This window comes from Anopheles coustani, chromosome 2 (genome assembly GCF_943734705.1).
Source record: "Anopheles coustani chromosome 2, idAnoCousDA_361_x.2, whole genome shotgun sequence".
NCBI lineage: Eukaryota > Metazoa > Arthropoda > Insecta > Diptera > Culicidae > Anopheles > Anopheles coustani.
In genome coordinates, this window is record NC_071289.1 from 81,946,707 (window position 1) to 82,014,714 (window position 68,008).

General features: G+C 42.7%; 1 protein-coding gene across 1 annotated transcript; it reads left to right on the top strand.

Moving 5' to 3' along the window:
• Nucleotides 1–27,274: 27,274 nt before the first annotated feature.
• On the top strand, nucleotides 27,275–49,644 carry LOC131262756 (lachesin). Its single transcript, XM_058264825.1, has 11 exons — nucleotides 27,275–27,389; nucleotides 41,598–41,704; nucleotides 42,748–42,955; nucleotides 43,799–43,960; nucleotides 44,670–44,798; nucleotides 45,192–45,282; nucleotides 46,475–46,558; nucleotides 46,649–46,758; nucleotides 47,040–47,099; nucleotides 47,525–47,722; nucleotides 48,313–49,644. Exons 1-11 carry the CDS (start codon nucleotides 27,275–27,277, stop codon nucleotides 48,423–48,425), a joined length of 1,377 nt encoding a protein of 458 aa, XP_058120808.1. The 3' UTR covers nucleotides 48,426–49,644.
• The last annotated feature ends 18,364 nt before the right edge of the window (nucleotides 49,645–68,008 follow it).

The following is a 68,008-nucleotide window of genomic DNA, read 5'->3' on the forward strand; positions in this document are numbered from 1 at the left end:
GCTCTCATCAGATGCAATTCTCAAAATCAGATGCAGCCGGCTCAAGCCGGTTACAGCACACATGCACATACGAGAAGATGTTTCAATTTTCATCCAACGTGCATCTCGCTTCCATTCAAAGTGCAATCTTATTCGGATCGCACTCGAGCTGATACCGTTCGCCATCTCTTGGATGCGGGGAACACTGCGGCCATCTGCGACCACGCGATTCTTTCGTCGGGAAATGATGGCATCCGTATGCACGGGATGCAAATACAAAGCAAATCCGCTTGGTTCATGGTGGGCGCGGGTGGGCATTTTCCACGAGTGGCGCTCGAAACTCGGTGTGAAAATTGTGCATGAATTTTGCACACGAGCACGCTGTTGTTCCGTCGGAATGTTCCACATGTGCGACGTGGAGCGATTATTTTCGCCACTGGAACGGTGAAGGTTTTGTGCGAGAGCTTTCCGGGAGGAAAATTTCCGTAAATATGAAATTGATTTTTGCTGCTCCCTCTTTTGCTGCCCTGCTGTTGATCATTTGGATTATGCTTCCATTCGTCTTTAAAGCTGAAGCTTAGAAACTGTCCACCAACTTTCGCTTACCGAACTTACCGACTTTCATTGCACCGTGCCATAGTTACACGCAGCGAGCCGATCCCTTTTCGTTCAACACTTGACTGAGCGGCGGGCGGGTGGAAGACATGTGGTAATAAATTGTGATAAATGATGTCTACTCAGAAACCCTCTGTGCCGCTAACGTTCTGCAACTTCTGCCAGCGGCATTAGCAGTGCAGTTTTTTCCCCCTGCCACCCATATTTTGCAATGAAGGGACAGACGACGCAGAGGGGGGCAGAACTCTCACTCGTTCGGGATGAGTGAGTGAAACAGTGCCCTGACGGGTTTTAGGGCACGGTTGACCTTTTCCTTCGTCCTGCAGACACTCGCTGACATTTCTCCCCTGACATGGAAAAGTTGATAACGTCAAGGTTCTTTGCGTGGAAGGGCTGGGCGCTCCGTAACGACGAGTGTGATCTCGATTCAATGATTTACGACAATACTATCTGCATTTCAGTAGCTAGCTCGGAGGGAGTGTGTTCCTGGTAAGGGAATATTTCAACAAAAAGCTTTCGAGTTAGACTCGAAGGAATGCATCGGTCTTCCGAACGGTCTCGTTTTTTTTTTAAATAAATTATTAACTTTAGATTGCATACGGTCATTCCATAGCATCGCCTCAAGTGCATATTAAATTCCATCTCTAGGTCTGAAGTTTATTTATTAGAACAGATTTCTCGAATTCTCGTGCTTTGATGATAAACCACTGCTATTGCGTTTAAGTTGTAATATCAATAGCAGCAAACATTCAACAAATCCTAAACGGAGAAATCTTTTGTAGAGACTTGCGTTTAACAGTGAAACAAAAGACAGTTCCAAGCACCCATTCAAATTACCCGGGTTTGGGCAAAGTGTAAACCAAACCAAGCAAACAAAGCCACCCTACCGACGTTCACCCTTCCACTACCGGTTCGGTGGGGTCCGGAAAATTCACGCCTGGTCCGCCCGGTGGTAAAAGTCGCTTGTAACGCGTTTGCCAACCAGAAACAGTAATTTCATTATGATTTCATTAAAACCAGTGCTAATCCGTCAGCCGATACGGCAAATGCTGCGCCGCGGTGAAAACGTTAACGCGTCACTTTTCACAAAGAGAATACCGAAAACTGAATCCTTTCCGGTTGTGTGGGACGAGAAGCAACGGCCCGGAGCTTCGGAGCGAAAAAGGGGTTTTGGTAAAAAGGATCGTGGAAGAAAAATGCGCTCGCGCGCCCAGAGCGTTCCGGTTCGCGAGATTTTGACCTGCAACGTCGGAATGCCGGAAATTGCCTCGAACCCAGCGGTGTGTGGGGGCGAAGAGGAGGGGAGTTTCCAAGCGTTTCATGCACCCCGACGTCCGGCCGGGTGGTTTTTCGTCGTTTTTACCACACTTTGGGTGTAGCTTTTAAAGTTCCATTAAAAAGTTACGACGGGTAAATATCATTAGCCGGCGTTGATGACCGACCGGTGGTGGCACAGGTCGATGTCGATGTTTCCAAAATGCTGGAAAAAAAAACACACCAGGCCTTTCCCGCCGAACAGCCGCGAGGATTTCGGAACGCGTTTTCCCGATTGCAGCCCACGAGCCGGTGCCCGGTGGCGTTGGATTTAATTTGCTTAACCGGTTCACAAGCCGGATGCTAGGGGCCATTCTCATGTCGGAGACGAACGGACGGGGTCTAACCCCGGGATCGCTAAATCCTTCCATCATGATCCGAGTGTTCGCGATTTCCACCGGCCAGCAAACCAGGTGAACGCCGTAGGAGAAACTTTTCCAGTCGTGATGAATGCAATCGAATAGTTTTAACGGGGATTCAAAATGGAAAAGCTACCGTAAGCCGTTTAAAACGGGTAAATAGCTTGGGAAAATTGGCTAAAAATAGCGCGATGGCAATTGGTTCAGGCGTTCGGTCTGCACGATCCTTTCAAGGATATGCCACTGTTGGAACTGTTTCATTCAGCGGGCAGGTGGAGAGCGTATTTTCAATTACCATCGTGGCCATTATTCATTTCTTTGCGCGATGAAATGTTGCGCGTGTCGATTGAGAGAAGTTTCCATTGAATCTTTCTATTCTTTGTTTCTGGCGTTTCAGCGAATTTCTTTTGATTTGAGCTGATTTTGAAATGTATACTTTTCATGTAACAAACAATGTGAAAAATAAACGTGTAAAATTATAATTTAACTGTTAACAGTTTTACATTGAGTGAATAAACGTTGAAGGCAAGAAAAGCAGCTAACCTTAATATTTTCCGCAAAGAGCAAAGTTAAGTCTTTGACATTAACATTTCATGCCACATAATAACGTAAACGGCCAAATTTAAACACAATTTAGGCTTTAAGTGTATTTTTTTAATAGGATGGAGTTTAAAAAACAGCATGCAATCAACATTTACCGAACGGTTTGGATAAAAAACGAACCGTATTTCAGATTGATGTAAAAGATTTTAAACCCCATTTCAGCTACCTCCACAACTAGGAAAATGCTATCAGAAAATTTTAAAGCTGCGTGGAAAAATACATATCACTTCGGGCTTTGTGTGACGATTCAGCTAGATCAATGTTAGCAATAACCTTAGAGGAAGCGTTTATATAAAAAATGTAATGATATTTTTATTTTTAATGTTAGTAAAATATGTAATTTTGTCTCTGTAATTTATTACTTACCCGTTCACAAACTAACTCTGCTTTTTTACTCTAAGCACTTCTCTTTGCTACCTATTTTTTACATAATTATTTTAATGATTATTATTTGTTTTATTTATCTACAACTGAGTTCATTACAAAATACACTTTAGTTTCGTTTTAGAGGGTTCACTGATTGTTTTCCTTTGCGATTGTGCTGGTTTTGTTAACCGTTACGGCATTACTTGTTGTTAGTTTTTTATTTTGCTTTTTGATTTTTTTCCTTTTTTGATTTTACTAAAATTAATTTGTTTCTAAAGAAAGCTTTTCAAAAAAATCGGAATAAATTTCTTTTATACCTCGTCGCTATCTTCTTGATGTACCATGTTGTTAGTATACCGTAAATTACTGAGTTAAAACTGCAAGAGATACTCAACAACTGGTTCATCAAAAGTATTTACATACCAGAAACGCTGCATTGGATTGAAGTTCAAACATTTTTGATTTCATGAAACATTTTACCCGAAAAATGAACCTGATGTTAGTTATTACATCTAAAACTGCTGCGTTTGTGTGAAAAGAGTTAGGTATTGAAAACAAGTTATCTGTGTCCAGTTTAAGAAATAATTACAATATATGATGGTTAAATTTCACCACAGTCTCAGATAACATCATTCGAACGTCGGATAGGTCAGTTCCGAGCAGGGGCGTTCGATTATCGCCCTATTGTGCGCTGTCGTTACAGCACATTTGCACCGACGGCAATAAACGAGCCGCACGGAGTTTCCAATCTGTGCTTTGTAGTCACTGGCATGGATTTGAAAGGCGGGAGCCGGGATTATGGTAAAACCATTAACCCACCGTACTACGCCCGTACTCGGCCCACTACCGAGGGAAGGTTCTAAACGCTTTAAGTTAACTCGTAGATGGTTGTTTTATCGCTCCGCACCTCCGGGTCCCGGACCGGGTCCAAGGTGTCCGAGTAACGAATCCCAAAAGCGGACCGGGACTCGGCCGAACGATCAACATTTACTGCTTTCTGATGCATTATCCGATTAAGGCACTTTGGTCTGTCGGCCGTATGTGACGTGCGATTGTGTGTGTGGGTGTGTGTGAACGTGGGACTGGCCAAAGCTGGCAGGACGGTGTGACAGTGTTTCAGTTTTAATTATCACTCTAAAACTAGAAGATGGTCTCGCACCGGGCGGCGGCTTCCAGTGGAAGCTTAGCAGCAGATTCGAACCCGAGTCCGTATGCCATCCCAGCGTTGACCTCATGTTTGCGGTCAAGACAAGGGGAAGTCGACTCCACGGCGCTGGGCATAGCGACGGTACTTACAGGTCGTCGGGCAGAAGGAAAGGGGATCGGAGAGGGTTGCCGGTTTGTTTGACAGTGCGAAAGGGCTTCCGAAAGCCAACACTGACGTAAGTTATTAATTTATGTGTGCAAGTTGTATCGTTTAATGCGACACCGGAGCTTCCCCGGGACACACTGCAACAACGGCTTGAGCTGCAGTAGTGACCACTTTCCGAACTTTCCAAGCTAGAGTGTGTATGTGTGTGCTTTTGTCCTTCCACTTTCGCACGCACCGCACGGTAAAGTGCTGCCTCCCCGGCCGGGATGTAAATGGTGTGGCCAGAAAAGTTTGTCATCTGCTGGATGAGTAAGCTGCCGGCGCGGGTAACACTGTGTCACCGTGTGGCGTAAAGCCAGCCTCGGAGCCTGAGCCTCGGAGCGTCGGCCCGTGTCGGTGCTGTGTGCGCCCGGGGCGATAAGATTAAAATATCACTTTTCATGACAAATTGATGGCCCAAGTTTAGGCCTGCAGACCGGCGCGGGGTGCCCGGTGTGCTGGCGTCGGAATTATGTTTACTCCGGCGCGGGGAGGTGTAATGTGATTTGCAACGATATTTATGGCCGACGGCCGGGCCAGGGCTTTGTTTGGCGTAAATCTAACGAAATTCGATTAACCGATTTGATGGCTGGATTAGCCGCATCGATGTGGTGCAGCGTAAGTTGTGAATAATGTCCACCTAGTCTGCCCGGGCAGATATCTTGGGAAAAATGTGCCCAGAAGGAACCGGTATGGAATTTGGTGAAGCAAAAAATCGACGCTCTATACATTTAATTCGATATTTCATTGACAATGTCATCTATAAAGAATGTTTTTTTATACGTACCAAAAATATTTTTAATTGCTTCACTTTCCCGATTTCAAGTAAAAATTCGCCCGAGTGAAAATGATTTATAACTTTACGAAAAGCTTTGAATTTACTAGTCTCTGTTCAACTTTTAAACAAAACTTTAGAGTTTTTGTTATAAAAACGTGGTTAGTCAGTAACTTATTCCATAGATCAACAAAACAGTACTAACCATCATCTGGCAAAGCGATCTAAATGAATGCGTAGTTGTGATGTTCATGGAAAAATAGCTAGTTTTGGTTTGAAAATGTCTTCTAGGAGATACTAGTACTTTAACAGTTTATATAACTTCTTTCTGGAAACTAAGAGCAACGCCAGTAATGTTTTTTCTAACATACCTAAAATTTAGTCATTGTACGATAATACCATTGTTGAAAAAGCATAAAACATTAAGTTGTCTACATAACTGGTAATAAATGTCTGTTGTTTATAGTAAAGTGTTATCATTTACATGTTTAAACGATCACTTCTCGTTTATAAAAATATATTACAAACATCATTAAGAAAAATATTGAAAAGTACAAAATGAGCCGTTTCATTCATTTTATTTGTGAATATTTTGTTAAACTTATCACAGTAGTGTTATTTGCTATCCTTTTTCAGCTTTCCTGCTGATTCATTCATTTATAGCTTATAGTTTTTATTTACCTCCATTTATTTCTGTACCAATTGTTTTATCCTGTTATAATTTCAACCATGAGCATACGTACTAAAATTCCAATCGATCTTTAATTACATGTGGTTGAGGCTTGTAACGGAACACAAACACGCCTGCTATTTGTTGTGCAACAGGTAAAACACAAGTTTTGACGTTAAAAATATCATTTAATCCCTTAAAAAAATAACGTGAGCGAGTGATTTTTTACCAACTCTCCACCCACGATTGACTTATTCACGTGCACAAGCGACCATTACAGCATGTTCGATAACTGTTATTTTAATTATTCAAACACTCATAATAACCCGCACGGTCCGTTTGTTCCGTTGCCGGTCGGTTACCGTTCCGCACTGGTTTCAGTGGTTTGTCAAGTGGCCGTCTCGAACTGGGGCACGGTCACGGGTTCTGAAATCAATACACCTGCGACCTCAACATATGCCACACTGATCGCGCGCAGTTTACAGCGCACATGGCGGGGGTCGGGGGTGGGACGGTTCGGATTCGGCACGGGGCACGGTATGTGAATTGATTGAAATTTATTGTGGTTTCGGACAAAAGGAATGTGTGAAGTATTTATTATTGATGGCCCCACGCGAGTCCCACGGCTGCATCTGGGTGGGTGCTTGGGGAGCTGGTGCGGAAAAGCGCAACTTAAACAAAGAAAAAACCGGATGACGGTGAAATGAAGGGAAAACCCGCAACACCGATCGATAGTTTCAACAACAATGAAACACTGCATTAACACTGCATCGGTCGGAACTGGCGCGGCCCGAATGTGAAAGTCACGTCTTTGCGAAAACAATGGAGCGCTCACGGGCGATATCAATATTTATGTGCTCGAGCGTTTCGATTTCGTTTGAGAAATGCCTGCCAAATAATTGTTGGAATATTTAAAATTACAAACCCAATTCGGAATTTTCAACTACGCAATTTACGGTCCATTTGTTTATAGCTGCAAAAAAAAGAGAGATTTTATCGAAATGTAAAACTCGTTGCAACACGGTGAAACACTTACAATTCTCATGAGGTTTCTTTCAAACACATCTTTAATGCATTTTTCATGGATTTTGTTTCAAATTTGCCATGTTTTCGGTCTTTCCCCGCATTCGATTATCATCCATCGACGCCACATTTCAGCATCGCGGGAGACGCGTTGAAACTCGCGAGACAAATATCAGAAGACACGAAAACTTCTTAATTCGAGGAAAATGCCGGGAAAAAGATCCACCCAACAGACACGACACACCCCGGTGACAAAGTGCTTCCAAATCTGGCGCCATGAATCAGGAAAAGTATTTTGGCCCTCCACCACGCCCTCACCCTCGCTAGCCGCAGGGTTATGTTACGCCGCTGGCTGACGCTGGTTATGTGGTTGCGTACCGTGAGGTTAAGCCCTGCCACACTGGAAACCCCTGGAGCCCATACACCGTTCGGTTGGGGCTGGGTACGGCCCAGCATCCGTGAGAGGCGGGCATCGATCTGGCGGAAAATGGCAGAAGCCCAAACTTTTCCATTTCGTCACCCATTTGCGTTGGGGAGTTTTATCGATAAAAGATAAAATCATCATCACCACCGGGTGCCGTGCGCTCTTTAACGTTCGAATCGAATCAGTGAACTCATCCCGATTTAAAGTTTGTCTTTCGAGATCAACAATGTCAGCGTTGGGGGAGGAGGAAATCTTTCCACCACGTTCGATGCGTTGCTGGCGAAACGGTCGTACGGTCGTACACAGCTCGGGAGCACAAAAGGTCGCCAAGGGGCTGGAAAATTTGTCGTTGAGAAAATATTTACTTTCCATTCGCGGTGTCCCACGCCGGGACGGGCGACGGTCTTTTGCGGTGCGTGGAAATCAATTTGCAGGTAGTCAAAGCAGTCCTTGAGCTACCGGCAAAGTGCGCGAACAGGGTAAAAGAATGTTGATGCTTTTCGGTGGACTTTGAGTGGTAGTGATTTATAAGTTTAGATTAGTTCGTTAAGGGTCCCGTGCAACAGGACGGAAGCTGTACGTGCACGAAATTTGCTGCTTCTATAATGAATAAACTTTTATTTTTGGTATTTTCCCGGAGGATGCTACCGCTACGAGGCGTGTTTCCAATGAAATTAGTGTCAAATTGAAAAACTACAATTCGTTGCACTTATTGCATAACTGTATAGTCTTGACTTAACTTTTTTGTGGTTTTTAATTTTCGAATGAGGTTTTCAATGCACGAAGCTTTTGAGGATAATCATGAAACCAATTTCAAATAAGATGAAATTTGCCTGGTTAACAAATAAGATGAAAAGAAGTGCCTTCCTTATTTATGACCAATTTTATTTGTGACCAATAGAAGTATAGTTATATATTGATTAGGTTGACTTTTTGATTTCTTTTCACATGCATTTATCATTGTTGAACAGAATCGCGAGCTTTCCCTATTTATTCAAAAGAAAAAAATATCAAGCTGGTTATCGAAGTTACGCGATTTTGATAAGTATAAATATCGAAGTTACATGATTTTGATAAGATAAATTATCTTGTTATTTTTCTTTATAATTTTGATTCATTTGCCATACAAAAGATTTGCTAAATAATGCTTGTGATAAGAATATCTAAAGTGAGAATTGTTGCTCGCACTTTAAGTCTCAAAATAAGAGTGTTTAAGTGAAACACGATCGGCAATGGTTCTATTTCAAATTTAACAAACTTCTGATAAATGGAAAAGATTGGAGCACACTTGTGTAAAAGCGAACTTGAATGCAAATATTCGTTTGATTAAAAATAGGTCAGATTTAAATTATTCACATTTAAATTTAAAATCATTCGTCATTTTGCAACTTATTGTGACGTTGTTGTTGAGGTAAATGAATGAGGATACAAGGAGACAAGGATGACCTATAAATAATGCCACACTTTAAATAGTTTGCCGTACACTTACGTAACAAATGTCGCATTCGATGATTCGATGCATCTTTACTATGGTATGAACAAATACGAGGCACCACATCGGATGCAAAACACGACAGCCAAACAGCCAGTACAAGCGAAACATAGAAGAAACGAAATCGTATCAATTTGTCCACCAGGTCCAATGGTTCCTTCGCGGGCCACTTCACCCTGTGGCTGGACGATCGGGGACATGTCCTCTTGTCCTCGAGTCGTCCTTTGTTCCGTCTGGCTTTCGGGCTCGAATGAAACGGCAAGGCGAATCTGAACAGGAAAAGTTGAAATCCTTCCATTTTCATTCGTCCCATCTCGACGGTTTACCGTGTGATTGTTATTCTGGTTCAGGTGAGCGAAGCGGTAAGGCATCATTATTTATACATTGGCCCCGGAGAGTATTGATTTCGCGCGGCGTCTTCACGCCGCAGAAACTCGAACCATCTGCCGACCGAAGCGGGTCAAAAGGGTTGGCCCGGCAAAAGGGCGGCCGGGCTGGCAGGAACTCAGTGCTCAATGGATATTAAAGCGTTTTATTGGAACGGAGCGGAGTGTCTCGTTTGACCCGGGACGGACCGGTTCGGTGGATCGATTTTGTGTGATTGAATTTTGATAGGGGTCAGAAGATCGAAAGCGTATCGAAAGTTTGATCTTGGGATTAGTAAAGTGTCCAGCCGGATGATACAAATCTGCGCCGGGGAACCGCTGTTAGGAGATTGAAAAACTTTGAGGTCTATGAGGGATCGAACCACGAGCGGGACACGGTGGGTTTTCCTCATTTTTCAACATTCTTTTTCCTCGATTGCTCGCACACCTTGTTCATCTTTTTTATTTTTGCTGTTCATCTCAATTCCTCTTCATCTTATCAGCAGTGACATCCCGATGGAGGCGAAAACCTGTTCGCTCTGATTGTGCTCTACATCTGCACAATCATCTACCCTGTCCGAAGTTGTTGTCACGAAAGACAGGCGAAGAACAACGGGACATATAAAAAAAAGGAAACATACACAAGCCAACTTGCGATTTAATTTTATCCCTTATCATGCAGTGCAGTTTTTGAAACATGGTACCATGCTTTCCTGTCCATCCTTCCACCTAGCATCTTGCAAAGCTGCCCTCCTCCCTCCTCCAGCTTCCGGGGTTATGCGAGGGCCTCGAACATGCATAAATAATGTTGCCGTCGTGCAGCTTCAACGGCACACAAATAACATTACATGCTTGCCCGATAAGAGCCGGGAAAGTGTTTCGAGATGATCCAAGTTTTATCGGCCCCCCTCCCCCTCCCCCCCCCTTCCTTCGTCCAGGTTTGCAATGGCTTTCTACTTCCGCCACTGCCATCGCACGGGATGTGCATACTTTAACGTTTTTAAGAGCCCTGACAGGAGTAAACTATCGGGACACGTAGTCCCATACCATCGATACATAAACCTTAATGTTGTTGCCAGAACTTTTCCCCCTCTCCTTTGCCCCGTTGTCCCCGTTTTTGCGGGTCCGAGGACTCGACTCTGTTTCGTCGCGTTATATTGCCGCGACACGGGCTGGCGTTCGGAGGAATGCTGGCGTGTTTTGCAACCGGGGACGGCCGGGATGTTCATCCTGTCGTAAGTGCATCGATGCAATAAAGAAGAGATAACACGTGGAGTGCATCATGCTGCCATCGTCGGGGAACCCGGATAGCGCAGCGCCATCGTTTCGTTTTCGAGCGGGTCGCTTTCCTGGGACAGCTTTTCCAACGGCACACACACACACTCTCCGACCCACCGCATTCGGCACAACCTGGAAGGATTGAGGAACCGCAGTCATCGATGGGTCAGTGCAGTGAGCAAATGAAGAGAGCTAAAATGGTCGCGTGTGTGAGTGTTTGGATGCAATGTGCGACCAAAGTGCAATTATTTGCGACATGAAGTGAGTCGGTGGTCTGTCCGCGTGACGTTTGGCCACGTCAGCTCCGGTGGCCACGGTTGTGTGTGTGTGTGTGTATGTGTCGGCTAACGTGTTGGAATTACGGAAAATGTTTAAACCCGACACCAGATCGTTTGTGGCACGAACAACTTCCCAGCATCAAAAACGGCGTGGACCGAAAACGTCGGGGGAGTCCGTTCCGAAAGGCAACCTAAAGACCGGAAGAGGCGAGTATAAAACACACCCACACACATTTTCTTTTATTCGTGTCAAAGAGAAAGCTGCTTTCAGACGCTTGTTCGCGATAAGTATCGGACTTTCCTTCGCTTTTCTCATCGCACCGAGAAGAACAGAATCTTCCGAATGAGGCTCATCATCATCATAAAGATAGACGTCACAATATTTTGTGTAAAATTATGTGATAAATTCATCACCTTTTTTCCCCAGCGTCAGCGAAGAAGAGAGAAAGAGAGAGGGGTAGGGGAGAGGTAAGCGACGAAAAGAGTGAGAGTATGCCGAGATTAATCGCAAACGGTTACCGGCTTGATGCCAACGAGGCGGACCGGGGTTGATCCGTATCGCATCGGGTGAGATAAATTTTAGCAATGCGTTGCACGTCCCTACTACTACGGTGGCTCGGGCATCGGCTGCAGGGCTGCTGGCAGCATAATGTTGCGTCGTTCTCCCGGCACCGGCGTAGACACCTAGCGGTATCATAAATTAGGCTTAGCAGTGTTCGCTCGTCAGCAGGACCACTTGCCTTGGATTATCACTCACAATGACAAATATTGCTCCAGTGTAGCACATTGTGCAGGGAATGGCGAATTAATGCTGGCGCAATTTGTATGTGTGTGTGTGTGTGTGTGTGAGAGTGTATTTTAAGGAGTTCATTTGGGCCCGAACTCGAATCACCTTGTTTGTTCTAGAGGGCTGATAAATTGTGACCTAATAAATAGTATGCTGAACTCCGGCTCATAAATGCGTACTTTCCTTATCGTTGTAGTGCAGAGAGTCCGATCTTTAGAATGGCTTCATGGATGAACTTTACTTTGCTCAACGTATCAGACTGAAGACATGGAGAACATCACATTCTAAATAATGGTCTACATTCATTGCTTACACTTCGATCATGTCTGGTGGTAACGGTTTGTTTGAGGCGAATGAATAATTATCATGAAACGATTATCTTTCTTCAAGCATGGCTTGTTTCAATTTTCACAGCGTTATTAGTAATATTTCCAGAAAATACCATCCGATTAGCGTAACTGAGAGATAACAGGAAAATTTAAATCAAACAAGAGAAAATATACTCCCGAAAAATAATTTGTTTGTTGTTTAGGTGTGTACATATTTTTCACAGGCCAGTTGCAATATGTTTGAACATGATGAAATAGTAGTAAATTGTTCTTGTAATTCAGATATATTGTTTTAGAGCTTTGTCGGACAATAGTATCGTTCAAAATCATATTTACTTTGTTTATTTAGTTTAAATTCATGAATAGTAGAACCTTGCCCAGGAGATTAGATATGTTTTTACATACTTTACCTCTATTTATATGACCTGGTTTATCAGAATGTCTTTGTTGCATCTTTTTATTTCGCTGATGCCTAAATGATTAGATTTATTGAGTTTCCTTATCTTCTTATAATTAATTTTTATTTTTAATATGATTTATTTTATCTTTAAACTTTTTTCAATTAATTCTTCTTTCATTAGTCTTTTTGAGTTTTTCTATTTGTATATTTTGTATCCTGTCTGGTAGTGACAACCACGCCGGAACGACACACCGGAGGCTGCTAATTAGGCTAACCCGTTACCAGTTTCAGCCAAATGTGTGTTACGTTATCTGCCAACGCGGGCATAAACATGTGTCAGAAATGATTAAACACGTATTTAATCTATACATTTACATCATCAACACTTTCGCGGACATTCCCTGGTAGGCTAAACCTGGTGGGGGGGGTAAACACGATAATCCGATAATGGTAGCAAAACATTATTATGTTATCACTTTCCTCTTTGCTCTTTGGTGTTTGTTTCCTTTTTACTAGTTGACTTGGTGCGTCAGATTGAATGCGGGATGAATGAATTTAAAAACGGTTAAAGTCCATCTCTATTTTTTATGTAATATTATTTTCAACTTTGATAAGAACATTTATATGACAATTGTAGTATGAGTTCGGTTAATGCGCTTTAAATAGAGTATTAATTCAATCATTCCTCATAAGTGTGTTTTGATAATAAACATTCATCCAGTAAACAAATTCTACCTCAAACCACAGCTCTTTTTGCCAATCTTCTTCACAGATTACCCTGTATACCAGGTAGCACTGTTTGTTTTTCATAAACTCGAGTGTTTTCGAAACTTTTCTTTCAAATTTACCACTCAATTTCGGAGCAAAACGAAACTTTGATAGAGCGTGACGTGAAAAGTGTATTTCATGCAGTCTATTGGATTCCTCTTACAATTCTACCTGTCAAACGGGAGAGGGTGCCATTTTACACAAACCCACCCTTAAGAAACCGGCTTGTTATGGTTACAAGGACGTGAGAAAGAGTGGTCGAGTTTTCGTTTTTCCCGTTTTTTGTAAGTGCAGCGTAATGCCGCATAATCCAAAACGCTGGAGCTAGCCGGCGCGATCATACGCAAGGTGACGTATCGTGACATTCAAACTGACACACACCATCAATCATTGGGCCCACGTAAACATATGCTCCCATTCCCTCGTGCCGTATGGAGAAGGTAGCAGAACTCGCCTTTTTCGCCCACGTTCTATTTGATGCTGTAGCTTTTCCTGTAGCTATCAGGAGAGAGAGAGAGAGAGGGAGGGCAGAAGTGGGTGGAATTTTCTCCTCGCACGAGGGGAGATGATTATTTTTTTCCCCTTCTGTTCCGGACGAGTAAAAAAGAAGTGTGTCTTCCGTTTTATAGCCCCGTGTCGAGGTTCCGTTCCGTTACATGGTTACCTCAAGGTGGAGGCTGGCCCTTACTGATGCTGCATGCGACTTCCCACCGAAACACGGCCATACACACATGGATGGGGGCGTAAATGTGCTCTAGATGACAAAGCATAAATCATAAAATGATGTACGCCCGTGACATCAACGGCGACAAAATAATCATGATCACGAAGTTTATCACCGGTGTAGTAGCAATAACGTCAATGACACCATCAGCGCTGCTGGGGAGGCGGGGTCGGAGATCACGTAGGCGGGGACCCTGTGTATAGCAGGAGCCCGGTAAACCTTTGATGGTGAAAAGAAACCGTTCCGAACGAACCAATCCCGTGGAAATGGCTTTGACGTTCATTTGAACGATTCGGCGAATTTTTGCTTACGTTCTGAGTCACGCATAGTCACGCACAAATGTTTGTATGTTTGTATGTGTGGATAGGAGTGTGATAACATTATAGCCTCTTGTGACGTGGTTTCTAATACACCTCCCCTTTGCCAGGGGTTTGGTTTGCATTTACCCGCCATAATACTCGCCGTTTGATGCCGGAGGAAACCCATTCCTCGGAGTTATTATGTTGAAAATGGAGGAATATGCTGCTTATGAATTGCCACCACGGGCTACGGAGATGCTCGAGGGAATGAGCTGAATGGTCGGAGTAGCAAAGCGGATTAGCGATGTGAAACTATGTTAAATAGGATAACAGTAGGCGATAAGTGAATCGAGAACCTGTGAATACGGTTTAAATGTTGTACATCAATAAATAAGAATGGGGAATAGGGAACGATCGTATGGAAACATGCTTATATGTAAAATGGAAATTGAGTATAGAATGTCCAGAGTAGAATATAGATTCCAAATAGTAGAAATGATGAAGTGTAGATGAGATAAAAATTATAATTCAAAATTGAAAAACTAATAATTTTACATTGAACATAAGGATCAAAATAGAAAAATTTGAAAATATTCATGTTCTCAAAGTCCTTTTAAGACAATCATTAATATCAGGATTCGTAGATGTAATAATTAAACGAAATCATCCAAAGAATAATATGTGTTACAAGTAGTTTGAGGATAAATAAAACCTATTAGATAAATTTTGGTTCGGCATTTCACGCAACTAATTGAGTATAAAAAATGTAGTCTAAGCTTAAGGTGTTTTGTTTTTTTAGTTATTTTTATGAAGATCAAAATTCAAACGATTTCAAAGAAGTTCCAGCTGTAAAGAATCAAACAAACTAAAGACCAGGAAAAATAGAGCAAATAATATGTTTAAAAAGGTAAAAAGATACTTCCAAAAGTATTCCGTTTGAGAGTGAACTAAGAATATTGCTATTTAAAACATACGATAAACCTGTTCCTCGAAACTAGAGCAGTCATTAGCATGCCTGCGGGAGTATTATTACTGCATAATCGTTGCTAGTAATCGCACTTCCGGCTCGATACGACGGTGCGCCACTTACAACATAGCATGGCGCACATTTGAAATGACATCTCATTAGCTATAGTCAAGCTTTCACCGTATCACGTCCATATCCGTCGATAGACCCATCAGGCCTTCAGTTCTTGTTCTGATCCACCCGCTGTCGCGGGGCTAAGACGCTGTAATACGTTCTTTGACTCGAGCGAGGCGTTCACACAGCATAGCCGATATCGTATGCTGAGGCCCCGCGGGTTTCCCCAGCAGCAGGGTGTGAACGATGAAGGCGACAACGATGACGACGGCGACGGCATCGCGTTCGCTTCTTGACAGTCTGTCAACTCAACCCTTAAGATGACTTGACTCAATTTCCCGCGAACGTAAGCGGGGTAAGCGAAATCCTATCACCGTTTCGCGAGAATCGCTTCCTGCGAGAGTCAGATTTGGCGTTCATGTTTCAGCCGAAGCCGGCTCATTGTATCGCGTTTCCGCGTGCGTGGAAAATGGCGAAGAAATGCGATGGGCGGAGGCTTAGCGGCGCTTAGAAGATTGGGTTTGTAATTGAATCACTTGGCGTAATAAAAATGAGCTGATGAGGGAAGAAATGAATACCCTATCGTGTATATGATACTAGGCCTCGTGCTCAATGGGAGGGATTTTCAGGCCCGTGTTAATTAGTGCCGCGTAACGGGGTTTCAAGTTCCAGGGATTTCTCATCGTTACTGGGGGTTTCAGGTTGGTATGAGGCGACAATGTGCAGTTGAAGCCAATGAGTGAGCGCTTAACATGCCGCGAAATTAATGTTGGCAGATTTATGAGCACTCGACGCACGGTTTTTTCCTCCCGGTGATGGTAGGCATCAGGTTTAATGCTTTGTAATGTACGCCCTGTGATCTCCAAAGGTTAGAGGAGTTCACTTGAAAAGAGTTACGGTTTCGAAAGTATAAAAAACACATGTGTTTGGAATTCAAGGTGACGTGCTTTATTGTGATATTAACTAAAGCGGTAAAGCGAATTTTAAACTCAATCTCCCTTTTACTTACTTTTACGTTTTTTACACCTATAAGGTTCTTATAGGTGATGAGGGACTGGAATATACATTATCATGAATTGAGATTTGACACTTACAATTTATTTCTAAATGCCAGAAGATTTTGGAAACCTTAAGATAAAAAAATCAATTTGAGCCGGGAGTTTGAAATCATTTTTAAAAAAGTCTAGGATTGGGTATACAAATAGTTTGTGTAGTTAGATAACATGCTGAACAATCGGAATTCTATTAAAAATCATGTGTGCGGAAACTCAATGAAACCTGAATAGATGCAACTAGATAAAGATTAAAACATCAGTAGTCTAAAATTAGATTAATTAAATGATAAGAGCAACATCGGAGTTAGCACTAGCAACGGAGCTTCACGCGGGCAAAGAACGGGTTAACACGAATGCATTAGCCCTGAAAGCAGTGTAATGTTTGTGAAGATCAAGTTTTGCATTATAGATTAAATACTCTTTTCTCTCGAGTTGAGATGGAATACTGTAGAGGTATCAATTCACCTTGGTCCCTTAAATAAATTGATAATCTGTGCTGTATAAATTGATAACCGCTGGTGGTTGATCAATTATAAAAGCAAATTTGAACATCACTTGATTAATCTGATAGGATCAATTGAAGTTATGTTTATTTTTCTTATCTTTTGCAACAATAGCATCGGTATGATTCTATTGATGCTTGTTTGGCGCGAGGAAAGTAGCAAATCCTTCGGTGGCCATTCAAGCAAACAATATGTCCTACTCACTTTCTTGGTTCTTTGTTCTCACGGAAAAGTTGATCCCGAGTTTGCCCAACCGCCCCTCCAAACTTGCCAGCAGCAAACGATAGCCCCAAAGTTCCTCTTTTATGCCAAACTTCTGTTTTGTTACACTTCCTATTGCTATTCCGCATCAAAATCCGCCGGACCCATCAAATCAAACTTGTCCAAAAATATCAAAATCCTGCCCTGCAGGGCCCTACCAGCGCCCAGCTCTCGAAAACCCACAACTTCCGCTTCCGGCCCGGGCGAGACTCCGGTGGCGGTGTTGAGACGGTCCGAAAGTTTTACGTCTTTTGTCGAAATAGAGACGGTGGGAAAGTTAGTTCCGGAAGGTGCCACCAATGCCCCGGCAAGGGGGTGAAAGAGATTCTGCCCACTGGATACCGTCGCTCGGGTATCACCCCTCGCTCGGTATTTCATCCTTTCCCTTCCAGCCGCCTCCGCCCATCGCTTGCTCCGGCAGGCTTTCTCCGATGATGGAGAAGATGATAGCACCGGCACCGGCCCGAGGGGACGAGAGGAATGTGGCTCGCGCCGGGTGGGCCACCTCGACGATGCTGCTGATGATTATGGTGATGAAGAACAATCTAATTAAGCCTGCCTCATTTTGTGCTGCTCCCTGGCCTGCAGCTACCGGCGGGTGGCGATGGCATTGGTTTCGCCGAGTCTCGCACCCCATCGCCCCCGGGGAGGTTGGGTTGGAATGAGGTGTGAGGGTGCAAAAATTGGGTTACTTCTGCCGAGTTTTATGTTAAGTGCTTCTTTTGAAGTGAAGGACCCCCTGGATAACACCCCCGTACGCACCGAATCGGAGGCCGAAAAGAAGCCATTTTCGGCAGTTGGAATTGCTGGAGAAGGTGAGAAGTTGTGTTGTTATTTTTTTGTTTTGTCCTCCACTCGAAAGCATCACCCATCCTTTGGGCGGTGAGAAAAGTTCTGGAATGAAGTGCAAAATGAGGAGTATTAATTTTAACCCACGCACAAACGGTCGGTTTTGTGGGTGGCGAGTTTTCGGTATTTATTTTTGGCTTCTGCCCTTGCGATGGGGTTTTTCCTGTTCCGTTAAATCTAGTCGAATTTTGTCGGGACTGCTCCGGTATCTGTTTATTGCTTTTTTGCGTTTTATTTACCATCAGGTTTTGGCTTCGAGAACGATAATTGACCATTTAAAGCGTAAACTGACGGTGTGTGCACTTCAACTTATCTTAACAACCTTGTTTATTTTTAAATGCCAAATCGATCGGTTGTTTGTGTTTTACATGCAAAGAAGTTGGGTTGAAAGAAAAAAAAACACAAAACAAATAAAAAATACTCCTTCATCATGTAAACAAAAGCGTCGAATCGCCGTTCGTGCTGAAACGTGCATGATTCAAAGGATGCGGCTTTGAAACACGTGCAAAGATTATGGAAAACTTCTTCCTGGGAAGCACTTTCGTGCAAACTGCTCACGAGACGTGCGTTCTTTTGTGTGCTGAAGCGTTCCTGTTTTGCTCATGACAAATGCTCAATTGAAGTGTTTGTCGCACCATTCCGGAACATCGAACTGCTTGTGAGTCGGAATGGGCGAGTGGTTTGTTCAAATTAAAGGCAAATGGCATGGCACGGAACAAACTGTACGAGACAAAGCAGCGTCAATAAAATGATATGATTATTTACATTTGATACGTTGGTGGCATGCAAACAGATATTTTTACTCGAAAAAAACGAGTAGTTCATTATTTACAGCAGTTTATTTTGTTGGAATAAGCGTCCTGACTGTTAATTACTGCTTCACGAGTTCACATCATACTCGGGTTGCCATATTATTATAATTCTTCCAATTTCACACACTCGTTTTGCTAGTAAAAGAATTGCAAAAAATTTATAATATAGTTAATAAAGGATATCAGTTTGTAATAAAAGCTAAATTTTCATTTTTGTTTAATTTAAGGCCAACTTGTAACTTATACATACACGATGCGTGTTTAATAATGACTTAATTTTTATTTTTGGTTAATTTAAGAGCAACTTGTTACTTATACATAAACGATTGGAAACAAAGATAATCACAAACAAATAAAAACGACGGGTTTAAAACAAGTCGTATTAAAGATGATTAAATTTTCAGTACAAAGGCCAACATTACCGCACTAAAGGCAAGGGAAAATGAGAAAAATCATTGCAATTTAATTCCCGTCATACAAAAAGGTCATAAGCTTTCGGAAAAGTCCAGGGCCTGCTCCTGCAACCCTTTTCCCTCTGGTAGATTGTCCTATCCAAATAGGATAAATCGCTTACTGGTTTCATTTTTGTTTACTTGCTTATGTCCTGTACCTCGTCCACTCTGCAAACGGCCATTGAGCCCGCGCGAGCGAAACGAAAAACATGGAAAAATTGAATTTTCCCTCCAGCACCCGGAGTGTGATGAGGTGTGGGAGGTACAGCGCACCGGTATTGTTGCTGATATTCGTTGTTTTCCGGCTTTCCCCTTACTTTCTTCAAGACAAATTCGCCAAAATGCTTAGTTCGAGCAACTTTTTCGCTCCCTTCGGCAAAGTAACCATCCATACCGATCGGATCGGACAATCGGAAAGGAAAACTCTTCCGGTTCCGTTGCTAGCTGTGATGTTGTTTTTTTTATACTATTCTTTAAACTTTCGCCTCAACCTTCGCGGTGTGCTTTAGTTACGTTGGCGGGGCGGCGTTGGCGGTGCGGCCGGGGTGGTGGTGTTTTAAATTGAATCTAAAGCTTTTTAGACGCCTAGCAGGAAAGTGTATTGTGTGTTTGAGTTTTATTTTATCGAGCGAAAGAATGAGAATGCGGTGATTTGATCACCGCAAAACTTATTCGATTGCCGAGCACTTAGTTACGGTACTTCTAGTTCGGGAGAAAGAAAGGATAAAAGAAAAAAAAAAACAGGCGTACAAGCAGTGTTTGATGAGTGTTCCAAAGGTAAAGAGACCACCTCTTGCTCAAGAAGGTGCGATCACTGAGCAAACTTTAGGCAGACTGTAAACGTCACCCACATTGGAACGAAATCATGCGTTGAGATTACATATTTTCGGAACGGAATGTAAGATGAGAATAGAAACGTTAATCCCACAGTCATACAAAAATTGGTTGCAAATTGAGTTTCTCGAAATTAAACTTGAGCTGTTTGTCCACATAAATAATAGTATGTTTTTTAAAACGCTATTTAAAATTTGCAATAAAAATACTAGTTGTCGGAGCAACATACTATGTATGTATGCGACGGAAGTAGACTCAAAAACTCACATGTTTAGTTAAATAAGTTTCTTTACAAATTAAAACAAGTTGCATATTGTTCCATTTTCACCAACAACTATAAGCCTAAGAACATGATCGTACATACAAGTGCAGTTGTATGTTGTAGTATATACTAAAACCAAAAATATAGTAAAATCTACAAATGTAAGGATTTAGTCAAGTTTCCTTCCACACATACCTGAGGATATTAAGGTTTTTGACACAAAAACATATTCTCTTTTAAAAATCAACGATCACTTGTCGTCACATAATTCGTTATTGTTGACGGCTAACATGGCAAATGAATGTCCTGTTACATGTCGATGCATCTACCAAGGAGAAGTCTCGATTCAAATATCCAGTGAGTTTCCCAACAAGGTGGTGAATACTTCCCATGGAAAATGAACAGGTTCACTCGTGCAAAACATCAAAATGCCCAGCGTGGCCCCTTATTCCCTACGCGTGCGCGAAGGATGCTGGACGCTCAATGGTTTTCCCCAACTTTTCCGACGGAGAAAACGTGTCTTCAACCACGGAAGGTTTTTGGAAGAATTTGTCCGTTAAACCGGTTCGTCACGAAGCAGTTGACGACACATCTCGTGCGCGCTAGTTGAATTTCATCTCGCAAGCCTTTTCGCGACTGTCGTTTTTCCTTTTCCGAGCAAGGAAACTCGTGTGCCCGTCGGCCCGTCGGTGGAAGTCCGAACGGGTCGCGTCGAGTAATCGCTGTCAGCGCTGTAGTGCCGCCTGGTGTCGGTTGGATCGTCCCGTCGGATGTTGGTAAATATCGTCGATGGCCAGAATTCCGTCAGTCGTCTCGAAACTCTCGCCGCTGTCGGGAATGCTTTTCGTGTGAGCAAGTGCTGCTCCGGCTGTGGCGTTTCGTTCGATCGTGCGGTTCGGATTGCTGCGCCCTGGACAGCGTTTTTCCGGTGACATTCACGCGGTTAGTTCAACACCTCGAAGCGTTGCATGGTTTTCCCAGCACTCAATTTCGAACCGAAAGTGCATCGAGTGCAAACAAAGCTGGGAAAAGAAGATCCGTAAAACACCAACACACGTAGTGTCACTGGTGGGTTTTTTGTGCATGTGAATGGGAGTGTGTGTGTGTTTCGGTGTGTGAATATAACAATTGCTCTTGTGGCCTTCTCTCATCCACGCTCGTGGCGTACGAATTCTGAAAAACCATCATCATGCATGCATTCCTCTCTAACCACCCTCTTTTCATCCTCGTTATTTTGATGCATCGCACATGAGAAAAGGAGGTTGGAGAGGCCGGGTGCGGCGGGTAGCAGATGCATTGCCGTGTTCCCCATCCTTACGGTTCCATCGAGGCGCCGGCATAAACGACGCAGCGACGGTTGTTACGCTGATGGCACCGTGATTTGTTGCCACTGTTGCCGTTTAGCCTCCTTTGTTGGTGCATTTTAGCATTTTGCGTTTGTGTCCTTTTCCGGTTTTGCGTGTCTGTCTGTGTGTGTGTGGGCGAATTTGTACGTGTGAAGTATTTCTGCCGCCTTCTAACCGGATGGCCCTTTTTTCGGGTGGATTTTTGTCGGTCCATTTTTGTTTGCAACCGTTTTGCTCTCAAGCTTTCCACTTTCGCTACACGCCAATTTTCCGGAGGGAAAAGTTTGAAGACCCGGGAAAGAAAGGAAAAAAAACAACTATAGGAAGTGCGATCGTATGGACGAATACGGAGAACAAGGGCAATTCAAAAACTTCGGGAGCCGGAAAGTTATCTGCCACTGTTGTGAAAACGGAAATAAACAAATAAAACACACCGCCAGAAAACACGCTGCACTCGTGGCTGGAAAATGTCGGTGCCAAGCGCGGTGCATCTCGAAGGTGCGGCGTGGAAATCATTGCCGTGTGCACGCACGTGGCCGGAGGGATGCTGGCCGTTGCCGTCACTCATAATTGTATCCGGATGTGTGTTTGTTCGTGTGTGCGGGTGTTTCACAGGAAAGTTTTTCCACTCTGCGCTTCGACCGTGTGTTTGCTTGAAGTATTAATGGATTGGATGGAAATTAATTGCAACGGAACGAGCCGGCAGTGGATGACTTTGGCGGGCTGATAACGAATCCCGGTGCGAAGGCCTCGATGAACCGTTAGAGTGATATTTAATTGAACAGAATGCTGTTTGCTCGAAACCACGATCTACGCAGATCGTTCTGCCGTGGAGTATTGTGACGCTGGTGTTGACAAAAATGATAAAAATCCTTTCGAATAATGTATTTCCAATGTTGATCTGTTTTTCATTTTCGCCGCGCAAACTGCGGCTCGTAATTTGGAGTGATATTTGCATGGATCTCCACTACAGAAACTAACGTCGACCGTTGCTTGAAGCTTGAAAAAAAAGACGTATAATGAAAACGGTTGCAGCGAAAGAAAACTGAAAGCGGGAAAATGTGTACTTCGACAAATCAGTGATTCCCAACATAAAACTAGAACGCAAACGGAGCAGAGCCAATACGAAGTTGAGGAATAATTTATGAACCATGCAATTTGCTCACTCGAATAAACAGCGAAGCTGTTGATTTTGTTGTGGTGAAGTTTGTTGCACTTAAAGTTGTGCATTTGCTGCTTGCGAAGTATAATTGATGGCAACGTGTGACGCAAGTTGACGACTTAAAAACCTCCAACTCTATTTCCGATGAGGCTTATTTAGAAACAAATTAAAGTTTGAAACATTTAAAAGTTTACATCACCGTTCATACTTTAATTCCAGTTTGTAATTTTTTTAAAAAGGATACAAAATAATTTAAATTTTATTTCAAAATCAAAGGATCTGTAAAAACACAAAACAAGTTCAACTTGTAAGAAATCAGGTTAAGAGTTCGCTAAGTACAAAATTATAGCCAAAACAGATTACTTTATTTAATCAAGAGAGACGACCTGGCCGTATTGCTTAACCGAGAAAGATTGATATAAGCCAAAATTTTAAATCTTTTTTGATGTGATATTTTTTGTTGTTGTTTTGTTTTTATAAATTGTGATATTTAACTTAAAATATTTTTTTATAATAATATTAGGTTGCACAGATTACTGGTTTTTATCTATGTAATTGTTGGTCAAATAGATTCTTGGAATTTTTATCTGTCACATTTCATATTGTTTTTAAGTGAATCCTAAAAAAGCTTCTATAGTTGATATACGCCCATTTTTTACGATTTTTCTATACATTTTTTTTTAAATTTTTGTGCTTTCATATGATTGATAACAAAATAGCATTTCTGATCGAAAAAATCCCTGTTCGATGTGTTAGAATCCATACTGGCAATTAAACATCAACAACTATCGCTTGTTGGTTCAATAAGGTGGAAAAATTAAAAACATCCTCTAAATGGGCGAAAAGCGTTCAGCATGTAAGATTCCCGCAAAACCCCACATTCAACACACACAACATCGGGGGACCCGAAGGGGCGCGGGATCAATTTTCCCCAACCAGCATCATAACCACGCCGCTCGCAACGGAATCCCGTTGCTAGACAATTAAATAGAATTTGTTTGCACTTCGTTGTCGGTCGTTATTTATTCAGTTATTAGTGGTGGTAAAGGCAAACATTTCGCCCACCCCCTTATGGCTTATGCTTCCGATACACTCCGGTGCCGTTTATTGCACCAGTGTCCCGGGGGGAAAAGGGGAGCAACCGGGTTCGCATTCGGTCGCTTCCCGCGCTGGGAAACTCACCTCATCTCTGCGCTTAGGCCGCGGGGCCTTGTTGTGCGCGCGAACCAAAAAACCAAGCGCGAACGGTGTCCTCGCGGGTTCTCGATTCGGGTTTACGATAATTCGATGTTTCGCCGTGGCACGGTGGAAAATCCCGATGCCAGCGGGCTGATCGCTAAATTGCACCTACGATGATAGCGAGCCCTCGCGGCGCGGGATGGTTTTTATTGTTTTATCTTTCCTCAATTATAGAAATAAATGTAAATAAAAGTTGCGCACGGTCCCGACATCGAGCCTCGGGTCGGGCCAGGCTTCCGACACTGGTCGGAAATCGGGGAGGGGGGGTCAAGGATGATGGCACTCGATGACCCGAAATTGCACCCGGAGTCAAAAATCAGAGTCAAATCGCGCTCGCGGGGTTGTTTTACGGTTGGCAGGCAATAAAGCCCTTCCCTTTTTCTCTTTTGTTTTCCATTGAACTATTCACCACACGGAGGGTTTTGCGAGGAATGGGTTTGGATTGCAGGATCGATTTGCAATGAAACATCCTCTCCGATTATGGCCGGATCGGCAGGTGCGCGTTCCCTCGCTTTTCCCCACTAACCGGCACTTTGTCCCACGGGTTGATGATACCGACGATGAGCCCGACGAACCGAGAACCGTTAAACCAATGCAATCGATCGTGTTTGGATGAGTCATCCGCCCCGGTGAATCGGAATTTTGATGGAAATACTTCCGAATGTGGAAACCGAGGACACCGAGCCGGTAACGATCGCCCGCTGATGTGGACACAAAGAAACGGATTTTAGACAACCGACAACCGGTTACAACGACCGAACCGACCGGCGTTGATTGGTCACGGACGCAGCAAAACCCTGCCCAAGCACTCGAGTAGCCCTCCGCCCAAGTTTCCTAGCGTTTTGGCGTGTATCCTTTTTTTACAACCCTCTCGGTTCCGATGGTTTGTTTGTCGATTGTTTCGCCCATCTATCTCGGGTGGTTTAAATGCAGCAGTGGGATGCGAGATGGAAGTGTGTGGAAACGGTCGCTCACCGCTCCACATGGTATGAATAATTTAAATTTAATGCATCAAATATCGATTGGCGATTCTTTACGTCTTGGCCAGCTTTTTTTCGGTTTATTTTGCTGGTGTGGTCTGGAACAAACTAAAGTTCGCCAGAAAAGGGGTTTACGTCTGTGGCGAGAAAAGATTCTGATGAAATCTTTTCGTATCACTTCAGTGATACCTACTTGTTTATTTACACTGTATAATTTTTCGAGCTTCTTCAAAGAATGTTTTTCCATTGAAGTTTGTTCTTACTATGCTCGTTTTGTTTGATCTGCGAAAATAAAAATATAGAATGCAAGATACAAAAATAGAAATAGCAATCTGTAAAGTTTGCTGTTTTGAAACGGTCTGAAAATGTTGCATGAATGTTATAAATTATTTGACATAAAAGGGAAAATAAAGACTGGAAATAATAATTTGAGTTTCAAATAGTATGAAGAAAACAAAAATAAAATGTACAAACATAAAAACGCTATAACACGTAGCGACGGGGAAATGAAAATAAAAATATATTTAAAAACTATTTGCTAGCCATAAACAACAGTTGATCTCCCTTGTTTTAACCCTGTAGATTTTTATCCAGGTGCAGAAGCTGCTCGCCGCTTTCATTCTGTCCCGGGTTTTTCTGTGGTATTTCTTCGACACTCGTTGTGTACGGCTCAATCATCGTCGGCGAGCGCGAGGTGTTTGTCGATAATGCTCTGCGGTATAATGAAAAATGTTTGGAATTTTTTAATTAGTTTTCCATCGCTCCGGTGCCGGTAGCGTAGGATGCGCTCGCTTGTGACAGTATGAGCCCGGAAAGCGTGAGATCGCACGAAGATGCATACGGGGACCCGTATGTGTGGAGGCAGAAAATGGCAGAGAAGTATGGGGAAAAAGTACCAAGTATTTTTAATATCATCGTGATACGTTTTAAAATGTATTGGGCTTTATTGCTTTTGATAAACATAACTTTTGTTGGTTGGAGCCCAGTTTCGATGATGCACTTTTCACAGAAAATATGATTTCGCAACGAAATATTTTTCATCCATACATAAAGAACGTACCATTTCACGTTTCAAGTTAAAGTTCGAAATTGGAACCGTATCATAACTTTCGGACCTGGCGAATCGAGTTCATTGAAAGCTGGAGTTGAACGTTGTTTGTTGAGCCCATCTTAAAGTGATTTGATTAAAAATATCTCTCCATCGATCCGGATCGGCCCAAGGTACGGGGAAAGCACCACATTTGCGCCGGAAACCATTTCACGCTCCGCATCATCTCTTCTCCCGGGAGGTTTGCGCGGGGGAAACCAGGGCAAAAAAAAAAGATGAAGAAACCATAGCCCCTACCCGGCAACACACTTCGTGCGATTTATGAAATATTCATAAAGTTCGGCAGGGCATCCACGTTTCCACGTGACGGGGCACGTCCGCCGGTCGGAGAGCTTTTTCTCCGGCTTTTATGCGTCCATCCCGGGGTCGGCCTGGGAGATATTTAAACCTGCACATTTACATATGTAAGCGTGGAAACCCGATGTTCGAATCAAATTGTGTTTTCGTGTCCGATTCCGGTTGCTGAACGGACCCCGGTCCGACGAAAGTCCGCCGAAAGTGAAAGATATTCATTTTCGTCGCTTTGTTTCAACCGACGATTCTTCGGAAATCGATTCCGATTTGAAACCCTTTCCGGCTGCCACTCGGAAAATCAAATTCATTGGGTAAAGTTTTGCGCCAACGGGGGAGAAGAAGCTGGAGGAGGCGCAAAGTAATGCAGATGAGTTTTGCACCATTTGCTGAATCCGAATGCGAGCGAATGAATATATTCAATACTTTTGGGGGCAGTTTTGTTAAAATCTATTTATATCGGATTTCTGCTCCATGATTGCAAATGAACCACTTCGTTACGCTTCAAGATTTCATTCGTTTATTGAGTTATATTGTTTTTTCCTCTGAAGCGAACCCTTTTGTCATTTAATTTCCCCCCATTGGAAACTAACACTTAGTGAAAAAATTACAACCATTTTCTAACAGCTATTCATCGTGAAATATTCGTGTGAAATTAAATTGTGAAGAAACGACAAAATGGACGAACACAAGGCGTTCTCTGCACAGGAAAGCTCGTGATCTCTGCTATGGAGTTTTCTGAGCCAATGTTAATGTACATCCTAAGAATTGTGTAACTTGTGTGTGTGCGTGTGTATGTGTCTGTTTGTGTGCGTGCTGGAGTGACTTAGTGTGCACAAAATGTTGATCCTGCAGACAGTTAAATTGATCGTGTTTGCCCTCAAATTGCTCCCGAAGCGGTTTACGCACAGGAATGTGTTATTTACGATATACTTGGTCACCCTCGTCACACACGGTAAGTTCCGCTTCTTTTTATGTAAAGATCTCATTTTTAAGTGGGCAAATATTATGAAAAGCATTATCCAATATGCATAGAACAGGATTAAAACATTCCTGAAATTTAATTAATGGATTATCTTGGCGACCCGTAGCGATGCAATTCTAGTCTTTGTTCTAAGACATTTCATTTAAATTATTTCTTGGATTTCACATGGGAGAAGAGGTGTTGTGGAAAACAGTGGAACAGAATGGAGGCAAGCAAAAATGCACTGACCCGAAACAGCTAACCTTCCGTAACATCGTTTCGTTGGAACGAATGTTCTGTTAAGCCCAATTATTTCGCCCGCCTGTAATGGATTCAAACTCGCTGCAAAACCATCTGTTGGCATTCCGTGCCTTTGGTTGGACGCCTGCACCGAGCCGCTGGTTTGAGAGGAGGAAAAAGTTTTGACCGAATTTTCTTCCCGTCTGCCTCGGACAGAATGACCACAACATTCATCCAATGGTGTTCGCCGCCCAACGAAGATGACTAAGTTCACGGACAGTAGGTGTAGCAGTTGCCAAGAAACAAAAGCGACCGGATTTAATTAGATTCGTTCTGCAACTGCTCCGCTGCGAAACGAGCATGGATATACTCATCTACAACATCATCATCATTATCAAGGCTATCATCATTACGGTCAACTCTCGTATCACCGTCATCGCAGTGAGCCCCGGTGATTCGGCGAAGCTCATAATGGAACTATTCTTAACCAGGTTTTCTTCCTTCCGACCGACACCGTTTGCTGTCAGAACGCACTGGGATGGGCACGTCTTGGGCCCACTCTACCGATGGAGTTTTGCCTGAGATGAAAGTTTTGCTAAATTTAATTTTCAGCTAGACAGGCTGCATTAATTCTTTGTTCACCAGTTCGGCTTAATTGGCTCTTTTTGCCCAAAGTGCATTTCGTTTTGTGCAGTTTCGGAAGAAACGCCCCTCGAACTCATTCTGTAGATATTTGTAACCGAGTGGAAATGAATTTTGTTCCATCCGGGGAGGAAATCTTCGTTAGGAAAATCCACCAGGAATGTACAGTAAAAACATTAAGAATATAATGGATGACTATGTACATGATTCTTTATCTGAAGGCAATAATTAAAACATGGTTCAATACATTCCTTGAAAACTCGTTGTGCAATATTTCAAAGTACAAAAAAGTTCAATTTGTGTTAAAAAGTCCTACAAATATACAACATTACCTTGCAAGTATGAGCAGCTATAGTTTTGAGATTAAAAAATGACCAACATTTTATCAAAACAATATATTTTATTTTTTTTTTCTCAAAATGAAATAAGCACGTAACAATTGAAGATGAATGAAATAATTTTACTTGATCAAATTTATTTTTACTTTTCCTGTTTGGTTGAATTGATGATTCTGGTGTGCATATTGGAATAATATAAATATGTTGCCCACAATGTTCTCCTGTAGGAACATTTTTTGAGAAGCACAAATCAGTTTTATTGAAGCAATCGGTTCGGCGATCCGTCAGCAAGTTAGTGTATTTAAAACTTGCTTCATTAATCAAAATGAATAGACATTAATTCAAACACAGCACGAAGAAACTAAATGACTTGGAAGTTAATTTAGTTAGACTTTTTCTAAATAAGTGTGTCGTTTCATGGACATCATTTAAAAAGAAACGTCCGAAAGAAACCGTTTTCCCTGTTTCTGCCACTCACAACAGTCACTTGCAGATGCAATTATTTGAGGTTCCGCGAATGTTTGCACGTGCCCGAGCACTAAATGCACATTGCTTTATCATCTTAATTGTAGTGCAAACTAATGTACTCATTAGCACCGGTGATGGCCGACGACGGAAAAACGGTCAACCAACTGAAGACAGTTGTGTTGAAGGTTTGCTCGAAAGACTGCAATGGGCTTCAGGAAGGGGCGAAAAAACAGCCCAACGTGTGTCGTACGAACGAACGACACAAACCAAAAAAAAAATGCCCCACAACGTGTGACGAAGTACAAGAATCCACGGTGAAACTGGTCGCTAGGAATTACCACTTTTCCGCTTTACGAAACACAAAAGCAGCTAGCGACGGGCACGAACGTAGGTTCCAGCCCGTTGAGGAATGGCAACATTTAGTCATATCCTAACGAACCTCCGAACAAGGACGACTGGTTGCGAAGCGACCGCTTCAGCCATTTTCCTTTCACACTGTTTCACAAAAGAAATGTGAAAGCGAAGGGAAAAGGGATGGGTTTGGTGGGTGAAGATGACACGAATGTCCAACCGACCGGCCCGCCCCAACTCTACACTCGTTCGAGCAGATGGAGAGATAGTGGAAAATATATGAATTCTGGTCGAATGCAAATGCAGGGAAACATAATTTATCTTCAGCCGGGCCGAGCGAGCGACCGCCGGCTCGAGTGGCCCGGTCGAGAGTTGAAATATGTTTGCCGAGCAGCAAACAACCAAAACCCCGAACGAGACCTGTGCCACTTGTTGTCGAACGGCAGGTAGGTTGACCCGGGAGCGCCGGTAGTAGCAGCGGCCAAGATCGACGATTAAATCGTTCAAAGGTGCACTACCCTTGGCTTGGGCTAGGTCTAGACCGGGCCCAGGATGACGGGGGCCTCGACTCTTGACGGGGGCCTCGTAACGATGCAGCGAGCGTTCTCCAGCTATCGTTCCATCATCGTCATCTTGAAGCGGGCGAAAATACAGGCGTCGTTGAGGTGAAAATTTAAAGGTAAACAGGGCCGTGCCATTGGAACGCCCGGTTCTGGAGGGCTCGAAGCTGGAAAATCGAGGTGGAGTGCGTGTGGAGAGTTCTTGACAGTGCCCTCGGTATTTGCCCTATATCGGTCTTCTGTTGGCAGGATGCCGAACTTTCGCCTCGCACCGGCAAAGGGATGCAAGGTGCTGCAGACACACCGGACCGAACCTGTTTGCTATCACCGCCACAATGATGAAGAGAATATTTAGTAGATGTACATAAATGCACGCCGGAGCCTGGCCATATGCACTCCAAAAGGAACACCGGCTGGTTGCTGGTGCAACTTCTGCTGGCAATGTTTCTCTGCTCGTACTGCCGCTGCTGCTGTCGTTGTTGCCTTGATTGCAGAATCACTTCTGCTGGGAGGACGATGTTCCCTAGCTGCACCACCGTTGCTGTACGTCGGCTTCACCTTTGCACAAACAACGTCGACCGCGCGACCAACTCGTTCACGGTGGCCGGGTACGGGTTTGGCGTGTCGAACGATTCGAAAAATTATCACCTCCAGCTCGAAGCTGCCAACGAAAATGAGTTGGAAAATTTGGCCTTCGCGCAAGATCTCTCGAGAGGATTGTCGCGCTGTTTTATTGCCCGCCATCATCATTGCCGGTTTTTGACAATTATGAAACTTTGCGGCCCGCCAGAAGGAATGCTTTCTTGCCGGTACCCGGTTGGCACTTCATTAGCAACGAGATAGGAGGATTGTTTGTGGTCGAAAGTTGTCGTCGGGCCAACGCGCTGTATGAAATGTTGGAGAATGTCTTACCCGTGGTCGTTGATGCATTTATTATGTTGCAAAAATCAATTGGCACATTGTACGAGAAGTTACCACGGCACGGCTTACTGTACGGTACACGAGAAATAATATATCCACAAAGTGACTAAGGTTGTTTAATTATTTCATGTAATTATTTTTAATATAATTTGCCAAGAATGTGACCGTATTTTTAACAATGAAATATTCATTACTTTTATCAAGAATATTTGCATTAGATTTTTAATATTAGCAATAATGAGTATTAGCTTAATGTGCTCCAATGTCCATTTACTGTCCTTCATAATTGGAATCACTATTGATTTGAATATAACTGAAAACAACCATAAAATCCATCATTTTTTGTTTAAAGTTAAATAAATTGATTAGTTCTTGTCACGAAGGGAAACAACCCAATCTGCAAGGTCTGGCTTAAAAGACCGATTGACTCAATTTACAATACAGGGTTGAGGAGTTTGAATGGTTTTTACTGCACTTGGCTTCTGCTTGTGTCCGTGTAGTTACATACTGTCAAGCGGGATTTAAGTGCATTTCGTGTAAATTTCAATCTGGTTTAGGAGGTTCTTATTTTTCTTCCTTGCATTGTATTTCTGTCAAAGCGAAACAGGCACGATGAGAATCGTAAATATTTGGTTGTTTATTTCATGCAGCTGACTATCGTAGCATCACAGATCAGTGTATTTTAAAGCAACCAATCGATACAATGAGCGAAGAGGGTGAAAAAATTAATCACAGTGAAGAAAACAACAACTTGCAAAAAGGTTCGGCAACAGCAGACAACACAGCTGAGGCAGAGGGAATGTTCGTATCATCGTTCGGAAGATTAACTCAACGCAGTGATCCCGCTTTCATCTTCAGCCATAATTGTTTGTATAACAATCTGTGTTTTTTTTGTTTAACATCAAGGGAATCTTCGAAAGATCGAAAGAAGAGGTTTGAGCCAGTGGTTGGGGCATGGCTCATTGAAGAGCATTGACGCCCAAAGCCGCCTGGCTCTCGCAAAGTTCTTGCGCTAGAAAGCTCCTGTCTGAACGCATCAGCTGGCACCTACAGAACAACCTACCTCCGGTTAGCGGCCCGACGTCGAGGCCTCCGAGACGGCCGCTTCCTTCGCCGCCGTCAGAGGACTGCGGCTAGTCTCGTCGACTGTCACCTCCCGTACAGCGTCACTGCTCCTACTTCTGGAACGGATGGTGGTGCAGTAGCCCGCCTCCTTGTTCCTCGGTTGCCTGCTGCTTCGGCTACGGTCCTCGGGATCGGCGCGAGGCTGTGTGCTGTGCAATGGTGCTGTGCTCACAACAACTCAACAACAACACACTCCGTCAACTCCTTCCGTCGTGAGGACGATTTGCCCAACAATGCGCAAAATCCACCCAGCAGGAGGATGTTTCGAACGGACTCAACCAACTGTGTCATGCGCAGGGGAATCAAATGAAACACTTGATGTGGAACATCTTGATACAAAAGATTTGCATGAGGGCTGACCGCTAAGCAAAGGAATCATCTTCGAAGTGCCGACCGCAAGACCACCTGATGATTGGTGTTAACGCGTTCTTAGCAGAGGATAAATCGAACGATGTCGATGCGTGACTGCCGATATGAATGTTGAATAATTTGTCCACCTCGATTGCTCGAAATGTAACAATTGTGTTTCTTGTTTTACTAGATTGAAAATAAATAAAAAATCCGCAAAATCTTTTCTCAAAGCGGCTGTTGGAAAGTATTGGAATTAGCCTCATTTTGTCATTATCATTTTTATGCGAAGAATCATTAAACACCGTTCTTACGGTTTAAAACGATACATTTGTTGTTTTGTAGTTGTGTGAGTGTTTATAATATGTATTTAAAAAAGACATAACCGGAAAAAAAATTGTAATAAAATGTTCTACGTATTGCACTTGCTCCATTTATATATGGCAACTGACTAAAACGAATTGTCCAATCGAATGGTCTAGTGGTTAGGAGCGCTGAACACGAAATATGCAGTTGATGGTTTGATACACATGCAGGTATGTAATAAAAATCTACTAATACATATATGAAAATCTACATGCTTTCAGAAAAGGAAACTCTACAACAACACGTTGCAAGCAGAGCAATGACGAAGGACAGAGACGTGGGTGTTCGAAAAAAGGAGGGACAATTTTTTATTTCGAATTTTCGAAATCCCCGCTTTTTGACGTATGCGGTCTTTTAACCGTGTTATTTAGACGTCTTTTAACGGTCTTTTAATCTATTAAAAGACCACTAAAAGACGTCTTTTAAAGTGACGTTTGCAGCTTGGGAAGGCAGGGTTGGCACCGTTGACATTTGACAACAAGCCGGTGCCAACTACGCCGATTAGATCGATTACGCCGACCAAGGATTACGCCGACCCAAGGTTGGCGTATAAAAGCGAGAGAATCGTAGAGGCAAGCCCCATTTAAAAGTTGTAAATCGAATAATCGTGAATAAAGCACTAAATTTGTGGCGCATCCACAAGCGACCAAAATTTATCTTTTAATGTTTTAAACGATTTGCAACATTCCACAAATTTAGTTTCCACAAATTTATTGTGCGTTCCACAAGTCACAGTCGCGCGAATTAATATAATCCCGGAGAGTGTTTAATCCGCGACGAAAATCGTTCAATCGATCAATCCGTACGAAGTTCGTGTAATCCCGGAGAGTGTCGGACCGGCGGAAAGAAATCGATAAATTTCGCGCGAGAAGTTGTTATAATTCCGAAGAGTGTGCAACCCCGCGAAAACGATGGCGACGGAACGATATCAAATGGAAACCGTAGAGCAGAAGAACGCTCCCATTGCCAACCCCCCAACCAGCAGCGGGCGCTGTCGCGACCATCCGCCTGGGTCACAATGCGATCGGAGCACCCGCGGACATGGTGCTTCCGAAGCGGCAACGCTAAGCTTGGCCCGGCGCGAGTTCGAAATCGAGAAACGACGATTTCGGATCGAGCGTCGCGAGCTTGAGCTCGAGATGGAGCGCCGGGAGCTGCGGTTGGCGGAACGACTGTTGGCAACGGAAAGGGGCGAGTCGTCCAGAACGGATGGCCAAAGGTGGCCAGCGCCGTGGCGCAGCGCTGAGCCAAACGAAGGTGTTACTGGGTGCGTCGACCGAGGGGCATCTAGCGCGATGGCGTCAGCTGATCGTACCGTGAGCGTTGACCACAGCGAGGATAGCGCGATGGCGTCGGTTGATCGCCCAGCCGAGTGCAACGACCGGGAGGAGCGAGGCGCGATGGCGGATGTGCACCAGCAAGACGAAGGAGGCCTCGCAACGATTTGGCGTTTGAAGACGCCGACCGCATCCCGGCATCACACAGACGGCACGCAAATCACAGCACTCACGAAACACGGATGCGCGGATGTTCATCAATGTCTTCTTCACGGTGAGATCAACGACACGGGCACACGGACACGCGAACTCATCGACACACAAATCGCACCCACTAAACACTGTTACACTCATACGACGGCCAACGATGGCGTGCTGCTTCGGTACGTACCTATCACAATCCACGGTAAGGATAAACCCGTGGACACTTTTGCCTTCTTCGATGAAGGAGCTTCATCAACACTTGTCGATCAGGAGTTGATTGAACGGCTGGGGTTGAGCGGAGCGTCTAGTCCGTTCTGCTTGAGTTGGACTGGAGGGACGACCAGGTTGGAGGCGGAATCGGTGGCAGTTTCCTTGCGCATCTCCGGCGTTCACGAAACGGCGCAAATGTTCACGCTACCAAAGGTGCTGATAATTGCCATCTTGGCAAGGCTTTGCTGCACCACGACGGAGGCTGGGATAAACCTATCGCGACGCAAACTCCATTGGGTTGGACGGTGTTCGGACCCTGCGCGATCGACTTCGCCAAGCCTGCATATGTGGATTCCTGCGACAAAAAACCGACTAGTGAGATCGATGCTTCCCTTGGACAGTACGAGCCCACTATCTCACTGCAGTCAGACGACGAAGAAGAGACGACTACGAGTGTCGGGCAAAAGAGTTGGCACTTACCAAAAATTGCCAGCGCGATCAGCCCAACCAGTACGACCGATCCAGCCAGCGCGATTGATTTCAAAGCTCCATGGGCGCCTGCGGCCGAAACTAGTGAAGGCTTGGACATCCTTTCATGACCATTGGCAGCAGCAACAAAAGCAACTGCTACTATCGGCACAGGATCCATGCTGCATTGCGATGACTCCGAATCCTAACTGTTATTCTCGCCGGCACTACCATCATCAATGTCACGAATGGAAACAAGGCAGGGTTGACACTGCTGATATTCGTCGACCAGCCGGCGCAAACTACGGTGTAGTTACACCGATTACACCGATTTAGGATTACGCCGACCCAAGGTTTGCGTATATAAGCGGGAGAATTGTAGAGGCAAGCCCCATTTAAAAGTTGTAAATCGAATAATCGTGAATAAAGCACTAAATTTGTGGCGCATCCACAAGCGACCAAAATTTATCTTTTAATGTTTTAAACGATTTGCAACAGTTCTCATAATGGTTTACTATTTAATCGACAATAAATACGGATTGCAAAGGTTTGCGCACTTCGTGCAAGTACTTACAGAGAATTGTTTATAAGATTTTGGTGAAAACATTACCACTTTGCAGTTTTTTTTACTGTAAATTAAACATGCAAATCAACAACGAATGTGATTTTATTTTTATCGGCTAACGAATATCAAAAAACGAAAAGTAATAAAATACAGCATAATTTGTATTTGCTCGTAAATTTGTAGTCTTATGTGCTTCATGTAAACTTAGCATCACAAATAAATAAGATAACATTTAAAAAACATGATGGGATATAGATAAATTATTTCATTCTTTTATAATAAGCTACCCAATATTACCATTTACATCTATGTTATGAGCCAAAGTGTATCATAAAATAGTTAAAAAGCTGAAAACAAGTACTACAGATAACCCTTTTAAGAAAAGGATTCAACTGGCTTGATTTTTAAATCCTTGTTTTCGTTCTTTCCCGTCGGGTTTTATATAAAGTAGTACATTTATCCATGCCATTAAACCAATCTCATTGACCAATTGATTGATGTATTAATCCTTTGATTGCATCTTTCAATTTAAATTGCAATTAGTAGCATCAGCTCGCAACTCGTAATGCTTGTCTTATCGAAACACGGGCGATCAAGAGGATCTATCGTATCGGATGAACGCGTAAACGAGCCGTTTCTTTTCAGGACGAGAACGGAGAAGCACAGGAAAGCCCCGCATAAGTGGCAGCTGATTGATGTATGAATTAATTTCTACTAGGCGAGAAAACATGTCAGGCTTGGAATGCAAATGGGAAACGGAATGAAAAAATAAGGTAATTTGCATTATTAAATCCCCAGCTGTGCCGATGCGTTTCTGTAGTGGAAAGCGACATTTTGCAATGGAGAACACGAATCTCTGGAGTTGGAGAACGAACTTTTTTTAACGCATGTTGGGAAACGCAACCACCCCATTGTCGTTTCGTGTACTTGTTGAGGTGTCCCGGCAACTGTCAAAGATACCCGTGTTAACGCACAAAAGTTTATACAGCGTGATTATAAGCTTCGCCAAATAAACAACAATAGAACACCGCCAGGAGAAAACGTTCGCTCTTCAGTTCATTCCCTTCCACCGTTTCGTGACGGAGGTTTTTATTTACCTTGACTATCTTCCAGGCGCTCGAGCATTGTTCAGGCAGTCACAATGACGGGCGCGCACACACACTTCAACAAAACGGGCGCAAACGGAGGGAAGCAACAATCGAAGGCTATACTTTTCTTCCCTTTCTCTCGCGCTGTTCATTTCCACGAGGCAGGAGAGCCATTGTTCTTGCCCACTTGCCGGGGGGCCATTTTGTGTGCAGCTAAGTGCAAGAACGCCCCACGGTACGGCTTGATAAAGACGGATGAACATTCTTGCAAGACGTTTATGTTTGTGCAACGGGAATGGTTTTTTTATTCTTTTCTCCTTTTCATTCACTTCAGGTTCTTCTGTGGCCGACCTGAAGTGGGTCAATGGCGAAAAGCGCATCTAGAGGAAATTCTCAGTTTGCGACAAATAATCTTTTCAATTCACAAAAGAGTCCTTCTCGTTTCAAGCGAGAATGAAAATATTTGAGTATCATTGATTCAATGGTTTTTTTTGTGGTAAATTATTTTGTTAAAATTACATTTTAAATTTTATTATTAAAAAATAGCGTTGCAACAAACATTCCACCACATTTTATCCTTGACATACAACTAACTACGATTAATTATTATCACTCTGGAAAGCGTTGCATGATTGAGCAGTTCACACGGAGCTTGAAAATCAATTTCAAAAGCATGCAACACCATTAAACCGTGTTATGTGTTAAATCCAATACGCCTCGAGCTGCGCTGCACATAAGTTATGTAAGCGCGAAGGAAGTATCGCCCAACAGCTTTTCCACGTGCGATAAATACGACCGTACACTTTGCGTACCTCACAAACGGGAGCGGAAAGGACTCCAAAAGCGACGAGGACGATGTTTATGCAGCCGTAAAAGCAATATCAATATATGGAATTGACTGCAAGCAGAGTATTTCACCCTTACGGACACCTTGAACTTCCGCCTTCCGCAAGTTCGTAGCGTCTTACGCCCCAACGCGGGCTAAACCGACGCAGATCCTTATCGGAGTACATAAATCATACAGCTTGACTTTACGAGATGCAATATATTTCCGGTAATCTGACACGTTATGCGTTGTTCATCGAAAACCGGTTCTTGTCCGGACTGAGCGCAACGGTTCGAACCTCGTATTCACACACTTCACCATTGATGATTGGTGTAGATTACTGGTATGGTTTGAATGTATTCTGGAAATTATCGATTTCTTATCCACAGATCACCGAGGCTGTATGGTTCGTTTGAAGGGAATTTGCACTGTGCCCAAATTTTTAGGTTATTCCTAAAACAGACCGTTCTGAAACAGAAAACTGGAAAGCGGAAATAGAAAAGACCACCTTAAAGCACACGAGCTGTTTTCCTTTTCCGTTGTAATAGCTCTGTTTTCCCGGCTCGAAGTTAGCGGCTACACTTTATCACTGCACGTATGAAGAAGACACACCGACAATCGGCTTCCGGAACCACTACCAGCCGCCTCACTTCCTTTGATAATCATTTAAATGTGTAATCCTTGGGTGCGACACGAGCGCGCCCGTAATATAATGTGCCACCCGCCCCCAAAACGCGGCAATAATGCATGGTTCTCACGTACACTCCATAAAGAGCAGCTGCTACCGATCGGAATCCGTGGGTTCTGGAGCCTGGGACCGAGCTCGGAGGCCGTTAAATGTGGGCCTCAGACGCGTTCGCCAAAAAAAAGCAGTGGGAGCAACGAAGCACGAAGAACAACGCAGAAGATAATGGTGGAAAACCCGACCGGATGTCAGATGTGGCCCCGGTGAACGATTATTATATCCACGTTTGCTTTTTCTCGTGCATGTTTTTGCACCTCCCCGTCCCCTCGGGGGGATGAACCACAAGGGTTAAGCGGGTGGCAAGTTTTTGCTACATTTTAACAATAAGGTTAAGGAGCTGCAAAAGTTTGACAGTATATCACGCTCCAAAGTTTTGGTCGGATGTCATGGAAAGTTTCAGTGATACACAAATTTATAAGGGGAAAAATGGGTGTACCTTAAATTGAACCGACAACACTAGGTCCTTTGGAATCCTGTATGTTTCGGATGAGCGTGAAATGCAATGACGTTGAAGGTATGCAGCTTACCGGTTTCTGATAATCACTTTGTAGACGCCACGTTAAATAATTAGCCAGCGAATGATATCATGAAGCCTACGCTAAAACTGCTAGGAATGCAATCTATTTTGATTACCGGGAATTAAAAATAAAATCCAGATAGAATGCAGATAGGAGATCCAACCGAAGGATAAAAGCACGGCTTTGGATTTTCATGTCCCGGTACACTGCAGCTGACGATTGCTAGTTTTTCCAGCCACGGCCCGCCCGAAGGCTGCAGGCGCAACGCGAGCGGCGGAAAATGGTCCCTTATCTTGCAGCTAAGAAGCGTAATAAATTTCAAATCAACCGTAAATGATTCAGCTTCCACGAATGAACAATTGTTCAGGAGACTTAGCTATCGGTTGTCGGTTTGTGTGGCGCGTGCATGCACATTTTCCGAGCAGTAGGAATTATCTTTAACTCCCCCGCCCATGCTTCTATTAAGATCTTTCTCTTTTTATGGTACGTTTGAGCTCCGGTAGGGAGACATTGTTATGGCTATGTGGCGGTGATTTCTCAACCCCGAGTTATTACCGAAAGGGATTACCGCAGATTGAAAAGATAGCCACCTGCTTTTAGAAGCTCCTTTCAGGGATGCATCCTTTCATAGATTACCGTTATTGTTTATGGTTAGCCATGTTTGCATAATTCAAAATTATTTTACAACATCAGAACTGGCTCAGAAATGTTTGAAAAATATTATTAAAATTGGGTTTCTTTAATAAAAGTACATGAAATTTAACTGTTTGGTATGATTAAAGTTTATAATTGTCGTTCAACCGAGTAATCTTGGAATAAAAGCCAGCAATAAATATGGCAACACCCGTTATATCCAAGCTAGAAAAGAAGTAAATTTAATTTCTTTCCTATATTAAAATTAATGAATTATATGATTTGCACCGTAGTGTTGAAATTTTGAATCATAAAAAACGTTTGTTTTTTGTTCAGCTCTTGAAATTCCGGAGATTTGCAATGAAAGATTATAGCATGAAACAACATTTACGCACTGAAATAATTAAACTATTATCCTGGAAATGTCACAATAAGTGCTTATATATTAGATTGAAAACTTCTTAAGTTTAAGAATGTTTAAAGATGTATCATTTCATCACTTTCAACAAGCCTTTTTAAGGCTTAAGGCTGTCAAAAAATGCATAACTTATCGAACCACGATAAATCCTGATGCTTCACATTTTGGTTTTGGTCCATTTTATTTAAATATAAAATCTTGTGCTTTTGAGCTATAAAACGGTCAAAATAGAAAATCTGTTTTCGTAACGTAATATCGAAAATTGAAACAAAGTAAAAAATAATTAGATATGACCAGAACATTCATAAAACCCTACCTGGAAGGATTCTGTTGGAACACGAAATGGAGGATGTTTTAGCTGAATCGATGATTCCAAGAAAACTTTCTACCTTTTGCATATAAAGATGACCGTTTGTCGGGACCGTGCTGGAAACGGTGACGTTTTGAAATGTGACAGTTCTTCAGACTGTAGAACACATCCTGGGAAAAGGGAAAGCTTTGCCCTGCGGGTACGAACTAAACAACGTTGAGATACTCGGAAAACTGAAACATTAGGAAAATAAGAGAACAAATAAAAGAGGGGAAACAAGAACAGAACACAAACGAACCGACACGAGCGACTGTCGGGCGTGATGGAAAACGAAGCCGAAATATGTCACATCGCTTTGACAAACGGTTGGATAGAAACCTGAATAAACGGATGAAATTATCCTGCAGCATCATCGGTTTCGCTGGAAGACCAGGGAGGGTTGGGCGATGGGCGATGGACATGGTTGTTGTTTCATTTTGATGCCCGCAATGTGCTCCATTGGCGCTGTCTTTCTGTCTGTCTGGTCCCCACAGCGACGTGCCGTTTCGGGGTAGGAATCGGTTGGTTTCCGGCGGAAGATAAATGGAGACGACTCCTCATCGCCTGCCCGAAGACCCTTCCCGATGCTGTCGACCGTCAGTCAGTGCACTTTCGAATGCACCTAACGAACTCGCACGGAAAAGCCCTCTAAATAAAAGCAGCCCGCTCCGTTCGGCACGCTCGGCATCCCCTTGCGGAGAAATGCTTGTAACGCTGTGGGCATGCCGGGCTTGGACGAGCGAGGAGAACTATTTGATGTGGAGAACGAACAGTGAAAAACAACTTTAAATAAATCATTCCCGAAACAGTAGCATAAGTTCGTCCGTCAGCCGGCCAATGTTGCCGGTGTAGATGACAGGCCGGGAGGCGCCCGAAACGGGCTGCAACCCCATCATACAACATAGTTACTGTCCGGTGTCAGCACTTTCAGTACGCCGTTTATACATGGAACCCGAACACCCCAGTTCTATTCCAACACTTTCTTCGAATCAACTGTTTTCGTTGTTGTTAGTTATGGAAAAGAACCTTCTTGAGGCGTAGAAAAAGACATCTTGCGATTTCCATGCACACAACCCTCCCCTTCGCATCTTCCTTCCACAAAATGGACGTTTCTTTCCCGGTTCTATTTCTGATCCTAACCGGATGGCAACAATTTCTAGTGCTGTTCGTTACCCGAGCACCATCTGTTTGGTTGGGCAATGTTTTATCTTTCCTACCTGTCTCCGCCGGGTTTGGCAGATGGATTTTTATCCTCCCACCGAGACCAAAGTGGAAACAACTGCACAAAGGGGATGACAAGCAAGTGGAGGGCTGAAAAAAATCATCCACAAAATAAAACAGCCTCCGCATCGATATCGATTGGCCCGATGGGCAAACTTTCGGGCGAAGCCGAATAATTTGAAAACGATCGGCGACCTTTAATATGTTGCTGTTCTCACCCCATCCTCATCCGGGGCGTTGTTGGATTTATTTCCGTTCCGGCCGGTTTTATCCGTTCGTTGATGTTTTTTTTTCTCCCTATTTCCTCTCCCTTCGCAGTGATGATGGATGAACCAAGATTTGCGCAGCCCATCCCGAACGTAACGGTTGCCGTGGGACGCGATGCGAACCTGCCGTGTGTCGTGGAGCATTTGGGCACGTACAAGGTAAGTCCGGGGCGCCTTAAACAAGGGTTCGCTTTTCAGAATTATTATATCATCGTTTTTGTTTTCCATATCTTATTTGACAGCTTCGGAAGCAGTTTAAGTTTAGTTATTGCCACTGAAATAAGTAAATAGTTAATGTTTCGACATGTTTTATATCTGGCTGTGTATGCGTTTCACACAAATGTCAGATTAAAAAGGATATTTCAAATGATAAATATAAAATTATAAAATCAAAGATGCACTTTTGAAATATTTTTGCAGGTTTAATTTTTTAATTTTATTGAAGCATAAACTTTGGTTTTCGTATTATCATACCAAGCGCTTAAAATTATTTGGGGCTGTTTTTAAAACAAAAGTGTGTTTATGCTTGTAAAATCTTCAAGAGTGTTAAATTTCAATCGTTTAAAAAAATACACACCTTTGGAACAATCATTAAGCTAATTTTTTTAAATAAGATACACTATCATTACACTATGTAATTCAGTAAATCCAAGTACAAACTCTTTAGAAAATTCCTTTTACTCCCGTTGTATCTACAATTCTTAGCATAGAAAAATTCAATGTGGTCTTGGAACAGAAAAATAGAGCAAACATTAAGCACTTTATTACTTCATTATTTATAATAATTGCCGACAAGAAAATATAGTCACAAAACAGAAGATAGTAACATGTAACATTAATTTAAAATGAAATGTAAATATATGTGAAGCTATTTGTTTAGAAAATAGAATAAATAAATAAGTTAGTTAAGGGCAAATCACCTTTACATGGTGTTTATAGCCAGTGAAAATGATTTCAAAATTGTATCCACTCACTGAATTCTCTTCCTTCACGAATAAAATGTTGAATAATTCTCGAAACTGCACGACGAAACTGAACGATGACATTATCACAATGTGGATTACACACGTTTTTGCACTCATTCGATTGGTTTGCATTTCTGCATTTGAATGAAAATCCTGTACCGCGTATATTAATCCCTTTACGTTGCCCTAACTGAGGAGCATGGCTCGATAACGTTCTTTCACTCTATCCGCCGACAGGTCGCGTGGATCCACATCGATCGGCAGATGATTTTGACGATACACCGGCATGTGATATCGCGCATTCCGCGGTACAGTGTGACGTACGATAATTCCAACACATGGCTGCTGCACGTCAGCCAGGCCCAGCAGGACGATCGGGGCTACTACATGTGCCAAGTGAACACAAATCCCATGATTAGCCAAGTGGGCTACTTGCAAGTTGTCGGTGAGTATTGGCTCCAATTGGCCCCACGATGGGCTGCTTCCCGTATCCCCGGCATCGTACCGATATGCATAATCATAATCCGATCCGACCGAATCACTTTTCCTCCTACCGGAAGCTGCCGGTTACGTACCGGAGGTGAAAAACTTTGCCGTTCCCGACGAGCTTTATGGTTTCTTGGCCAAGGCACCACCATTGGACGGATATTTGCGCATTGCACTACTCACGGTGCTGGCGTGTCGATTACATTGACTAGCTGGGAAAGTTGCACTATTCTCCCGATGGTCGGGAGGGACTGCTTGATTCTAAGCGGATGTAATTTGTTCGTCTTGTTGTGCTCCATCATTGGAGGTGATTACATTAAAGCACACATTGGAAGCCGCTTTCCTGATACTGAATCCGTTGGTGGTATTATACCCAGTATAATGAACATAGTTATGCTTTGATTTGAAAACTTCTCGCTGAAAACTGTGCTATAGTTGATGTTTCAATGGGGTTGATTGATCAGGCTGGTTTATACATAGAATGCATAAGAATGTGGATCAATGATATGATAACAAAGTAAAGCTTTGACGCTCGTTTGTAAAGATAAAGTCAACATTGTCAGTAATAAATCTGTTTAATCATTCGGTCGTTTTAAAAATATAAAAATTGAAATCTCAGCATTTTGTTTCTTATTGCACTTCTTGCTGTTAACAACGTTATCAAAACATGAACGTGCACAATCAACATCAGTGCTCTTTCCAAAAGTGAAAAAAGCTCACCACCCGCACAACCATGGTGTGGAAATAACATGTTGTAGATACATCGTTTCAGTTCGATTTTCGCTCTCTTCCTTCCTCCCAGTGCCTCCGAACATTCTGGACATCGAAAGCACTCCGTCGTCGGTGGCCGTGCGAGAAAATCAAAACATCAACATGACATGCCGTGCCGATGGGTTTCCCACGCCCAAGATCATCTGGCGACGCGAGGACGGCCAGAGCATTACCGTCGAGCGAAAGAAGAAAGGTAAGGGAGCAGACGGGGAGGATGTCGTTGAGGTGGTCCTGTCGAAAGCAGTACATTTACCTTAAGAAGCTTATCGAACGGTATGAAGATGACATCAGACTCACATACACAAAGAATTGCCGGCACGAAGCAAACCGAAGTGCCCGGGTAGAAAGATAAATGGGTTTTTGATTGTTTTTACAATCGATATTTGACGGAATGGCCTTCCGCTGGAAGGGAGGAGAGGGGGAGGGAAAGATGGGCGATGAGATTACGTTCCTTGGTGCACTCTAATCGATATCGGGGGAATGTTGGCCTGGAATTTTAGTATTTGTGAACCTTTTGACAGATAACTTTCACGTCATTGCGTGCGTTTACAGTGAAGGATTGGAATACTAATGGACACCATAAAACGGGGTAGCGAAAGGATTACTGTCTGTATTTTTAGAGGATGCACGCTTGTGAAAGATAAGTTTGCAAAAGCTGTAACGGATTTGTTTGTCACTCACAAACTGAAGTAAACAACTCGACCGCGATAAATCCGCCATCTCACCCAACGATGCTGTTGCGAGCGATCCATTTCCATGCTCGCCCAAAGTAAAGCCTGCAAAATACGACCTAATCTCTAAATAACTTAATTTCTGCATACTCCCTTCCTCTTTCGCTCTCTCCGTCTCTGTTTGTCTATTTTTCGCTCTCTCTCTCTCTCTTCTCTTCACACCACCGGAAGTGATGGTATACGACGGCGAGGTGCTCCATCTGACGAAGGTAAGCCGCAACGAAATGGGCGCTTATCTCTGCATTGCCACTAATGGTGTGCCACCGTCGGTGTCTAAGCGGATTATCCTCGATGTTGAGTGTAAGTATGCTTTTATTTATTCATAAGTGTATTAGCAAATTAAATTCATACGGCAAACTTAGGCCCGCGGGCCAACGCTACCACCGTTGCGGCAATTACAGCGTGAAAAGATCTTCCATTAACTGCCTGCTCAGCTCAGCTCGGCCCTACGGCAGGGTGGGCCGTGCTTTCCCGCCGGCAAATGGTTTCTAGTGTTTCACGGGAAAATTTCATTACCCTGCCGCGGGGCTAGGAGCCGCCGTTGTGGCTTTGCGGGCGGCAAGAAATGTCAGTTTCTACGCAGCGCTTTCGTCCGATTCATGCTACCGTTGACAGCATCATGTCGGTGGCTGTCGATGCCTGAGAATGGTTCGGTGATTTTTTACTCATCCTCCGTTTTGGTGCTCGTTCCAGTTTCCCCGATGATATGGGTGCCGAATCAGTTGGTCGGGGCACCGCTTTCCACGGACGTTACCATCGACTGTCACACGGAAGCACACCCTAGGTAAGTAACAGCGTGCTAATGAAATTGCTATGGTTGGGAGAATTAGGGGAAAATGTTCGATTGACATGTTTATTGATATGTTTGTCTATGGCATTTGGTTCGTTCCTTATAGTAGCATTAGTTAATTTTTTCTGTATTATAGAATACTAAGGTAAGGGAAAGTGTAGCAAGACGCCCCAGGGTGATAAAATGCAGCTGCACTATTAGAGCTGAATCCAACTATTTGAAACAAAATGAAGTAATAGAATCTGTTCATTGGGGTGCCTAATACATCCTAGGTTAATTTCACGGCTTCAAATTAAAATACATTAGAGAAAACAGGACATAGTCAATTATGCTTGAAATCATTTACGATTTTCCTACGATAATATAAGCTATAGCAAGAGTTAATTTAAAATATTGCAATCAAACAGACACTCGTCAAATATTCACCTCAATATGTTATCTAACTAATACTGAACTAAATTGGATTCATAACCCTTGTGGAGACAAAAATGAAAATATCCTCACATGTTAGGCTCAAGATTTTCAAATTTATTCTGTATGACTAACTTAGCGCAAGGTTGTATTCTGCATCTATAACGTACACATGATTAGTTATCGGTGTTTGTTAGTTATTGAAATATATGATGTAAAATGTATTTCAACAAAATGAAGTTTTATTTGGCGTTGAAAGCACATTTAACTTATTTTTTTGACATAGTTTACTTTTGAATTGAAACTGTAAAAACAAAAAATCTATCAAGTGTCGATAAATAGCTCTAATTTATTATTTATCAACGGCGTGCATTATATCCGGCTATTTGAGCCATTTTCTGAGCAAAAGTCCAAACAATTTATTAATCCAATCCAATTACTCCAAACAATTTATTAATCCATCGGAGTTTGAATATTTCTTTGATTTCTCAAAACTAAAATGAAAATCAAATAGCGTTACTGAAGTTTTCTATCACACATCACCTTTTCAAAAGCCATATTACCAATATGCTTTATGATGGTGGTTGTATGGTTATGGGCTTCAGATAACAGGAGGAAAATTCTATGTATTGACGAGTTTTTGCTTTTGATATCAAAAATAGTCAATTGCGTTGTTGTGGTAACTTAGTTCGGAGAAATTATCTTTTAAACACAGTATTTATTTCATTCACTGCTATTGTGTGCTATTTATATCTTTCACTTTCATTTCTTCCAGAGCGATCATTTACTGGGTGTACAATTCGGTGATGGTGCTGCCGAGTAAAAAGTACATAATCGATTACAACGAAAACTCCTACCGGTAAGCTATTCCAACCCACCGAACCACGTCAGGCTGCCCTTCGAATGCTCACTAACCGTTCCCCCCAAAACGGGGCCCATTTTCCCACAGAGCGCACATGAAGCTCACCATCAAGGGCTTATCGGTGGGCGATTTTGGCAACTATCGATGCATATCGAAGAACTCCCTGGGCGAAACGGAGGGTTCCATTCGCGTGTACGGTAAGTCAAACGCCCCCTTCGGGGATGGGCTTTAATTGCTTTACGTACCGTTAACGGTGCAATGGAGCTATTTAGCAGTTAATTTAGAATATTTCGGGGTGAAACCTGGTCGCCCCGGAGCCAGCACGCGATAGACGTTTATCTACAACGGTATCGTGCTGCTGATCTTTTACCTTTTCGTGTTTTTGTTTTCAAATCACCCCATCAAATGTGATACACTTTCGTGTTGTGGTCTTAATTATCGTTTTCAAATTTCTCACCACTTTTTACCCATCCCACAGAAATTCCACTCCCATCAACACCGTCGAAACAAATTACCCACGTAATGGAACCGAAGGAGAGTAAGTAGATTGAATTATAAGTGCTTCGCCTTTAGGTGTGCTTGTCCTTGCGAACCGGTTAGTTTTTGTGTTTTTTCTTCTCGCCCGATCTGTTTGTGCACTTCTCCTGTCGGGGTTGGTCGGTGTTGCTGTTGACTTTGCGCCCTTCGGAAACCGATCCCGTGTTTATGCTACGTCTGTTTGATTTTGGTTGGTTTATAATTTTCTTCTTTTTTTCAAACGTTCTTCTACTTTTCACCTTCGCTTGCTCACTTTTTCAACACATTTACGGTTCGCACCCGACCAACCCTCGGCAGTGTATTAATTTGTGCGATAAGTTGAGTGTGTACTTTGTACCGGGGTTTTCGTGTTTTTCATTCCCCTCCCTGTTCACTGTTTTTCTACTTTCTTTTACGCCACCAACGAAAACTTTTGCTCCCGTGCAGCGGTCCCGGCCGTGGTGTCACGTAATGAAACCATTAAGGTCGCCAACCAGCCCGAGCTCCTGTTTCCGATGAAGACCGACGATGGCAACGCGCAGCGCTCACCGAACGGGATCCCCTTCGAGCGCAAGGGATCGCTCGCTATCGGCCAAAGTTTCTCCTACACCGATATGCCACCGAAGGAGTTCGGCGTGTCTAATGGTAAAGTGTGTGTGTGTGTGTTTTTGTTGACTTGACGCTGTTGAAATTTCAACCTCCAATTCCCCCCCCCCCCACCCCCGCTGACGGGGGTTTTCGTTATAAGTTGCTCACAACTCGTTCGCTTGCACTTTGTGGATACTTTACGCCCTTCGGGGCTGTGGAGGAAGATTGAATTGGTTTGTGTGCGTGGTTTTTTTGTTTTTGTGCTAGCCGAGCTTCAAGTTTGGTGTTAGTTCATCTGCACCATCCATCCCTTTGCTTGTTGGTTTATTGGTTTTTTTTTTATTTATGAACGAACGAGAAAACACCGTTTTTCCAACACCCAGCTCCCTTCCAAAGCGTCCTTCCTTATGCTCCCCCGCTCCCAACCATTGCGCAAAGAACCCTTGATAACAGCCTCGCCTTTGAGGCAAACGTCACTTTACCCTTTTGAAATCTGAATAATTGAGCAGCAGGCGTTGCAAAGGACGTCGTTGCTCGGCGACCACTAATGTACGGTTCTTTTTCTTCTCTTTCTCTCTCTCTCTCTCTCTCTCTCTCTCTCGTTATTTTCTTCATCCATGATGCAACCAACATTCCCGGTTTTGCAGATGTTCAACGGAGCTTCGGTACGCTGACGCTGCTTTCCTTCGCCGTAGCCGGCCTTCCATCGTTGCTGGTCGTGCTGTATCATCAGTGCATCGAGGGTCGACTTCTGCTGTAAGCATAGCTCTGCGGAACTAAGCGGCAGAAGAAATAAAATAAATAAAAAGAAAACTAGGAGATGCACTCTCCCCACTCCCACTCTGTTGCCACATGGACGTAAGAAGACCTTCCACGCTTTCGTTCGGAAAGGACGCGAAACTGTTGATTCCGCGCGGAGGTCGCTCATATCAGTCAAGTTGCTCATATCAAAGGACGGGCGCCCCCGGCGAGGTTACGCTGCAAAAGGCTGAAGAAACCTGTAAAAAACTCACGATTTCACAATGTTTATGCTTAGAGGCGAGATGGGCCCGGGGGAAAGGGAATAAACGATAATACACAATTTTTGTGCGCGAACACGGTGGAGTAAAAAAAAAAACTGATTAAAGGGTTGTGTTTTGCCAAGATTCATTTACGATTGAACGTGTGGCGTTATTTTAGGCTTTAGTCTGGCGCATAGTTCGCCATGGATGTAGTTAAACATTTCGATGCAGCAGTAAGAACCACGGTTTACGTCAAGCACCCGTAAGGCATTTATGTAAATTACGCCTGTACTCAGTTGATGGTATGCTTATTTTCGCATCTTTTACAAACAGAAAGGAAAAATATCACGAATCTAAATAAGAAAGCAAAACCAAAACCCGTAGGCGAACGTTGTATTATAGCGACATGGCTTAACTCATGGCGAGTTTGTTAACTATAGCAGAGCAAAAACGGCAAAACACTTTAGCGTAAGAGCACTTATTCGGCGGTCAATTGATCGCAGCATAGCGTTATGGAGGAGGAGCTCAAGCTGCAGCAAAATAGAAAGAAAGTAAAAAAATAATTGTTTTTCAACCGAAATGGAAATGCAAAGAAAACGTGGCGCTAAATTGTGGAATGTGTAAATATTTTAAGCCCCAAATGATTTAAATACAGCGCGCAACAAGTAGCATGGTGCAATGCCGAGTGGACCATCGGAATTGAAAGTGAAACAAAAGAAAACAAACCATAAGATGACCATAAAATAAAGGGAATGTCATAACTTGTACCCGAGGGTGTAAGTACTAGCTGATTGCGCGGTATTGTTAGGTTATTTGTTATGTTAACAGTTTTTTGTCTAATTAGCTCAAGCACTAAAAAGACATTTGGCAGGAGGGGTCAGCAGCCATAACTTACCATGCAAGAATGATTGCAGATATTTAGAAATATATTTGACATAATAAAATAATCATGTTCTGTTTGTGCGTTTTTTTACCGAACTTGCAGTTTGAGAATTTGTGTGTTTTTTATCTGTAGGTCATCCGAATTGATGGAACGAAACGCTACACACTCGTTGGTAGGTTGAAGGACGGGGCAAACAAGTGGAGATTAAATTTAAATAAACGATTCAAAATATCATTTCAACACCGAGGAATACAAAATAAGGAAATAGTGTGTCAGATAACGAGGTTGGATTAAATCGAAATCATACAGTGATTTTGTTTTCGTTGCTTTCTGTTCCATTTTTTATTCAAATCCATTGGCAGCAGTCATGTAAAGAGGAAGGAGGGGAAAACGACGACCATCATTTTGCAAGCACCAGCCCCACCATCGAGAGATGCATCGAATGTACGCAACAAGAAAAACTACAAAAAACCCAGCGTAAAATCAAAAAACAAATCTGTTCGGAACAATGAAACCGGGATCGGAAAATTGAATGCAAAGGCGGAGCCGTGGGGAAGCAAACCACTTGTGCCTTGTGCCATGTTTGTGTTTGTGTGAGTGTATGTGTGGGTTTGTTTTTTTTTCCTTTCGAGTAACTCTGTTACAAAGGTCGTTACGATGCCATTCGCCTCCAAGAAACAGGTGCGAAGTGAAACGAGTTTTTCAAGGTTCGTTTATTTCAAGTGAAAGTTTGGCATTTGGCAAAGATAGAAGAAAAGCAAAAAGACGCCCGGTGGAAAGAAGGCGGCTCGCTCTGGCAGCGAACCAAAGCTGTACGAACCAAGATTCACACGCGTCACACGCCTTTTCCCGTTTTCCCAACCAAAGTACCGAAGGTGGAAAAGTATCTCCCGAAAGCATTTCCATGTCATTTTTCTTCGGACTGGATTTTCCCGTACGCTGAACCTGTAGCCTCGTTCGATCCAAGGGTAGTCTGGGAAATGCGGCTTTAATGGGGCACGCCACGGGTCGAATGGTTGTGAACGAAAATGCACTGGCCCTTCGGTGTCCGAAGGGGTGAGTGCACTTTAATTAGATATTATTGATTGGATTACAACTTTTCCAAGCTCGTGAGAATGCCAGTTTCTTCGACCGGAAGCATCGGTTGCGCACAGGAAGCACCGTGAGGTAGTTGCAGGGCAGTTGAATGCTTAATCCATGCCATCGATTGACTACTTTAGACTTCTTGAGAAACCATTCCACTCGTGATCCGAATCCATTCAGCAATCATCGAATGAAATGGTGTTTTTGTTTTAATTATTCATCGCATTTTCATCAGACTACACTGGTAAAAGATAAAAAGATGAAGATGAAGTTAAAACTACTTGAGAAAATTAAGCCACCGCTTCCGTGCGGAAAGTGATCCAAAGTCGGCACGCTGCTTCAAATGGGAAACTTCAAAATAAACGGCTCGTGCCGGCGCCTCTCAAGGCCGCGGCATTACCGACCTCTTTAGTGGCAAGTTTGGTGGAAAACATTTTTAAAAACTTACCCCTCCTCCCTCCACCTCAAAAACCTGCCCACTCCCAGTAAGTGCCCCGTGGCAGGCAAGGCAACACGAGAACTTTACTTTACTAAAGGTGAATAATTAAGCAGTTGGATGGTGCTTGTTTTTCTCTGGCAGCGATTTTCTTCCCGCTAGAGTGCGAAAGCGAAAAAGCGTTTGTGTATGTGTGGCTTTGTATGTGGATCACTCTTAAAAGCCCCGTTACCCTTAGCCTGACTGGTGAATACCGTGCACATGGAAGGGCTCATTCTTTTCCAGTTGCACCATCCTCGTTTGGCGCAGCGTTCCTGCCAGACACCGATGGTGCGCGATGGCGATGGCCAATCTTTCAATCGTACAAGGACCGAAGAGCCGAAGGCAGGGAAGAGAAGCAAGCAAAGGGTGGTCGAGAAAAAGTGAAGCTTTTATCCCGTGAGCAACCGGCAGCCGCCGAACGAGTGAAGAGTTCATTAATCTAAATCTCTTAAACCACAGTACATAAATAAAACATTAATTCCGAGAGCACCAGCGCTAGTTGTTGGCAGCCGTTCTGGAATCGACCCGGGCGTCGGAGTGTTGGGCCGTGGAAAGCAAATTGGGCGAACCAGCGAACGAGCGAGTAAGTTGGAATTGAGATTCCACACTTTCTAGCTGCCGGCGATGGCTTACGGCTATCGGTTGCCCCGCTTGTCGAACGGTTCTTGTGGCAAGAATATGGAGTAGAAATGGAAAAATACAACATATTTATGGCTTTCGAGATCGCAACCACTTACTGATTTGTTTTTTCGGATACACGCGGGGCGCGCCGGGAAAACGGATGACTTTTGGGTGTCTGGTTATTACGGTGAGTAGGTCAGCAGCGGTGAAAGCTCACCAAGGTGGTGGTGATTTTAGGAAGATGTATCGATTGCAAGTAATAGCATTAATCTACCGTTTCTAACGTGCGATAGTTTTATTTTTCTTCTTTCGCTCTGTAGCTGAAGTCTTATGCATACTTCAAATCATGTCTAGCTTTTAATTCTTAAATAATATTTTCTTGGAATTGCAAAACTTGTATTCTCAGTACTCCTTTAATTGTTTTTAGAAGAAATAAAGAAATTAGATGAGATTGCAAAATGTCAACGTTCAAAAATATAAATAATTACTTTAAGAGATAGTACTGTCAAGTGCTTGCGAAATCAGCAATCGGTTTCGTAAAGTTGACTAAAGTAAAAAAGTAAGCATATTCTAAGCTTTGTTTCTAATGAAAGCCAATAAGCCATTTGTTTCTAATGTGAAATACAAAAAAAAAGTCGCATAACGATTGAAACGAAATCAATTAATACGAGAAATAATTCTCGTTTCTTGTTGAAAAAATAAAGGTTGAAAAAACTCAAATTCGATCTTCATTTTATTTTAATTTTCGAATAATACTGAGGTAGTAAATTGATGGATGGAGGAAAATGTTACTATGTCAAATAATAATCAATTTAAATACCAAAATTTAGCCGTTTGTGCATATGAATGTTTTTTTTAATTTTGAAGTCATACCTTGTTAAAAAGAGGGCTAGACAATTTGGTTCTCGGTATTGGTGGAATATCGGATTTTATGAAAAGCCTCATATGAATAAAAAAATCAGTTGTTTTTGAGGAATTAAAATCGACAATAGCATAGCGATCACAATAACCGCTATATGCATGTTAGTGTTGAAAACAAATTTCGTCGGTAATTCCACTAATTTACTACACTTTACACTTTATTAGTTACCATACCATACCTATAGACCATTCCCGCAAATAGGTTCATTTTTGGTGAAATTATTCTGTGATTGGGCATGAGTATTAGCAACATGGTTTAACTTCAAGCTCACTCTTCTTTCCATGAAGTAGGAAAAGTCAAACATGCAAAAATCACTGGATATGAGATATTCAAGCAAAGTTTTCTTTCATCGAGCAAATTTGACACTCCTTCATAGTTTCAGAATCATAAATTACACTCCAGAGCTGTTTCGTCGAAGGTTAACTAATCCTCATATCTTTTAGCGGTTAGAAAATATATAACAACTTTGCTTTGTGTTACGTAATGTTCTTAAATTTTCAGTCAAATATTTTCCTTGAGTGCCACATTGTTAACAGAAACCTTTCCTAGATAAATGCGTTCTGATGAAAGAGTGGTCAGCTCTAATCGTTCCCAAAACCCGAGTTGTTTTTCACACTTGTTTTGTTCTGTTCTTACGTGGGTGTGCTCTCTGTGTGCTTCCATTATTGAGTTTTCAATTACAAACTCTTGGTAAACGCGGGGCGTGGCATGAAAAAGGTATAGTGCTCAGGTAACGACACCAAATATGGCCGAGACCTCGAATGGACATCGAAATAATCAACTAAAGCATGCATCAAATGCGGGCATTGTGCACACAAAATGGCAGTTGGTACTGTTCCGTTCCACCCAAAAGGTAAGGTTTCTCTCTATCTCTGTGTGTTTCATAGTTGGGGCTAGCATGGGTAACGGTTACGTTGAGGGTCAAAGGTTACGGGAAAGTGGCTCAGCAATGTTGCGTACTTACTCGCCTACCCTTCGCACTTCGAGTCCGTCAAATTTTGGTCGTATGCAAATCCAATAGGAGCACCAGAACAACATACTGGTCGGGAGTATCGGATCACATCGGAGGCTGCCCATCATCGACGCCACCGTTCACACCTCCCAAAGGGAGGCTGCGTGGATTGGACAGGGCCATGCAATGCGCAGGTACCTCGATGTGACGATAACGAAGAGTAATGCCCTCCGTGTGGATTCCTCCTACCGTGAACCGATCGAAATGCAGCTGTTCTTGACAGGTCATTCATGTGTGTGTTTGTGTGTGTGTATGTGTGAATTTCATTGCCCTACCGTAAGTAAACCCTTTGCCGTACAGACCGATGGACGCACGGACAACTCACGATGACATGTGGAGCGCAGTGTGAAGTGCTGAGCGAGCAAAGTTTAAATAGGATTTAGGAGATGATTTCTAGAACCGGTGGAAACGTCCAGCCGTGGCCCTTTGGGATGCTGGCATGCGGACGGGACAAAAATCCTGTGCCCTGTAAAGCGACGTTCGACCTCCCAAGACCGCAATGGTGCCACGATGCCGATGGACTCTAACGACTTTGGGCCTTCGTCCTTTTGTTTCGGCGATCGCACGACGGGCACAATCTCGCCCGGGCGGCTTTGTTCGCCGGAGACGAGCATAATCGAATGTCGCTGGTGATAAATGCCAGCTGCACTCAAGTGTGTGCGAGTGTGCTCGTATGTGTGCATGTCTTGGAGGAATTGTAAAGCACTCCCTTGTGCGCCGTTGATGAATGGCCCTTGAACGGTGGGTGGATTGAGTGGTGGGAAATAATTGTTAGTACAACGTCAATATCGGTAGCCGACACAGGATAATAACGACGTAAGGCAACCGATAGTCTCCCAAGGCTCCATCGGATAGACAGTACCGAGGATATTATATTCGTGCAAAGCAAGGATCGGTACTAGTTCTCCAAAATTAAACAATACTTCATACGTAAAAAGCACTTGTTGATAATTTAACATATGTTGCATATTTTAACAACTATTATACACCACAAATCTAAAATTATTGAATTGACTAATTAGCAGTAAGGCCAGGCCGTTCCTTCTGAAAAATTAATAAATAAATAAATTGACCAATTAACTGAAAATACAAAGTACCAGGCGCCTCCATTATTGCTGATGAAGGTATATACAAACGTATCTTGGTAAAAGAGTAAATGAGGCCCCGGCCTTCGTTTTTCCGTTCGTGGCGTTCGACCTTATAAACGACGATGTAACTGAGTACATGCAATAGGTGGTACATCAATTCATAAATATCGACCTACGAGTATTTGAACCGTTGAGTGTACCGTTATTTCGGCAACGCAATCAACCTAGGGGTGCGGTATGAGGGGGGCCCACGGTTCCCCCTAAGTTTTCTAACAAAATAAGCAGAAAAAAGCAAAGCATTGGGAGACTCATCCTTTTCCAAAAAGGGTTGAAAATATTTCGAACTGTTTATAAACAAAAAAAAGGATAAACTGTTCTTTGATTCAGCTAAGCAGGAAACGCAATAAAGGCCTAAACCGTTTCATTTGCAAAGATAGGATTCATATGTACTTATTGTGTGGCTTATCGCTTGTCGTCCGGAGAATTTACTATGAAGACCAAAAACATGTTCATTGACAGCCGATTACATAATGTTGGAGTGATGCCATTTCTGTCAATGTTTTGACCAAACATAGTCGGTTTTGGTTGTAACGCGTTTATATTGTAAGGTATACATTTTGATGATTTACTGTGTTTAATAATAAAATATGGTAAGTATAAGACGTAGTTTTTGTTATTTCGCGAATGGAAAAAGAAAAAAAGCACGAAAACAAAGATGGGAACAGGTGAATTGAACAAAGCAAAAGCTGTGGCAGCAGAATGATATTAAAGCGTCAATTGTTCTGGCAGCAAAATGTTAAATTCAACTATTTTAAATAATAGTCATGACATGTACGAACCCCTTCCAAAAGTTGTTAAAACAATTAATAATTAATTTTATTCATGAACCAATCCGTGCGCTAGTGTACCCGGAAATACAAAACACCGGGCGTCTCCATTTCAATTGAAACAGATCACACGCAGTTTCCACTGTTTACAAACTGATTGCACACTGGATTTTATAATTTTTATGCAATTTAATAATTCCGAAAATATTGAGTTTGTTTACCAGCAATAGCAATATATTAATCAATAATAGAATCGATGCAATAAGGTCACAGTAACACCTATGAGCAACGAAAGGGCTATAATGAGCTTATTTATGCATTTTATTAGCTTTGTTTACGGGCGCTTGCTGCTCAAAACTTGCTGCAGTTTTCGGGACTAACCGTGATTTTGTCTACTGTGCGTGTACCAAGAAAAAATACAAAGCACCAGGCGCCTCCATTAGTTAATGAAATAAAAATATATGATAACTGTAGTTAAGTTGTCACAAACTGATATACAAATGCAAGCAGGATCCAATTTTATTACACCAACACCAGTGAAAGAGGTTGCAACCAATAAGGAAATGGTTTATAAAAAAAGAACCAATGCTATAAAGAACCAGGCGCCTCCACTATCGATGCTGCGAAGAAAACCCTGCTTTGCATTGGCGGTCAATTATTGATCTATTCCATAGAGTATCGCTGTTATTCAATGGGAAGTTGTCATAAATAACGATTTTAATTTCCACAAATGGCAAACGTGGTCAATACCATCAAATTCGGCAACATGTTTGGTTGCCCGAAGCGTTGGTCTTAATTTATGTGTGGCACATTTTACAACCATTTCATACTACATTAGTAACCCCATCATAAACCCACGTGCACTCTATGTTTCACAGATGTCATGAAATATTTATGTTTGTTTCTAATTTACACGAGCACATACGATAGCGTTGTCAAACGAATATCGTTTTTTTTTTTTGTTTGCCATACACAATTTTTCGCGTTTATGCCACTACTGGCACCGCATGGCAATAAATCATGTAAGATGGTAATAAAGTCATTCAATAACCGTTTTCCTCTCGCAAGCCGCTCTAATGGTTCGAGTTCGCAAACGGCGGCTTTTGCGTTCGGTCACGGGAAAAACAGCGCCGTACCGAACTGGCTTTTGATTCGAGCCGTTCGAGGTCAAAAGCTCGAGCACCCCACGGGACGGTTTGCCTGGCAGGTTGTTCTCCTCTACGTCCTTTTAACATTCAGCTGGGGTTTTGGACCATCCATCTTAAAACATGCAATCCATGCGGGGCGTGTCTGGACAGCAAGTTGAAAGGGTTAATAAAATAAATGGATGATGTATAACTACGTTAATAAATGGATTTTTCTTTCGTTCGTTTGCCACCGCCCCTTGCCCCCCGGTTGGAGCAGCACTCACAACCGATCGAATTCCATATTTCACACGTGCACCCTGGCCTGGAAAAGTAACGTTTTCCCGAAACAACGTGGAAAAACAATGTGCATGGAGTGCACACAGGGTGAGCGCAAATGTTAATTCATGTGCCAATTATTCCATAAATCTTCCGATGGATGAATTGGGCTTCGGAGCTGGCACGATGCGATCGTATCATACCGGTTGTTTGTGTGTGATACTGTGGTTTGTTGCCAGGTTGATCTGTCGGTCCCATGGCGTGGGTCGATTGAGGGTAAACAGAACACGGAATGGAAGCGAAACAAACGGGGTCTCACGTTATAAAACGCATTGAAAGGTGTTCCGGTAACTTCTCATTGGTATGGTTTCTCCGAGCTCCATTTATGTCTCATCGTGTCTGTGATTTTTGATACAGATTAATGGATTGGAAAGATCCATCATTCCATGCAGCCATCGGAAGGGGCAGAAATTAAAGAAAAAAATACTTTACAATATCATAATATTTACTTTCCACGAAACTTTATTTGTGGAAACAGTGTACTGAAGGATTTAAAAAAGTAAATTTAGGAATCCGTTCCGTAGAATTTAAACTTCAAATTGAGTTTATAAAACAAATGTTTAGTATTAAATGCTGTAGGCCATTATATTCGTGTATAGTTAATTGGGTAGAGAAGTCAGAATTGCTGCTCAAAAGTCAATCTCAGCGATAGTTTCATCATAACTTCCATGTCATTCATGTTGCATACATTCAGGAGCATATTTTTAGCTTCAAAGGACTCTACACTTTGAACAAATTTGTTAGTTTTTATATTTACATCTTGTGAGTCATCCTGTAAATTTGCTTAAAATACTAGAAATTCTGAGGCTGGAAAGGCATAAAAACAAAAGATCTTTCCGTTGCAGAAATCAGTCCTAGGCTGCAAAAACACAGCCCCAAGCGTCCGTGCCAAGCAGTACCCGGTAACGCTTCAATTAGCAAATATTGCATAAACAACTTTATCGAGCCGAGACAGGGCCAGCGGCCCGGCGCCAATGGAGTGAAAGAAGTGCACCTGACAGTGAAAGGCAAATAAATTTCCTGTAAACGATGAAGATACACTTTTCAAAACATCGTCCGGTTTCTTTCAAAGATGCAAACCCCGCCCGTACTCCGATTAGGATCGGAGGATGTGGTGCGGGATTATTTTTCCTTCTTTTATTACACTTGGGACACCGGAGGAGGGCTCTTGGAAGGACGCGTAGAGACAGTGTAGCAGTTTACTTCCATCGCTTCCGTGCCGGGGCAAGACGCAGCGCGTACACTTTCTGCCCTGAGCATCGTTCAAACGGGGAGTGCATTCACAACTTTGCTGGTGATGCTGCTCTTTTCTCATCCGGACTGAATCGTTCTTTACCGTTTCTACATCCCTTTTCCTTTTAGTTCCCTTAAGGAAACCCCGCTATTCTACAAGAACGTCGGAGCATCTTTTCAAACCATTTGGTCGTTTTTTTTCTACTGAGCACAAACCAGCACAAACAAACTATCGTTTCAATCGGTTCATCCTTTGGAGCCTGATGGTGGGCGCCTTCCTCTTGAACCTCTGTGTAATCGAGTGAGGCATTTGAAATATTTATCGAAATGCATCTCGACCTGGTGTTCGAGTTTAATGCGGTACTGCAGTGTTGTACCCTTTTTAGCAAGAAGAAGTAAGGAAAAAAACCAACGCAAAACAAAAAGCCCTCGGCATACCTGGAAACAGTCAAAGATAAATTTTAATCTATCGGATCTGTTCCTGCCAGAGCTACCATGTCTGTGCTGAAGTGGCACGTAAGGTGTGAAAGGAGAAATAAATACGTGTGTTTGTGTGAAGGTGCTGCGTTTGGCAGCAATGTGGAAGGGGCCCTGATGTGGTACTTCCTCGGAGCTCGGTGGTGGAACTGTCTTGAGAACCGTCGGGTCGAGGCAAACACACCACACACAGTCATTGTTTGCCGAGCAGTTTCTTATCGTGCTGATGACAGGCGGAGACATGATTTATGATTTCATAAGGATGAGTTTTAATATAGTCAGTCTTTTGAGTCAGTTAATTGAAAAACTGGAAGTACGCTAAGATCGACATATTCAGATTGATTAAATCGTTTAAATTTCTTTCAGTCTATAAATATTCGTATTAACATTACCGACCCAATGAGGATTATTTTTGATTGCGTTCTGCATTTATAACTTTCAATTTCTAATTAAAATTTACATAAGATCACATTGTAAACCAGTGACAGGAATGTCTTTTTCATTTCTTCCCGATCTGCATCCAGTACGTGCCTGAGTGCTTGCCACAAGTTGCTGTCCAACCGAACCACCGGAACTATTTGCATGTGGCCGATGCAGTGGCGCGATGTGCAGCGTTGCCGAATTCTGCAAACTTCAATGACACAATGTAAACATTGTTCCAATCACCCGAACGAATCCGAACCGGTTGGGATGGAAACGGAAATCGCTGTCACTTCCTCGCTCCCTACTAGCTGTCCGGTGGGGTGGGAGGGTTTTTCGCATTTGCATCAAAATGTATACTCCCGGGCTAAGCAGCATTCGGTCGAACCATGGTCCCTTCCCTCCCCCCTAGGTGCTGCCTGCATCGGAAATGGATGGAAATGGGATGACGCATGCAGCGCATCACATCATTTCCTTCGTTCACGCATCCGCCGCGCATTTGATTGACAAAGAACTTTTCTTCGCCGTTTGGGGTTTCTGCTCGCCATCATGGTTTCGGTTTGGGGCTGCGTCCATACCATGCAGGTCGATAATTTTTTGCTTTCCATGGTTCGTTGCGCAACGTGCACTTCGAAACTGTGTCCGCCATTCACACGCCGGGACGCGTTGCGTTTGGTTCGGCTTGCATTTTCCGATTCCGATCCGGCTTGCATTTCCGATTCGATTCGAGGAATGTTTGAGTTTAGTAAACATTTATTCGCTCATGAAGCGTGGTGCACGCGGGGCAGTAAACTCTACAATGTAATTTTTGCGCGATTTTGTAATTCAAACACGCACTAAAACAGGTTACAAATATTTGCGATCATTTGTTTGCTTGTATTCGCTGGTAGATAATATTCGCTCAGTGACAGTCTTTGTTTCCGATGATTGGTTGTCGATGTAATGTGCTGGTAATTTAAAATTGATTTTGTAAAAGAGCATTTGAACAACTTTTAACACACTTTCAAGCACATTCTTCTTCTTGGCGTAACGACCACTTGGTCATGCCTGCCCCGTTAAGGGCTTACGAGACTTGTTTCCCTGTTGTTCGTGGATAGTCAGTCCTCTCGTGCAGGGGAGGGTCCGGTCTCGGTTGGGATTCGAACCCACGCCGTCGAGTTGTTGAGCCCCGGCGCTCATGGGCCGATTTTCTAACCGGCGCTACCGCTCGGTTGTCGCGGACCCCCACATCAATTCAAGCACATTGTACAATAGTATTAACCGATTTTGATTCATGAAAATTTGAATCACAAGGATAATTTTCATCCGAGAAACGCGTATGTTGGTTTGGATGCTGCGTATGTCAGCCCAAAATTATCTTTTATAAATATTTTGTAAGTAAAACAAAAAATATATTATCACCAAAGCAAATATGATAACAATTGTACCTCTTGTATTCCTTAGATAATCAAAGAAAGTTTGTGTTTGTGACAAAAAGGATTCTTTCAGTAAAATTGTGAAGTAATTATGAATATATGAATTTGATTGTACAACAAAACCCTTTTAACAACACAACGTTATGATCCTCGGAAAACGGATAGTGCGAGATCATTCATGTTAGACTTTCTAGCGTTGAGCTACTTTAATTGACATCAACCCATTAGCTCATAATTACTTGGTGTACATTTCATTAACCTTCTCGTGGATAAACCAGCTCCCCCTTTTTCCTTCGTTATTGTTGCGCCTCCGAGTTCCTGGAAAGGAGAACTCTTTCACGGATCTGCAACATCCGCTACAATTTATTCAGTTGCCCAACAACTCCAAATCGCATGGCGATACATTATTCATGGCAGCTAAATTCAATTGCCACAATTCTCCCATCGGCAAACTGTAGATCACTGATTCGGTGTTTCAGTTTTTCTCCGGTTGCCATTTTTTCCTGTCCCTTTCCTTTCCCGGAAACCATATTGCCCGCCCGAGTTCTCCATGGCGCGGAGATTTTTGGGGTGAATTATTTTCACGGGCCGTCAAACACTCATTTGGCGAAAAACAAAAGCGCTCGCGGGAGGTCGCTCAGCGTGCGTACGCTCAGCTTGTTTTCGTCGTCCTGTTTTTCGGTGTCTTGAGTTGTGGACGCCTCGTTTTTGCCTTGGCCATGTTTTTCCAAGCCAAAACGCGCTAGCTTGCTTGCATCGAACCATGCAATTATCCCCGACCGTTGAGTGGAACCGAACTCCTTTCGCAAAATCGTTTACCTTCTCGACGGTCGGCTGCTTATTTTAATAACGATAACAATAAAGTCGTCTCGTAAACGTAAGGCTTGGGAAAAAAAGTAAAATCACTCTTCACCGCGCGCTCGAACGGAGGTTTGGTTCGTTCGCGACTCCGATTTTGAAATGTGTCCACCATTTTCCACGCTAATGAATTTTAATTACTTGGAACATTTCAATTATACAAATTGCTTATTATTCCATCCATGATTCGGGTACGCTCCGTGCCCGACGGTTGGACCCGTTTCGGGCCAGTCCTTTCCGCTCGTTGAGCTGTCACATCGTTTCGCATCGACCTTTGCTAGGAGCTGGAACCATTCCGGTCAAATACTGACCCGGATCGACATCGAGCTGGGGGTGGGCGATATGTGTGAGTGTGGAAAAGGAAGAGAAATAAACGAGGATCGGAGGGTTAGGAAATGGAAACCTTCAGCAAATCGTTTCGCCATCAAGCATCATTGTTATGGTTGTTATTATGCATTTTTTGTCCGGCATCACGATGTTTGGAGCGCACGGAAAGCCACGGCACGAGGAGGTGGCAGTTTTGGGCACGATATCGAACATTGGTAAATTCTTTCATGCGACGTGAGTTTACCGTTTGGGATCGATTGGTGTTTATTAAAGCGTTTGGTAGAGGTACGCGTGCTAGAGCATTGACTTTAGTTCTTCATATTAAATTGAGCATCATTTAACCAACATCAATATTCAAAGTTGTGTAAGGGTTTATTTAACTAAATTAGTAGTGACGAATTGTTTTATTCTTTCTAGACAGTTTTCAATTCTTGTTTTCCGTTTGTTTTCGTCTTCTTATACTACTTCTTTGGCGGAACAGCCGTCTTTGGTCAAACGTACCTGTTGAGAACTTCCTAACCTTCTTCTTTTCTTTACATGGATAGAATGTTCTCTCGTACAGGGAGGGTCTCAAGCAAGCCGTAGACGTTACATATTAATCTGCACAGATGTTTGACGTCTACAGCCTTTCCTTAGCTATTTCCAACATCCCTCGAGATATTCGGGATATCTGGAGGGATGTTTGACAGACGATGGGTACGAGAGAACAAAGGAAATCTGTAGACGTCAAAGATCTGCAAAGATTAATATGTGACGTCTACAGCCAGCTTCAGTCTCACTACACATTACAGCACTGCACACACTAGAAAGCATGCCTACGTTGCCATAGCAAACAGAAATTCTTTTCTTCATTGACAATCCCTTAATTGCGTAAGACTTTCGACACTACGCAGTGTGTATTAAATTTCACAGATTTCAGTTCATCAGATGTTTCCACTCTAAAATTTTCAATTTCCAAAACGCTTTGAGCCGCTATTTTAGCTTTACTCTTTTCTATTTTGGACTCAGCTGCGTACTAGTTTTGGCTACACAAAAAAATATACTTCGTTTATGTTTTTGATGATTTAGCTAATAATTAAAATTATTATGAAACTGTTATAAACTTTTATCATTGATAAATAAATAAAAATGAATGGTTAATTTTCTATTGTAACTGTTAGAAACACTTTTGATTCTAACGCCAGCTGCCAATTCGGCTGAGAACAGACAGCCCGATAGCATTAAGATAAGAAAGGGAACTTCGTCGATCAGCTGACGCGTCGGCTGTCGGGAGAATCGATGACCCTTGGCGTCGGCCATCGGCGCTAGAAAGGATATATAGGGCGTGTTTGGGCGCAATCGATCATTGTGCAAATAGGAACAGTTACCAAATAAAGACTAATTTTTTGGTTTCCGCTCCACTGCAATTCCGATTAAATTTCTTATTTTATCTTTCCTTTGCACATGTTAGAACACTTTCTAACAGTAACCTATGCGTTTTTGAACGAAGATTGTATTTTCGCCTAAAATGTCTCTCACAATCCGCTGTCATCGTCAGAATGCATAAGTATTTCGTTTATTCAGATTTTTTACGCAGTTGCTGGTTTATATCGTCGTAGATTTCAACGATTTCATAGAAAAATGCTGGTACAATCGCTTAAAAACAATAACTAAAATTAATCGATATTAACACAATGAAAAAGTTAAGGGCGCTCTTTTATTTGCAATCAGTGTGATAATTGATGATCATTCAATTAGGGCCAAAATTACATACAAAAGCCAAACTCCCTCTCATACATTAAATCAATGAAAACCCATTTTTAGCACTTTCTTGAAACTTGTGAAGCCAGAAGGCAAAAATCATGAGGTTAACCAATTTGATAATGAAACTACTTGTCTTGAAAAATTAATAATTCATGAGCTATGGTAACACGGCTCTATGGTAAAACGTAGCGATTTTCATTTTCACATCACATCGATAATGCAGCCAGGCTAGAAATACAAATCTATTTTAGGGTTTTTCCTAAAACCGTACCGGATTCTATGTTGCATGTTCTATTTCTGGAAGCATTGACAATGTTTTCATTACTTTCGTTTCCCTATTTCCGTCAGGTAAACGATTTAGAACATCGATATTCCGCTCCCGGTTGATAATCATCCGCTTGGCTCCGTTTCGGTTTTATTACCCATTGATAAACAGGTAACAGGGTTTCACAATATCCTACACAACGTCATCGGACAACGAATGCCTAAAATGCAACTCATTGCCAATATTTCTCACCTGCGGCAAACCCACCGACCACTTCCTCGATCGGCCCGAACGGTGTGGAACCGTGTGCGTTGCGGGAAAAATTGCGGTGTTTCCAAACACCGATACACCGATGGTAGACAGAAATTGTAAATTATTGCCTCGAGCAAGCGGCACAGCGGTGTGGTAGTGATGATTTGATTGGCCAAATGTAAAATTTAATTAGATTGATCATCTGATAATGGCAAAGGATGTGGCGAGTTGGATTATTAGGCACACCGGTGAGCCGATGGTAGTCAGTATAGATTTATTTTGCCCACCATTTCCCGAAACGCAGCTGATGGCGGTCGGCGAGTTTGCTTCATCAACCCGCTGGCTTTGCCGCAGCGATTGCACGATGCGTCCAGCGATAACTGCCATTCAAAACCGAGCCTAATAGCTTTCGATTAAACCCATCACGGGCAATAATGAGTTGGTAAATTAGCGCCACTATACCCATCGGCCCTGCCACCTGATAGGAGCGGACACGATACACGATCTAATGAAGGCGCTTAATCCGGCATTGCTCATCATATTTGGCGGACAGTTCTGTAACGTTCGCATGGTGAAAATCTACTTGATTAATGGTACTGGGAATGTGATGGTATTACACTGGATTCACTGGAACTCTATTAGACGTAAAGTGGTTCATAAAGATCTGGTAGAGCTAGCTTTCATTGTCCGAGAATGCAGTAAGGATGTAATTCGGTGTTGAAACAAATACAAAATTCACTTAAGGAATAAACAGCATATTTCATATAAATACCTATGCTTTTTTAAACGCGTTAGTTTATTGATTTATTTGATAATCTCTTCATCAACTTAAGTATTTTTCTGTTTATCGTAAACTTAAAAAAACATGTGCATACTTCGAATGTTTCACGCTGAAAGTGGATTCACTCTAGATTTATTGTCCAACCGGTGACAGAGATGGATCGATGCAAATTTCCAGCAAATGTCCTTGATGTTCGACCAAACTTTGCGTGATTTGTGAGACGAGGCAACGATGGCCATAAAGAATGCCACGGTATATATGTAATGATGGTTTATGGCTTTAAATCACCCATCTGTGCAACTCGGTGGCGGAAATTGAGTCCTATTTTCCTCATCTCATAAAAATGCCGACATGCGTCGCGTTACGAAACCGCATCAACTGGTGCTAATAGTAGCCGAGATTGAACTTTTTTATGGGTATTAATATATGTTTAAACCATAAACCGGAGCACTCGTTAACGGGAGTGACGTTTGGGGTGTGAAAATCACATGCAAATGGAGCGGTAGAGATTGGCGAAAGAGGAAACAAGACACCGAAAAATGGTAACAACGGTGTGTGTCGTGCAAATATTTATGTTGTTTGAGTTAACAGGCATTATAAGTCATTTTGTCAGTTCAATTAGGATGTCATACATTCATTTGGGATTTTTTCATTTATGTTACAGATATTTTTTTTATAAATTAAAATTGTAGTTGATCATAATTTCACTTGAAAATGAAACCAAATCATGTAGAAAATCTGGAAACACACTAATGTTTGGGCACATTTTGGGTGTGAGTTATTTTTATTTTTTAATGTAAACATCTAAACTTTACATTTGAAATGCAGTTTTACTAACACAAACAGCACAAATATAATAGATCTTTACGGTACTTAACAAATACAGCTTATAATAAAAATACACAAAATCATAATTTGTGTAGCACAAACCAAAGATTGTCTACAGCTTTCGGTAGTTTTTGGAGCCATACTCTCAAACCGCGTATGTATGCATTTCTGGCCACTAATATGATCCAATTCATTGAAAGTTATACAGCAGCTAGGGAATCGATGAAATATCAACCATTTTAAACATGCCATAATTGTAATTATTGAATTAATCCTCTCAACACAACTAAATATAACAAAAGAGAAATTTGTGTCCTGAACAGGATTTCGAACGGTATTTCCTGGAAGTATTCAAAGGATTACTTTGAAAAACACTACTCTCAAGCAAAGAGTAAAACCTTTTTTTTCTCCATTCTTTCATAACTGAGTATCGCCAGGCCATCAAGCTAGTTGAATACATTTTATTGTTTGATCAGGCGCCACAAAATGTCAATACTAACAAAGGTTAATATTTCCATTTAAAACTCTTTTTGTATTTTAGTGTTCACATTATTATATTTTTGGTGCTATCTTTTGTAGTGGCAAAACAATTGAAAAGTTTTAAGCACTTTGGAAACCATACTCATTTTCCACCCATTCGGCCCGGATTGATTGGAAAACCAACCAAAGTTGCACCAATTCGTGTTGATTGAATGCACATTTGCGGCAACAGTACTGCCCAATCACCGGCCAAATGCAATAGTAAAGCGATTAGTTCTTTGATCAGGAAACCACATCAATTCTACCCCCGGGGCATAATGGCAACGGTGCTTGGAATCGAATTTGTAATCACTTCGGTGGCACCAAGTCAGAGTCGTCGCCGTCGTCGTCGAAGTCGGTCGTCGTCCGGTTCGGGGTCATTTCGAACACGCCTAACGCAAGCCCAAAGGAACAAATTAATTAATAGCCGGCATTAGCATACCAGCAGTCGCCAAGGCGAACCGACGCCAATTCGCAAGTTGTGTGTGATTCATATTTGATTGTCGCATTTTCTCGAATCATTAGTGTGTGTTGCGATCTACGCCTCGGTGCTGCAAGATGCTCGCTCGGGCAAACTTTGTTGCTGCCCACTGGATGTTTGATTATTTATCGTCGAAGCAACGAGGTCGCAAGTACACGCCCTAATAGGTTTTGAATGCGTGATACATATTCGTCAACGCATGTTTGCAGTTGGAGCCGGGTGTTGCGTCAAGGAAGCGGAGTTTTGGCTCAAACAGGGCCGATATTTAAATCATATCATGATAGTGAATGTTATTTGAACAAATTAAGTTTTCTGTACAGTTTTAATAAAGAGTGACAACTACTTTAAAAGTTCAATATAGCATACTGTTTTGTTTTCCGAATGGTTTTATTTTTTTTAAATCGAAACTGTAATTTATCTCTGATATTTGGCAAACTATTTTCAGAATGTTTCGTATCTTGCGATCATCTAACCGAACGCCTTGTTTGGTATTTGGCAATAATGACTAACTACCCTAAATCTGCTTGAAAGCAAAAATCGTTCGTAAGCTAATATACTCCTGTTTTCCATCCGAAATTGCAACAAGCTACAAAAATCGCTCGCCATCGGCAAAACCTACCATCAACTTAAGAAAACAAATATTTTCGTTAAAACACACACAACATGCTTTTCGGTGAAAGAGGAAAAACTAAAAAAAGTAAAAACAGGACAAGGAAGAAAGTGCTTTGTTCGTTTTCGTTCTCTTCCGTCGTGCTGCCCCCAAAACAATATACAATCTTTCCGAACTTTGATGGCGTGCTCAAATGTTGACTTCAACCAACGGGGTTGCGGAAGCCATCGCCGCGCCGGACTGAAAGCCCGACTCGATGTCGGAAGTTTATCGCCTCTTGTTGTCTATCCGGGAGACCGTTTGTGTGTGGAGAGAGGTAGGAAAAGGGAGCACTGGAGCGCAGAGGATGCCCGGCAAGCGGCCGTTGAAAGTTATTTGAAGCCAAACGGAGGCAACAACTCAAGCGAAAGACGGGGCGATGATGTTGCGGGTTCCTGCTCGTTGGCCACTTATTGATTCTCGTCCGCGCTGCGGTTGGAAGTAAATTAGCGTCAGAAGATTAGGTTCCATTATCCTTCGCTTAAGGGGGATTTACTTTAGCGGCGGGGCGAGCTTGGCCGCGTCGTTGCTGCTGCTTTGCGGAGGATTAGGCGAACCAAAACTAGGCGCTCCGCTTCCTTCGCATACAACCATTCGATGCGGCGGATCGCATTCCGGGCATTGGTTTTTGTTTCGCTGCTGCAGCAGCCGCGTCCCATTTTGTATGCGGGCTTGTCTGATTGGATTCGGTTCGGATTGGAAATTTTGCGAACCAGA

Excerpts from the sequence above, each read along its gene's own strand:
- LOC131262756 (XM_058264825.1), top strand. The coding sequence starts at position 27,275 with ATGTTGATCCTGCAGACAGTTAAATTGATCGTGTTTGCCCTCAAATTG. Across the intron at positions 27,390-41,597 it reads GGTCACCCTCGTCACACACG|TGATGATGGATGAACCAAGA; the intron begins GTAAGTTCCGCT and ends CTCCCTTCGCAG. Across the intron at positions 47,100-47,524 it reads CGTAATGGAACCGAAGGAGA|CGGTCCCGGCCGTGGTGTCA; the intron begins GTAAGTAGATTG and ends GCTCCCGTGCAG.